This window comes from Melospiza georgiana, chromosome 4, assembly GCF_028018845.1.
Source record: "Melospiza georgiana isolate bMelGeo1 chromosome 4, bMelGeo1.pri, whole genome shotgun sequence".
In the NCBI taxonomy this organism is placed as follows: Eukaryota; Metazoa; Chordata; class Aves; order Passeriformes; family Passerellidae; genus Melospiza; species Melospiza georgiana.
In genome coordinates this window covers 56,568,284-56,640,372 of record NC_080433.1, presented here as the reverse complement: position 1 = coordinate 56,640,372, position 72,089 = coordinate 56,568,284, and the positions used below count along the sequence as shown (strand labels likewise).

At 41.3% G+C, this 72,089-nt stretch overlaps 2 protein-coding genes across 2 annotated transcripts; both read right to left on the bottom strand.

Moving 5' to 3' along the window:
• Positions 1-24,822: 24,822 nt before the first annotated feature.
• Positions 24,823-43,721, bottom strand: CAV1 (caveolin 1). Its single transcript, XM_058022766.1, has 3 exons — positions 43,639-43,721; positions 42,699-42,863; positions 24,823-26,746 (listed from the first exon to the last, which is right to left on the bottom strand). Exons 1-3 carry the CDS (start codon positions 43,666-43,668, stop codon positions 26,405-26,407), a joined length of 537 nt encoding a protein of 178 aa, XP_057878749.1. The 5' UTR covers positions 43,669-43,721; the 3' UTR covers positions 24,823-26,404.
• A 6,141-nt stretch (positions 43,722-49,862) lies between these two features.
• On the bottom strand, positions 49,863-59,337 carry CAV2 (caveolin 2). Its single transcript, XM_058022773.1, has 3 exons — positions 59,141-59,337; positions 58,817-59,004; positions 49,863-51,992 (listed from the first exon to the last, which is right to left on the bottom strand). The coding sequence occupies exons 1-3, from the start codon at positions 59,291-59,293 to the stop codon at positions 51,842-51,844; spliced, it is 492 nt and encodes a 163-aa protein (XP_057878756.1). The 5' UTR covers positions 59,294-59,337; the 3' UTR covers positions 49,863-51,841.
• Between the last annotated feature and the right edge of the window lie 12,752 nt (positions 59,338-72,089).

The window sequence follows — 72,089 nt, the reverse complement described above, 5'->3', positions numbered from 1 at the left end:
TGCTGTTTCTGCCAGAGAGCAGATCTGTGCTGCACCAGGGGGAGGTTTATGAGACATATGCCTGATGAAATTGCAAATGGCTGCACTTGAGATATACTATCAGAAAGCACTGAACTCAAGGGAAACTAGGAAACATAACTGACCAACTGTGCTTGAGGGATTAAACTCTCCTGCTGCATAACAAACCTGTAGCATCTAAAAATACTGAGCATTCTATACTACCTACAACTGCTTTCAAATTATTGCAGGCTGATTTTTGAGGTATTTGGACCAGAAAGTTTTGCAAGGGAGGTTTTTAAAATTTCTTGGGTACTGGTTTGTTAAGGTTTGGCATGACTGCCCCTTGAATATCATCTGTTTTCCTGTCTGTGTTCTCATTTTTACTATATTGCCTTAGATCTTCTGGAAAGTAAATATATTTTCTTTTTAAGTCAGAATATGGCTTTTTGTTTTGGCTGTCCTGTGGTGGCAGCACATCTTGTTGTTATGTTCTCAGACACTCTTCTCCCCTGTTTCAGCCACCTCTTAACTTTCCTTGCTTTGCTGTTTGCACAACTGGGCCTTTCTCATGCTTTTGTCCTATTTTTCATGGGTCTCTGAGTCACCTGAGTACATGTCTGAAGGTTTTTTCTCTTTTTATTACAGTGGGGTGCCTCATACAAGTTTTGCAGCACTAAATGAAGCTGCGGAGAAGTTTCCTTCTATCCAAACCATGGATATAAATCCACTAGTTCATAGTATACTCAGAAAGTTTGCTTTCTTTGTGAGAATTGCCAATTTTCCACCTACAACAGAATTATTTGCTGGTCCTTATGGCTTTGTCTCAAATGCTTTTGACATTTATGATCTGTCCTAAACTTGTGTTTTTCATGTCAGTGAACTGCTTGGTGAGATGTACTCATTTTCTATGTCCATTCTTCTGACACTTTTTTAACCACACAGCAGCTAAACAATTCTTCTTTGGGTACTGTGAGTCAAGCAAATATATTCACTCTTTCAGACTATTAAAGACTTTTTATATTCTTTCAAAAGAATATAAAAGAAAGCACTGAAGAACATTGGATGCACAAAAATTTGTGTTATTTAGGCACATTATTTGATTATTATCCTGAAAACAAACTATTGTGTCTTCCAAGACACCTTGTGTCTTTTGTCTCCCTCTCTCCTGCTCCTGTGAGACTCATGCAGCAGACATGATTCATTGACTGATTCCTTTGATGTCAATGGGATGAAAGTCACAGCCAAATATGTTTATGAGCTTTCAAGATTACTTGGTGTATTTTCTGATTGCTTTAATAAGGCTACTGTAGCAAATCTACAGCTACCAAGATAATTTTAACACAACAACAGTCCTTCTCAAAATGATGTTCTGTAATTATATTGTGCCTAGGAAAAAATGTCTTCTGGATATTGCTGGAGGCTGGTCTTCTAAAATATTAATTTTGATTGATAATCTGATATGAAAGCATGTTTACCTATCATGCAGTCAGTTTCCTCCCTTTGATAAACATAACTATATCATGTAAGATCTACCTTTTATTCAAAGAACCTGAATTGCCTGAGTGGAAGAAACCAAACTGGCATTTTTACTCCAAAATGTCAGCACCTGAACTGCACCACTGGCTCCCACGTTGGCTAACTCTCTGGGATGTGGCCAAGTCTCAAATTCAGAGATGCTGTTTTTTAAGGGCCTAGAGGTGTTTCATCTGCATGGGCAAGTCCAGTTTGTTTCTCCCTGACTCTCATCAGCTGTGTGGGTTGTGCCTGTGTCACCTGTCTGCAGTGCTGTGGCTGTTGGGTGTCCTGGTAAGTGCCTGCAATGGTTCTGCAGAACCACATGGAGTAAAAAGCAGTAAATGCAAATTGTGACTAGAAAATAAGCAGGTATCAATCTGCTAAAGGACTGCAGGACCTTCTGCATGAAAAGCCTTGGTTGCTGTGCAGTCACAGTTTGGTGAGCAAATGAACCTTTCTGATGGTTTTCATTTATTAGCTTGTTCTGTCCAACATAGATATGAATGTTGATTTTTGCTTCCCAGGAAAGAGGACTGCAGTGATTGCAAGTCTCCAGATATTTTTACATGTTTATTTAATCTTTTCCAAATGACTACCTAAAGCTTCATGAACATTAAAATTAATCAATTTAGGTTTAATTGAACTGTGTTTCAAAATCACAACATATATCTTTACTCCTAAAGTAAATTTCAAAATAACCAGAAAACATAACTTCTGAGACTATAATTGAACAGTATTTATCTCTTTAATCACTTCTTGGTTATGTTCCAGGCTTAGCATCTACAACTGAATATTCAACAAAATATCAGTAAGGTTTTATTTCTAGACTACTACTTCAGTCCTCAAGGCATACATTAATTCTTACTTTCAGCTGTTAGTAATCTAGCCAATACTCAGTGCTTAGTATGCTGGATCTGTGACAGAAACTTTCCCCCACACAGGCAAGTGTCTTTGACTTCAGTACAGTATTAAATAACTAATTTTGTGACAATCTTTCAGAAATGTCATCACTCCTGCTTGTCAAATGACTCTTCACCACGTTTACAAACCAGCTGATAGCAACATGACTTGTTAAGTCAGCTTAAGTAGTGGCTTCAAAGTAGAACTTCATTTACAGATCCAAAGAGATTTTAAATTTCTGTCAGGGTGATTTTACAAATCCTTAAACGAGGCACAGGGATGCTCTCAATAAAATGAGGAGGAGCAGTGGATCCCATGCAATTCCCCCCCTGCAGCCCCTCCATGCCCCTGCCATGAGTGACAGTACTCTACTGAGCTCCTCCTCAGAGAGGGCTTCCTCCAGTCAGGGAAATACATAGGCATCCACATCTGCTCCTTCCTATTTATTGAAAAAATAGTAATCTGAAAAGCCTTTCCTCTCTGTATTGCTGTACAATAGCAATATGGTATAACTGCCCTGTGGCTCTGATGTATAGTCAGATTCCAGATGCAATAGATTGGGCAGTAGATTTCCACTAACCCACTCCCATTTAAGCTCAGGTGACAGACTATTCTTTTCCACTTATATGTTGATTTTTTCTTATGCTAACAACAGAGGATGGAAAATGTGAAGAAATAAGGAGGACATGGAACTGAATATTCTTTTTATCACCAGCTAATTCACCTTTTAAAACCTATGTACAATCTACAGTGGCTCTGAATATGGACTTACAGCATTGTGATGCCTGCCTCATATTTTGTCTGTTTGAATGTATTTATATTTAATCAGGGTACTGTGTGTTTTTCCAGATTCTACCTTGCCTGCAGCTATGGCAGCAGCCTTTTAGAAGAGTCTTTTAAATTGTAATTAAATAAAACAAATAGAAACAGAAAAAGCGCAGAAACTGTTAATGGAGGATAAGAGCATTCAGGATGTGAGAGGTGCTATTTTTCTGTGTTGACCTCTAATAATTTGCATAAACCACCTGCCTTAGTTTATCCAACTGTTAAATTGTTATAAGAGCACATTTTCCCCCCCAAGGGTTGTGGACAGAACTCATTAATGTTTCATAAACACTTTCAAATACTTATCTAAGATCATCCTATTCATAGAGGTTCACACTAATGAGATCTAGTAATGAAAGGTGAAAAACAAGTACTATTATAATATCATTTATTCGCTTACAAACGCAAATACTTTGACAGAGTATAGCCATCATGGCATCTTTACAATAAGGAATTTATAATAATTTTTAATTTAAGCATTATTTGTAATTAAAACCACATTAATTCTATAGCTAATTAAATTCTTTATAACACAGCTTCGCCTCTGATTTTTGTCCATCTCCATGCACAGGGCTGCCAGTAGCTCCCAACAATGACTTGATGACCACACACAGCACCTGCAGCTTGTCCACTTCAGAATTGTGGAGATTTTAAAGATTTGCTACATGACTGAAGTTTTCCAAAGACCTATCTGCATAGTGAAAGGTGAGGTCTCTTCCAGACAGATTCAAATATTTTTTGGGTATTTAGAGTGGGATACTCTAAACTTTTCTTGAAAATGATCCCTGAAGGTAGTGCTTAGTGCCTTGTGGAGGAATGCTCAGTCTGGGCATCAGGTACAGACTGAATATAGTCAGATAAGGTTTAAGGCTGCTCTGGTCAAAATTGGTGGAATTATGACAACCAGAACTTCATAAATACACAAAAAAATTATACTGTTTTCCAGGGTTTTTTTTATTTGTTTGTTTGCAGTTCTAGGACTGCCTAGTAGATGTTAGTGCTGTTCACACAAGATTCCCCAAAGAAGCGCCTTATGGACACAGGGATCTGTGCAAATATTTCCTTTCTATTCTATACGTATTTAAAGCCAGCTTTAAAGCAGGCTAGAAAAGGGAAGTCTTGCTCTGTAGGAATTAATATATTCTTACTTGACTGCTCCTGGTGAAACATTTGAGAATGTGTGTTACATGAGACAGAAAAGCTGAAATGTTAACAGAGAACTTTTCAATGTTGTAGAAACTAATTTGCAACAAGATTTTAAATTAAATTTAATGAAAATCAAAATTAATTTAATAATTAATTTTAATTTTAGTTCCAGTGAAATTAATAAGTTGCTGCTGAATATTTTGATTTATCCGAAACCCTGCTTCCAACAGGAAAAATACAATAGCAATTGAAATACTGAATCCTGCAGTTGATTTTTGAGGCTATGTGATTTTGAACCACTCTTCTTAAAAATGCCTTTTTCAAGGGGGCTTTTTTGGGCACAGGTGATGCACACAGCAGTGCAGAAGGACAGTTCAGCTCGGGTGCATAGCATTGTCCTCCAGTTGAGCCCTTCTGCCCCTGGCAGGGTGCCTAGAATAGAAAGCCTGGAAATGCATGCACCCGATTTAGAGGCTGTAAGGCTCCTCTTTACATGTAAATAAAACACTTCACCATGGATTTTTCTCAGCTTCACATAATCAGTTTTTGCAATAGGAAGAAGATGATAAAGAAAGTAGCAGAGGATTTGCTATGGCAGAAAGAATGTTGTGATTACCCAGTAATGTTTCCTTCATTAATTGCTTGGGAAAAAAAATCTGTTTACAAAGGTAAACAGGATTTACTGGGCTACCATGTAGCCACAGGGTATAAATACTTGAACAAAAGAAGAGAAAAAAAAGTTTTAATTGTATGTGCTTGATGTGCATTGGAAGCAAGGAAATAAAGTCCAGAATGAAAACATAATTTGCCAGGAATCGGTATGCGAAGCACTGCTGAAAAGCTCTAGTTTATCCAACTTGATTTACAAATGTGTTACCTGTTAACCTGAAATAGCTTTTGAGGGTTCTGAAGGTAATAAGTAACATGGATTTTGCTGCTTTATGAATATTATTTGGGTTCTAAAGGTCTATGTGCTTTGCTATTAATCTACTGAATTCTATGGAATTTAAAAATGTGGGCCAGAGCTGGCGTGTTTTTTTTGTTTGTTTGTTTGTTTGTTTTTTTGAGTGGTTGAAGGCTGTGAATTTCTACTACAATGACCAGAAGAAAGTAACTGAACATAAGGGACATCTACAGATTTACAGACTGTGGAATATTAAAGATTAAACAACCCACTTCTTCCTTGTCAGCTATGGTGATAGAGGTGATAAGTAACTTGGAGTGGGCCTTTCTTTCAAAACTTCTCCTTCTCTGGTCTCTAAAGTACATGTGGCTTTTCCCATCTACATGGATTACTTTCTGAATGCTTATCTTTTAAGGAAACACAGAAACAAAATGTTCCTTTGCAAGCCTCATAGAAAGAAGCTTTTCTTGAAAGTTTTCTATTTTGCCCAACACATTTTGAAGGTCTGCTAGTTGTATCAACAACAAACAACATTGGATTGTGTTAAACAGGAGTTAAAAATACGATGTGCCTGTCCCAGAAACTGATCACATTGTTGATCTTCGTAACACAGCCGTGGCACAATTGCAATGCAATATATTTCCTTTGGCTACAGGAGGTCCACAGCTCCCACTGACACCAGGAAATGGAAGTATCCTTAAGAGTATGCAGACATTGATCCAGATGCAGGAAAAAATCCACCAGAGCAATTGACCCCTGCTCTAATGAAGAGATGGGATGAGACAGGGAAGGGCCCTGACTTTGCCCACGGCACCCACAGAGCCTGAGCTCCCAGTGAGCTGGAAGCTGCTGACTTGACAAAGCACTGTCAACCAAAAAGTGACAGCTGCTCCTGTCACATCTCATCTTTGCAGCTCAAGGACCAAAAGTAAAGAAAGAAGATCTAGAGAGGATGTCTTCTGAGTGTTTGACAGGGCCTGGCCATTTCATTGCTATTCTACCAATACACTTAATAAGGCTGTTGTCATTGAAACAAGAATTTGGAACTTGGTTCTTAAAAAACTTGTAGCTATACAGGCAAGATTTTGGTTTTATTTGACACATTGTACTCTCATTGTACCAGAATAGCACCAATGGATTCAGTTGTGGGGGGAATATGGGATTGGGCAGTTCCAGCATCGCTCACTGCTGTTGAACACTGCTGGCTACACTGGTGAGCAGGCACCCAGACTGCAGGCTCTGAACCAGAAGGCACAGCTGGATGTGCCAGAGGAAGTCTGCCCCAGGTCCATGCCCACTCCTGCCCTCTTCAACATCCACATATCGTGTTAAGTTCTTCTGAGATGATTATATCTTATTACCTGAAGCCCTCATTACACACCCGATGATTGGAAGCTTCACTGTAACATTTCCAAATCCCACTCCTAATTAACAAAGGAGGAAACCTAGCACAGAACTACTTACTATGCCACTTTTTTGCTGCCAGCAAGTCCAAAATGAGTCTTATCTGAAGCTTACAGGCATAGCTTTAGATTTAGGAGTGGCTTTAAAATTAATCTGAAAAAAATATATAAGAAGACATTAAAACTGGTATCTTGCCTCATGTGAGAATACTGATGCTGCTTCACACACACAGAAATGTGTGGGCTGAGTGTACAATGCTTGCACTGAACACATCCCTGGTTGTGTAACCGAATTAAATGAACAAAACAAAGTGTTTTCTCTCTGCAGCACCCATTTTGAAAATCTTTTTAGAATCACCAGGCTCTTAAAGCACCTGCAGTCTCCAGGGCCCCAGACTGCTGGTGTTTCCTGCAGACGTCTTATGGATAACATCACTGAAAAGCCTCTAGCGTGAGACCATCCTGAAAACCACAATTTGCATTGAACTGTTTCAGGTCTGATATTACAGAACATCTTATACCTGGAGAAGGTGAGGACATTATGAGAAAAAGGGCTGGTCACAAGCTGCAGGCTGCATCATGAATCAATGCTGATGACAACTATTTGTTAAATGCGTTTTACACTTAACAACAAACAACATAACATCCAAAACTGCCTGTTCATAGCTCACTGATCTGAATTTATTTAGCTAAATGTTTCCTATGATTTCTTTCAACATGGGAAATATGGCTTTTAGCACAGTTCTTATCAAAGGAATCAGGCTCTTATTTCTCACTAGCAGACTGAGTTCTCTGCTGTGTTAACTAGCAGATCCCTCCATTACCTTGTATTAAATCCTGTCAATGTGGTTACCTTAATCCAGTAAATGTGTAGTAAATAGCAATGTTAACAATTTAAAAATCTAGTTACAAGCAGTAAGTTACAAAAGAAATAATTTCTGCCTTTCAATAATGTTCCCCTTAATGGTCTCATTAGTTTTTGTAGTTGGGCACAGCAGCTAATGGCCTCAACAATAAATCCTGCAAAATGAGATTTTAAAACTTCAAGGTAGATCAGTGCTACTGGTTTGTCTTGTTATTTTCTATGTTGACCTCTGCTACCTTTATTTAGGTCATTCTCCCTTAACTTTTAACTGTTTCAGAGTCTAACAAGTGATATCTAATTCTGAAATATTAAATCTGGATGATACCTATGCCAAATGAGTGCTTCAGGCTCTACAAAATGATGTAGAAAGACCTTCCAGGATTACAGTAGCTCAAAATCAGAAGTATTTGAAAACAGTGACAGTGAAAATATAGTTCCTTTTTATTAGTGTCTTGAACTCTGGACTTTATTATTCAGGTCCTTTCAGCAGCCCTGTGAGGGCCAGCAATCCCCTTTTAAAAAATAACACAAAGCCAACAGATTTTATTTAATCATCTGACTTGAGCACCTGGGAGCTTAAGGAAGAGCAGCAAGGAAAACAAAAGTCACAATCAGAGCTCAAGGCTGGTAGCAATGTGCCTGACACAAAGACCCTTCTCGTGACTTTGGGATCAGTGTTCCACAATAATAACCAGATTAGTGATAAAGATCATTGCATCCTGTATTTCCTTTCTCTTGACAGCTTTCATATCTGATTCACTAGGGTGCTTACTGAGCCCAGGGGTGTTCAGCCAGTGTACAACTGGAGTAAAGCAGCCATGAATCATGCCCTCAAAGTGCTCTTTACCGCAGCCGCTAACACTTTATAATGTTGTCTAGAAATCCAAAAGAATGATTTAGTCAAACCACGGCTTCTATTTCATTTTTATTAAACCTGGCTCTCTGCCTAAACTCTTGGCATTTTGAACAGTGAATATATTGCTTTATCCATAACATTTGTAACCTTCATTGATCCATTCAGGTAAAAGCACCAAGTAAAAGTCCTTTATTATTGATGTGGAAAATATTACTTCTCCATTGCTTTTTGTCCACAAACATCTGTCACTTTTCCCTGACAAATCTCCTTACGCCTTCTTTGTTCTGGGCCCACAAATCCCATCCATGGTTATTTTGTGGGATGAAGTTGTTTTTCCATATAAATCAGAGCATACTTTGGTTTGAAAGGGACTGTCCAAGGTCATCTGGTCTAACCCTGAGCAGGGACATCTCCAGGTTCAACCTGACCGTGAAAGTTTCCCAGGATGGGACACCTATCATCTCTCTGGGCAACCTGTGCCAGTGTTAATTGAACTTTGAGTGGTTAAATTAACACTGGTTCACAGCACTTTCCCCACACCTCAGCTTTGAGAACAAAAATTTTGCAGAAACACAGCTTATTGTGGTCACTCATTTTCTCAGAACAAATCTTTTCCTACAGCTTTGGGGGACCCCTTGCTAGGGTTCCCACTGCATTCACTGCAGCAGCACTACCCCAGGGTGAGCATCCTTCTTGAGAGCACAGCAGGTCTGCAGCCTGCTCCTCCCTGTGTGTGCATATTTCCCAGAAAAAAGTAAATTGTCAACAGAGCTTGTTGAGCAGAGCTTTGTTTTCTGATTTTATCACCCCTGTTTTTATTGCCCCCTGCCCCTCCTCTCCTGGTGCCACAGGAGCTGAGCTCCCCCCAGCAGTGGGGAGACAAACACCTGCACCCGCCCCAGAAGCTGTGGGTGTAATATCATGGCTAATGATTTCCTGATTTTTCTTTTCTCTGTATGATGTCTCTAGCCCCTGCATCTGACAGTTCCAGCAGTGTAAGCAATAATTTTCCTACCTGACACAAGTCCCATGACCCAGCTGCAGCCTGGGGAAGGTTGCTCTGTGCCTCTGCCCTGCCAGGGCTGCTGTTCCAGCACCCTTTTTGCTCTTATGGCTTCTGAGGCAGAAGAAGCCTCCCAAGGTTTTCGGTCAGTGCATGGCTGTCATATTTCATTTTGCCTAATACTCATCAAAGTGATACCTTTGACAAGTGCATTTTCCTATGCCATTTGTTGATTCCTCCTCTATAATTCCACCTGCTGGGGCCTAAAGTGTCACCACATCAGTCACAAGGGCACAAAAATTTTCACTGGGTATTTTCTGTGTCTGTGTACAGTTGGGGTTTTTTTACTTAGCATTTAAAATTATTATAGCTTATTATTTATACATGTGTCTTTGGTGTGCATGAGTATGCAGTTGCCATTTTTATTATTTGTTCATTCCCATCTGGACCATGTGTTAACTTTGTGTATATTGGTTTGCATATTGAGGGTGATATCATTCATCCCTGTACAAGCATGGTGTGTGGGTCTGAGGGCTTGCAAGCAACTTATTTTATTCATGTCTTCTTCTATGTGCAGCATGTCTGTGTTACACCAAGATGAGCCAATGCTGTGGTTTGTTCTTCTGCACGCAGCACATCTCCGTCTGCATATTAATATTTCTCTGCACCCTGATGATTTAATCATGTATTAGGGAAGGAAGTCAGCACTGCTCCCCAGTGGAGAATATTTATTTTAGGTTTCCATTTTCAGAAATTATTTCAGGATGATTCTCCACCATTATGAAAAGGGAAAAAATTAGTCCACTTGACTAAGCTATTTACTCATATTTGGAGCAGTATTCTGCTCCCGCTGTACTAAAGAACATCTTTGGATCCAGTGGGGATGGATCCACCTCCCCTGTTGATGGCCATTGCAAAGTCAGGCTACTCCAAGCTCATCATCAAGGCTCCTTCTGCAGTCAGTGAAAAAAACCATACAGATATATAGATTCCCTCCGTAGACAGCCCATCCTACAACAGATGTCTAAAGCTGTGAGAGGACCCCTGCCCAGGGGCAGGTGTTTGTAGCAGCCCATCAAAACTTGCTGGGGTTTGCATTGCTCATGTAGGAGGAGAGCTTTACTCCCATCTTTGTCTGATGAGGTGAATCCTGGCACTCCAGAAAAGCAGCACTAGCTGAGCTGAATGTGTCAGTTTTTATGTTTCACGACTACAGTTGTTCTTGCTAGCAGGTTTTTCAAGTCTAGACATGACCCACACTGCATAAAAGGCATTAAAGGGAGTGGACTAGAATATGTAACCTATAAACAGCAAAGGCATTTAAAAGCATAGATCCTAGACTAACCCCAAAGCTAATGAAAACCAAACCCCTTGAATTTATGAGCTGGAGTATCATCCCACAGCTGAATGATGATTATCTTCCAAATGTAGAAATCACCTGAATTTTAGTGAAGGTCAAGACCAACAGCTAATGTTTGTGTTACACTGTTTCTGCTGGTCAAACAGGTCATCAGTACTACAGCATTGCTGAGACTGACATGGAATTTATAGTAGCTATCCCCAAAGAAGCTTGAAGATGCTGAGTAAAAACAGTACAATCCAGGCAATAATCAATTAATACCCAATTTTGGATGACTTCTCCAAGAGGACTGAGAAAAGATAAAAATTCAAGGTGAAACCCGCTGCATTTTGTAGCTATTAAAACATAAAACAGACACAGATTTGAACTTAACAAAACTACAAAATGTCTGTTATGCAGTGGAAGTGGAACATCAAAAGGGTCTCAGAAATATAATAACATACTCAAATTTGAACAAAAGGGAAAGATATGAGCTTTCTCTTTTTGTCCTTTGATACTCTTGAGACAATCTAATTTGATGGATCTAGGGAAGCACACTTATTTATAGAACAGAAAGGTTTTTTATGAGTATCAGGTTGCTGATATACATAAAATTTACAGAAGTGAGCTTCTATGTTCCAAACCTCTCCTCTTAAGTGGGTTTTTTAATGTGTGATCACTTTACAGCTTATCTCTGTGCAGGGTCCCAGAAAGATAGAATTTGAGGAAAAATTACTGCCAACACCTAATTTAAAGGGCTGAGAATTTATTAATTTTTTTTTTTTAGAATGTCACTGGACTTGGGTGGAGCTGTAGCTGACTGTTTTAGTAATACTGTATTGGATTTCACTGGTTTTACTATCAAAAATGTAGAAATGCTTCAGATTATTACTTTTTTCCAGGGCAGTAATGGTTGGTCGGTGTTAGGATGCCTTATAGCTGTAGCTTTTCATTGTGTTCTTTGTTCCTCGCCTCCTCCAACATCCCATGACCCTTGATTCCTCGGTGTCCCTGTCTTCAGAGATCTATAGCACTCTATTTCCTTCCTACCAAGCTGCATCTTCTTTTTCTCTTAGACTTGGACCTGAGAGTGTAAAACGAAGTAAAGACACATAACCTAACAATTCTCTCTCTTCTGTTCTTGAGTGTCAGCAGTACCTCTGCTCTCTCTTTTATATCTTATCTTTAATGCTGTCATGCCTCACTAAGAGGGCTTGACTCATGGGTTGGACACTACTGCTTTTGGTGATGACTTGTTACTTTTTTTTCCCCTTCTGTTTATCACGTCTGAGTGAACTCGACAGCATTCAGTCACTGCCAGATTGTCAACACTGGACCCAGACATTCTTTGTGCTCAGAACAAATGTGATCATATCTTTCCAAGTACAGCATCTAAAAGCCTACTTCTCTCTGCTTCTTTCCTCTCCACATCAAATATGCCTCAGTTTTTTCCTGGAGAGATGACACTGGCCCTGGGGAGGGGGGATTTGGCTCCTTTGCTCACTTGCTGCTCTGCCCTTCAGTTGAGATGCCAGCCTGGGAGTAGCAGGGATGCTGGTGTTGGGATGTGGCTTTCAGCAGAACTGGAATGGCTGTTTCCCATCTGGTTCAGAGCAGCTGTCAGAGACAACGAATGCCAGTATCCAACAGCAGGAGTCTGTTTTTGTTGTGTGTGCTTGTTTGTGTTGTGCACGTGTAACTTCTGAACTGCCTCTGTGCTGGGAAGCAGCTCTTCTCCTTGCTAATGGATGCTCATGTAAAGGTACTTATAACCTGTGCTGTGGTCTGCAAACCATAGCTGGCATTGCCCTGGCTCACTAGCTGAAAGACCGAGTTAATGTGTAAGACTCAAAGTAATTTAATGAACTATTAACTGGAAATACATATTATTTATATTTTGCAAAGGGAACTGGGAGAGAAGCCAACTTGGCATTTTAACTAAGAATCAAAAAGGACTGTGATAAATCCTTGGTTTAACATATAACATGACCCAATGGCTAAAGCATCAGCTATGATGTGTGTTCACATAGGAAGCACCCAAGGGAAGCAGGCTCCCTGCAGGATAGTCCTTCTGCAAGGACACCATGTTTTCAAGCATTATAGAAACATTCTAAAGCCTGTAGCAAACCCACAAAATGGAAACAGGTTTAAAACTTTCCCTAACAGAACATTTTCAAATAAAAAAAGTGTATGTCTTCTGGACAGCAGGTCAGTTTGAAAACTAAGGAAAAGTGAGGATCATTTCAAAACTGATCATAGGGGAGGAAAGAAACCTAAATAGGTGAGTCACGTTAAAAACTAATGCTGCTTGTCTAGAATTCTGGACAAGTCTTCTGTGAAGTTTTAGTTACCTTGAGTATTGACTGGGTAACAGGGCCAGCCTTCCAGCAGTTGCTCTTGCCCAGCTGGCTGAGGCACTCTGTGTGCTTGGCCAGAACCTGAAAGCTTTCAGGGCTGCTGGTGTGTGGCATTTAACCAGGGGGAGCAGCTGTTCCTTGTTGGAGAGCCAAGATCTTGCCCAGTCCCCAACTGAGAGCTGTCATATGACATAGCCCCATAATGGAGATAATAATGCCTGCCCTTCCTTAGAAATTATTTTGAGATCTGCCAAAGAAAAGGCCTATTCAAATGCAAAGCCTGATGCTTTAATTTATTAATAGATAACGTGCCAGAGTCACCAATCTGCTCCTGGTGCCTAGTGTGGCTTTGAGAACAGAGGATGTGCTTGCTTGATTGAACCCAGCTGGTGAGTTGAGGTCTAGGGCTGTTTTGTGATATTGGAAGGAGAAGCAAACAGCCAGATGTTAACCAGCAACTACTCAAGCTTGGTGTTTTCCTGCCCATTATTCCTCTAAAACTAGAGCAAACATGGGAGTGCCACCAGCAGCACCAGTGCTTCTGGTGCAGAGGGCTGGGCTTCTCAGAACACTGCTGTTTCCCTAAAGGAGCTCATATGCTTGCAAAAAATAGCAGCTACAGGTAAAACAATGATCTCCCATGAGAAATATATTTTGTCTACTCCACAGGATCCCATGGGAATTCTGTGCTGTAGCAGGCTCCTGGCAGGACCTGTGGCCCTGTGGAGAGAGAAGCCCATGCTGGAGGAGAGGAAGAGTGTGAGGAGTCCTCTCAGCAGAGGAGAAAGGAGCACCTGACCACAGCTCTCATTCCCAATTTGGCTGTGCTGCTTGTGGATAGGAAGCAGGGAATTCAGGAATTAAGTTGTGCCCAAGAATAGGAAGGGGTAGCAGGAATATGTTTTAAAAATTCATTTTATTTCTTATATTCCTGCTCTGATTTGACTGGTAAGAAATTCAGTTAATTTCCCCAAGCTGAGTTTGCTTTGCCCATGGCATTAATGGGTGATCTCTCCCTGTCTTTATAAGCCTTTTGTATTTTGTCTCTCTAGCAGAGAATGAGAGTGGTAGAGAGGCTGGGTGGGTACCTAGCATCCAGCCTGGGTTAACCCCCTATAGCCTCAGAAGAACAGCATTATCTTTACTACAGCATTATTTGGCATTTCTGGAGTCTAGCTCAGTTCAATCTCAACAAAGATTTTCAGGAAAGACAGGCAGGAAAAAAAAAAAAGTTTTTTCAGTCTTGCTCTAGCTTTATCTCTCTGCTGTGAATGAATGCTATGAAATTTACAGGTGTCTAAATTTGGGCCTTCCCTATTTTGTTTTTGGCTACACTTTCCTGGTGTACTACACTTTCCTGCTACTGATTTCAGTCAATCCATGTTTCACATTGCTTGATTCATTTTTGCTGTCCTCAAGGGAGTCTTTCCACAGAATCATAGAATTACTGAATGTCCTGAGTCAGAAGAGACCTTAAAGATAATATAGTTCCAACTGCCCTGCCATGGGTAGGGACAACTTCCATTAGACCAAGATGCTCAAAGCCTCACCCAATGAACACTGCCAGGGATGGGACATCCACAGCCTCTCTGGGCAACCTGTTCCAGCGTCTCACCACCCTCAAAATAAAGAATTCCTTCCTAATATCTAATGTAAACCTTCCTCTTTCACTTAAAGCATTCTCCCTTGTCCAGTCACTACATGACCTGGTCAAAAGTCCCTCTCCAGCTCTCTTGTAGGCCCCCTTCATGTACAGGAAGGCTGCTCTAAGGTCTCCAGGGAGCCTTCTCTTCTCAGGGCAGAACACCTGTGAGTCTTTTGGCCTGTCTGCATAGGAGAGGTGCTCCAGCCCTCTGACTGCCTTCACGGCCTTCCTCAGGACTTGCATCGTGTGTTTCTTATGTTGGGTTATTTCCAGTTACTTTTTCCTCTACACTTGCAGTAACAGATGACTTTTTGAAGCAGTCCTATTAACATGAAAGCAGAGGGTATGTTTCTACCCACAAACTGGTTGACAAACTTTATTTTATCAGATGAAATATAAATGGAAGTAATTTTACTAATGTGCTTTTACCAAGCTGTCTCCTTAAGCTGCTATGTTACAGTCTATTTCTTTTGATTTCTCTTATTTAGAACTGATTTCTCACATTAGGATTTTTCCTGTAGTATTTTTATCCCGGACATATTGTAAAGTGATGGATAATTTTAAATGCTTCCTTTCCACCTCGGAAGTTCGAGAGAGCACAGCGGAGCACTGCAGCTAGATGATGTACAGCGGGGTGTTTTGATACACAGAGGAAGGGCTTCAGCAGAACCAAGTGATTTCCCCTGGGAGCTCCAGAGGCGGCCCCGGCCGGGCTGAGGGCCGGGAGGGCCGGGAGGGCCGGGAGGGCCGGGAGGGCCGGGAGGTGGCAGCCTCGGCTCGGCGGAGCCGCCTCGGCTCCGGGCGCTCCCCCTCCTTAGACACAAAAATAAAACAGTGCGTTGCCATGGATTTAAAGGAGAACCGAAGGGGTATTGTCAGGGAAAGGCTTTGCCTGGCTGCCCGGGCGGTTCCTGCGGCCGCTCTCAGGGAGAGGGAAGCGGGGTGGCAGCGAGGGAGCCGCGGGGAACGCGCCGGGCCTGGGGAGCTCGGGGTGACCCGTGAGGGGCTGGTTTCCATCTGGGGCAGGGCAGTGTCGCTCGTGAGGGCAGGAAGAAGAGGGCACTGGGGCAAATCAGGAGAGGAAAAGAGAAAGCATTAAAATCAGTCCTGTTTGCTTTGCTCTCTGATTGCTAACACCTTTTAATGATGTTCTCTCTCACTGTGGGGTGGATTTTCATTGGCTTACTTCACTTTCCATTGAAGTAACTCGGAAAATTCCAACAGTTTTGGTGGAAACAAATTCCCATAATCTGGGATTCTCTGAAGTGTCCTTCCTTTCCAAGAAACATAATCCTTCTGTGATAGAGAGAGTTCTATCATCTGCAGAACCTTAATGCATCACTTTTAATGCTGAAAATGTACCACACCAGAAATAATATCCAGTGCAAATGTGATTATACACCGAGCTCCCTACTCAGATTAAATTGCACATTTTAAATATCTTGCAATATTATTATTTCATCTTTAATTTCATTTATTTGCCTGACATTTGAAATTTATTGAACAGTCCAAGTTACACTCAATTTAATTCACTGTCTTCAGTGAGTTTACTTATATAGTGATTTTGGTTGGCTGTCTTTAAACAGAGATTTGCACTTCTAATTAGCAAATTCCTGGAGCTGTAAATGCTTTTCTTGATTTTTCTTACCTCCACAGTGCTGCTGTGAATTGACAGAATCACTCAGAAAGCAAAGCTATTTTCGGGTGTTTCCCTGGTCAATAAGGAAAAATGTTCCTCTTGCAAAAGAAAACTGTTTCTCTTCTGCATGAGTCATGACTCTGCTTGTGTGCACAGAGCAAAAGATTTCCAGCTTCTCAGGCCTCACTGGCATTTGGGGTAGGATTCAGCCAGCCAAGATTCACATGTGGAAACTAAATATGGTCATAGGGTTACACTCCCATTTTTTGCCCATTACTCAGGCTTCTGCATGGTGTATTTCAGTGCCTACTCCCTTTCTGCTGCTGCATATCTCCCTCTGCAGTGATAGTTTACTCTGTGGATACTGCTAGTAAGATCTTAGACAGCACCAAGTTACAAAAAAGTAGTGTATTTCATCTGCTTGGAGTACTGTATAAAGAGAATCTGTAGTAATCCTGGGAGGAAAGCTAAAAGCTCAATACCTTTAGAAAACTTCAGGCTAGAGGGTGTAATCTTAAGTCTTACTTGAGCTTTCAGCTGTGATAATCACCACAGTTTTCATGACAGAACCTGCCAAAAATAGACAAACATGAGGGAAAGAACATGTTGTTTTTTTGAAAACAAAACAGCCCATGTATTTTCAGCAACAAGTCAGAGAGACATTTCTTATAATTATATATAACATTGGAAGGGTTCTGATGTCATGGAAGTCAGAAAAATACATCCTAAATTATACCACATTTCACTATGGAGGTTAATCAGCCTGACGATGCCATTTTTAGGTTCCAGTAAGGATGTTCAGCCCCTGCTTGGGACTGCTCAGCAGGTGTGGCTGTGGAGGCACAGCGCACACCGGGTACTGGGGTGTCCCAGCTGTGCACTGCTGTGACCCCAGACACAGCCCTACAAAGCACTGTCCCTGTCCCACCAGCTCTCAGGGGCCCTCCCAGCCAGCCCCAGCTGCTTTACAGATCCCTGTGGGAGTGGCAGGGGGTTTGATCTTGGACTCTGGGCTCAGTTTTGACTTCCTTAAGGGCTCCATGTTCTCCTCTCATCTTCTAAGCTATTCTGTGCTGCCTGGAGACACAAACTGCAGTGCATCCATAGTGGAGAGCTGATTTCTGTGTAGGCCCCACTTCCCACCTTCAACTTCCATTCAGAATTCTGTGCAGAATAGTAACAGCACCGTGACCAAAGGTTTCTATGAATTAGGCCTGTTTTCAGCAAAGCTTTTACATAGCGTCAAATTTATAAATTCTCCCAGGAAATCATATGAGACCAGGTTTGGTTAAAACAGGATTATGGTCGGGCTGGATTACCATTTGGTCAGGAGATATTTTGTTACCTGATGAATTACACTTACCCTGTATAACCTCTATGGGACTTTGTGGCTTGCTGCAGTACTTTTACTAGAAACAAAACCCAATGTTTTGCAATAGCTGTGGTGACCACATGGATTAGAATCATTGAACTAGGAATATGTTATACAATTTTTTTCAGCCAAACATTTAAAATTACACTTATGCTTTTCTGCTTTTTGTTGTGTTTAACTACAAAATCGTTACCAGTAGAAGAAATGAAAAATAAATTACTCTAACTTTAATTAGATAAATACAGCTCATTTCCACAAGAAATACCACACAATAGAGAACCACAAAGTTTGAATTGACATCTGGCTATGCAAAAAAAAAAAATTCCTGCATCTTATTTCTTTACCATGAGAACCAGCCCTTTGAAGAGACCTAGGATAGGCAATGCTGCAGGGCAAAATGAAAGTGTTTCTACTGTCATGTGTACCAATATTTGTTCTGGAAACAGACAGCTCTTTTTGTGAGTACTACTCCATTTCATGCCCCTTTCCAAGATTATTGAACTGGCTTTAGAAATATTCAGACATGCCTTATGCCAAGTATTTGCACCTGTTACATTCTTTATGCAAAATTAAGTCACTGACTGTAAAGGTCCTAAGGGACTTATGTTCTGCCTCAGAAAATCATTTGGTGTTTATACATATGAAATTTGATAGTGTGTGCCATGAAAATCAATCAGCATGACTGCTCATCTGGGCCTTGACTACCCACCTATCCTTGGATGACAAATAATATGGTGTTTCTATATTCATATAAGATAAAAGTGTTATTTTTTAACAGATTTTCATAGATAGCAGTGTTTGTTAACCCAGAAGGACAGCTTAGTTTTGAGAAGCAATTTAAAATTTGCATTGGATGTGACCCTTGGAGCCACAGCAAGTAGCACCATATACTGAATAAACTGGATCTAATACATTGTTATCTGATCACAGAGCCATTACCTGATTGGAATTTAGAAAAACAGTCCCAGAACTCAACACAGAGCAATAGATAGGTTATCTGTTACTTTTTTAGTCACATTTTATCTGATTTCCTTAAAGAAATAAAGGCTTTTTGCTTCTAGTTGGTGTTTGTAAGTGGAGACAAAAATAAGTGCAAGCTATGAGACGTTTATGAAGTATTATTGAGCAAGAAGAAGAACAGAGTGCTTTTATTACTCCTGAACTTGGCATTGGTGAGGTCACACCTTGAGTGGGCCTTCGGCTCTGGGCCTCTTATGAGAGGAAGGATTTTGAGGTGCTGGAAAAGAGGGGAAACAGAGATGGTGAAGAGTCTAGAGAGTGAGTCATTGAGGAACAGGAACGGCTGAAGGAGCTGGGGTTGTTTGGCCTGGAGAAAAGGAGGCTCAGAGGAGACCTTGTTGCTCCCTACAACCACCTGAAAGCAGGATGAGCCAGGTGGGATTGGCCTCTTCTCCCAGGGAACCAGAGACAGGACAAGAGGAAATGGCCTCAAGCTGCACTAGGAGAGGTTCAGGTTCGACAGCAGGAGGAATTTCTTCCCTAAAAGGGAGGTCAAGCATTGGAACAGGCTGCCCAGGGAGGCGGACTCACCATCCCTAGAAGTATCCAAGAGATGACTGGATGTGGCACTTAGTGCTATGGTTTGGTTGATATGGTGATGTGTGATCAAAGGTGATCCTTGAGGTCGTTTCCAGCCTGATTCTATTATTCTAATTGCATGAGCTTTCTATCCAGAATCACCTACATAACTGCTGGAAGCTCCTGCTGAAATGGAGGCAGACTAGAACAGAGATTAGAACACAAACGGAACAATGACTTTTTTAAGATTCCTGCAAATTGTAGATCTCCTTCAAGATTCAATGAGCAAATATGGAGGTGACTTTGGAGGGAAAGAAATACCTTGAGCTGGAGCTGCTGAACATAGAAGCATGGCTCTGTGAATTCCCTGTAGGTGGCATGAAACAAGTGGGGTAAGGCTGAGCATTCCTATCAGCCAGCGACATGTCTGTGTGAATGAAGGAATTCACAGATGTTGGGGTGGTGTAATACTGATGGTGAAACAGGGAGAAGGGCTAGCTGGAATCCCTGTAATTACCAAAAAATGGCAATAGTTGAAGGCAGTACCATGGCTGTGATGGCTGTGAAACTAAGTAAAATGTTTAGTGAAAAGAAATAGAGCCTTTAATTTTTGTTGTTACAAATAAATGATTAATTCATCTTTGTTAATTCTTCCCAATTTTGTTTTACTTTTCCTTGTGTCTACAAAGGCTTAGTGTTCTAAATGAGAAATTTTTCTTATCAAGAGAGTCAGGGTTCAGCATCCCTACAATTCAAGCTGAGGATTCAGACTGAATCCTTTTTGTTATTGCTAAGAGGAATCCCTCTACATTTTAGCCTAGTTCACGTTGCCATCAGCAACAGATTTTCTTTGAGTTTCAGTTCTCAACAATCCATAATGCAACAGGTCATTGATAATGATGTTTGGCGGTTCTTTTTTTTTTTTTTAAATTAATTTTGGATGAGTACCCACCAGCACAGTTTCAACTGTAAATTTTTAATCTCTCAGCCAGGAAGGAGTAAACTGATACATGGAGAAGTCCAAGTTTTTTGAGAACTCTGCAACAGAAAGGCTTTCCTCAATATACTGAGCAGCTGGCTTTAACCTCTCTCTGCTGAACACTGGTATTTGCTAAGACAACTCTGCAACCTAGAGGACTAAATCTGTATTTTCAGTGGTCTCCTTCAAGAAATTTTTTTAGGCACATACAAATGAATTTTTATAACTATAGAGATGATGCTCTAAACACACTCAGGTTCAGACCAAAATCTAGATAAAATATGACAAAAACTGTTACAGTTTTTAATCTCTAAGCATCTTTATTTCACAGATTTCTTTGGACTGTTTCAGCACAGTAGAATGAAACTGGCAGAATTCTAGCTGTTTCCAAATGTTATTGAATCATTAATCATTGTCTAGCAGAGTAAGAACACCTGCTTTTGTTAAGATAGCTGACTTGACAATTATGAGTACCGTTTGAATGGGAGCAGAAACATCATGAAATAAGGAGATAAGTTAGAGGTAGGAACTGAAAAAAAGGTATGAAAAGTCATCCCATTCCTTTTTTCCTTTCAGAAATCTCCATCCATCCCTTTCAGATGGAAGCGTGTCTGCTGTGCACAGCTTTGCGTCCTTTATTCCTTGAATGTTCCTTGAATATAAAGGGCAGATCTGAGATCTCTCACCACTTGCTCTTTGTATAGAATATACCTGCTCCTTTTGATCAGATTTTTTTTCATTGCACCAACTAGTTCGTTTCTATGTCAGTTTTTTCACTTGGGATTTTCTCCCAGGAGGGTTTCTGGCAACATGTACGTCTGGGCAAGCTACATCTGGAGCTTTGGTTCCTGGACATCAGCAGGCTGAATGTTTTGATGACTAATAGTCACAGATGAATGCCTATATTCTGATAGTTGCCAAAAAGTTATACAACTCTAGAGTCCTTCATCCTTTAAGGCTACTCTGAGTGAATCCTCTGGTGTAAAGTATTTTCTAGCTTGGAATAAATAGCCAGGAAAAGGCTGTCAATGCCCAGATGCACTGCAGGGGTACTCCACACCCTGGATACAGGTTCAGAGATATGATCAGCTGAGGTCACAGTTATGACAGACTTATATCTAAGTTAGTCCCTGGGTGCCAACAAAACTCTTGAGAAATTCTGGCAGTCTGTAGAACAGCCTTCAGCCTAGACTGCTAGTGTTTCAAGCTGGAAAACTGTTATCTCTAAAAGTGCCGGAACTGGAGACCATAATGCCTTTATTCACCTCTGATAACCACTGATAACCACTTGATAGAAAGGAAAATCTGAAGACTTTAGATCAACAATGGTGTCACAGCTCAGGCAATGCCTTTAAGGGGACCTGGCTCCTGTTGGAAGCCATCATGCCACATCAGGTGTCTATGGTTAGTTCCTTCAGAGCACACCACCGGTCTTACAAAAAATCGATTCATAGTAGTCAGCAAACTGAGAGGTGAGCAGCTGAAGTTTACACCTGGGAGTGCAGTGAGAGGAGTTTAAATCTCCTGTCTTAAGGAGTGAGATGTTTGAACTACAAGCCTCAGGAGACATTATTTCCCAGCACTTGTTAGAGTTCCTGAGAGCATTTATCATCTCCAGCTCCTACAGGAGAGGGTCAGATAGAGTAGCACTCCTGAATACCTCCCTGCACTGTGTATGTGTAACCTGAGCACCCTTTCAGTGAGTTTTAATGACAATAATGGGCCAAGGAAATTCAGGTGCTCAGAACAAAAGCAAACCGCCTACTAGGATTGAGCCTAGGCACTGTGGATTGTGTCTTGAATGTACACTAAAATTTGCTTTGACTATGAGAGAAGGCACAGGCTTGTAATGAGTATAATCACTGTCTGCCCACTTGTGCTGTCCTTAGAATCACAGAATAATTAAAACTGGAAAAGAGCTCAAGAATAATGGTTCTTGAGTCGAACCATTGACCAAACACCACCCCATCAACCAGACCAGAGCACTAAGTGCCACATTCAGTCATTTCTTGAACACTTCCAAGGGTGGTGACTCTACCATCTACTTGGGCAGCCTGTTCCAATGCTTGACCACCCTTTCAGTGGAGAAATTATTCCTGATGTCCAACCTGAACCTCCCCTAGTGCAGCTTGGCACCATTTCCTCTTGTCCTGCCTCTGGTTGCCTGGGAGAAGAGGCTGAACCCACCTGGCTACAGCCTCCTTTCAGGTGGTTGTAGGGAGCAGTAAGGTCTCCCCTGAGCCTCCTTTTCTCCAGGATAAACAACCCCAGCTCCCTCAGCTGTTCCTCACAGGACTCACTCTCTAGGTGCTTCACCAGCTTCACTGTCCTTCTCTGGACTCACTCCAGCCCCTCAATGTCTTTCATGCAATGAGGGACCCAGAACTGGGCACAACACTCAAGGTGTTGCCTCACCAGTGTTGAGTACAGAGGGGCAATCATTTCCCTAGTCCTGCTGGCTAATTTTTATATATAGACGGCTTAGTAATAGCAGTTACAAATTTGGTGAGAATACTGTGCATTTATATTTTCACAGTTAACAAATGTACATTTTACCATTATGCCTTCAGAAGGCCTTAACAGGGCAAAGCATCTTGGAGACAGGATGTGCTAGTTGTACTACACGATTGAAATTTTAATTAAAAGTTCTACAGAAAAGAACAAGATAGAAATAAAAAACCCGTGTCACACGGTGTCCCAGTGTCAGATAACATGAAATGAAAAAGTCAGGGTTTGTAAGACATAAATGAGGATAACAAAGGTGTTCTATCTTAGCAAAGACTTTTATTCTGTGCTTCTTTCCTCCTCCTCAGGACATGAGGAAACAAAAGGATGCAGCAGACACAAGGCAATGAAAGCAAACAAGTGAACAAAGAGCAGCTCCAGTTAGACCTAAGTGAGGGTTAAAAGGTAGCTTGGGTGCAGATATGGAAATTCTTCATCATTATTAAAAGCCTAAGGTTTGTCTTTGTATTTTGTTGCAACTTCATTTCAATAAGTACATTTTAAAGAAATATTCTGTATTTAGTTCTCAGTCAAATTCCACAGATCAACCACACAGCGAGACAGTTCACATGCTCTCAGCACTTGGGTACTTCACCTTGTTTGAAGTGCCCAGCTCTCCCACAAGAAGAAACACAGGAAACACAGTTCAAACTACATGGCAAAATCTAAGAACTGGTGACTCAGAGGATGAAAAGAGTGACAAATGACAGCCACAAAAGTTTTCTGGTAAGAGGAAAAACTATATTGAGCCCACCTGAACGCACAGGTCTCGAGGCAGTTTATGACACTGACTTGTATCTAGCAGAGTGATGCTGGCACATTTACAGCCAAGCCAAGAAATTGCCTGGTGTCCCTGTCCAACACCTAATGTCTAATCCTCTACTTGACAAACCTGGATCTTGCCAAGGGGTGTACCTTGGCTATGGCCTAAGTGTTATGGCAGGAGCATGGATCCAGCCTCAGCACAGCCCCATGAATGCAGGACAGTGCCAGGGGCAGTGCTATCATAGTATCAATCTGCACATCTCTCCCAGGAAGAGTCCTGGAGTCGTGATATTATAAACAGTTAAGCCTGAATAAATCAGGCTTTTTGCAAAAGCAAGATGTTTTTGGATACCGAAGGTGTATTTGCTTTTCTTTCACATTACAACCTCCCTTTTACTTTTAAAATATGTTACAGTTTCTCACATAGTCCAATTCAACATCCTATTTGCTACCACTAGCCTATTGAGTGCTGCTAAATACACCATTCTGCTATTGGAGAAGATATGATGGACTACATTTACTTGGTATCTGCCCTTTGAACATTATAATACAGTTACAAGATTTGTACACCATTCATAATAGCATGTTTTGTTGGGCTTTTCTGTAACAGTGTGACAGGTATTGTGCAGAACACCCATAGAAATGAACTGTCCTGTCACAAGTTACGTCCATACACGGCTGAATAAAAGCTGTCATTCCCCTATTTCCATACATTAAATGCTAAGGCTAATGAGCTTTTATTAGGAAAAATCCTGTTTCTACTGAACTGACAAAGAAAGCGTTAAACAATTTTGTCCATATGACTTTCAAGGAAAAAGAAGTCAGACAGGATCTACCATTAAGCATCTTTTTATTGTAGTCTTTAATGTACATGCAGAATTTTTAAAAAGGTGTAAGTTATATCTGTAAGCTTATAACAATAATGTAAATGTTTGGATCAGCAATGTATTTGGATTAGGGACTAAGAAATCTAAGTGAACAGACATCTTTCAGGATATGCAGTTTATATGGTAATCAAGAAGGTTTTCTTTGGAGTGATTTTTGTCATAAAAAGATAAAATATTTCTTGTTTACAATCTTGGTTGTTTTATTACTGAAAAAAATCTATAATAGTACACTCTTCATTATGTACATAGAAAAACATCAAACTATATCCATACCAGTGTCTGTTTTAAATGCAAATAGTAGTTAATAGCTTTGTAAATTTTTGTGCACCCTTTCCCACCCCCATTTTCCCTCCCCCACCCCCAATTAAAAATGCAGCATTTCCTAAAGTTTTCAATGCTTTGGCAGAAAGAGAATGGAAGGCACTTCCATGTTAGGTAAAGCAATATGTGAAATATCAGCAGTAAATAAAAAAAAGCTGTAGGTGTACCAGACAGCTCCATGTTCACCCCAAGGGATGAAGTTTGCACTCCTGCATGTCACGAACTGGTTTGCCAGAGATTCCAGCTGGAGCAGGCTCAGACCCCAGCTTGGTTTACAATAAAGCTGATTAGCCTCACAACTATTTTTACAAATGCTTCACACAAACCAATGAGGATGCAGAGAGCATCTCTGAACACAGTACTGTCATGAGGGCAAAAAGCTCTTGCAGGTCACAGCATCAGAACAGGTCGCAAAGGCCCCACTGCTGAGGCCTTCCACTTTGCAATACACTAGTTTCACACAACACCCTCTGTTTAAGACTTCCTGATGTGGCAGCTCAGCTAAAAATGAACAAAGCAACACACAAATGTGAAGATTCTAAAGCATCTCTTGTGATGGATAAATTTAGACTCAGCAAAGCATCCTGAAAACGATCTCCGTGCTAGTGGCAGGCTGACCTCTGCTGATAGGGAAGTTTTGAAAGCTGTAGAAAAGTTTCTGGCAGGGGCAGCTCCTCCCTGGCCTCCTGTGGCTTATTTGCCACTCCTTCATTTTCCTTTTAACTCAGGATTATCTCCGGCATACCTGCAGTGTGTATTTATATTAATACTTTGCAAAAATACCCCAGATGCCAATGAGATAAGCACCTAAATGCTTGCTAAGGGATGTGTCATAAGTCACAGTCAGGAAAACATTTCTGTAATGACCAGTTTTAGCTCTCAACTGCAGTTTGTTTCTGCAATCCTAGCAAAGGTTGAGAAATGACTGGATGCAAACTTCCGAGACAGAATGAGACAGAAAGGCACCGACCAAAGCTTTTACATGTCAATGTCTCCAGCCTGACAAAATGTTAAATTTTCAGGACATATGCTAGTTCAGTAATATGTTTACTTAACTAATTTATCATACTGCACAATATCTGACCACGACTGTAAATAGCTGCAGTCAACTGACAATCCAATTGAAAAAGAACATTCTGCTAAAACCTGCCAGCTGGTCACGTTCATTCTGCTGTGATAGCTCTGCACTCTTTAGCCACAATAAAATGAATGGCTTTATAGTGTTGGAAAGCATTTTTGTCATTCTTCAGTATCACTGTGGATTTATCTCACAAGGAATGAAGGGTAAGATAAAAAGGCATCCAACAACACTTCAATCTCTGAATTGAACAGCCAGCAAAATAATATGCAGCTGGCATGGAAGAACAGCCCTTTAAGGTTAGTTTAAAATGCAGACCAAAGGGGGTGGGGGGGGGAAGGCAAAAGAAAGGAGAAAAAAAAAAAAAGGGCAAGTAATCCAGTAAGAATGAACAGATGAACAGTAGAAAAAGAAACTGAGCAAGTGATTCTTTGTTTTGGGCCAGTCCACCACCAGTTGCTGTATGTTGCTTTGGGAAACACAAAACTGGCACCAAAACACTCCAAAAAACACAAAACCTTCACCCCCTTCCTAGGCTGATGGCTCTCCTTGAATTGTCCCTCAGATCTCTTTCCGTACTGTGGCTCGGATGCTGCTGAACACTCTGCCTATGGCCTCAAAGAGCGGGTCGCAGAACGTGTGGATGCAGATGGAATAGACACGGCTAATGCACTGGATCTCAATCAGGTAGCTCCTTATGCACGGCACCACCGCCCAGATGTGCAGGAAGGACAAAATGGCAAAGTAGATGCCCCAGATGAGAGCCATAGGAATACCAAAGATTGCTGACAGTAAACGGTAAAACCAGTATTTCGTTACAGTGAAGGTGGTAAAACTGGCCTTCCAAATCCCATCAAAGCTGTGTGTTCCCTCTGGCTCAGCAATCACATCTTCAAAATCAATCTGCAGCAAAGAACACAAAGTCAGGTCAGTCAGACATTCACATCAAGGGTGTGTTCCAGAAACACCTTTCCTGGAGAGCTGCAAGAAACACAAAGCACGTACTTCCTACACCCTCACGTGATTCCATCTATTATAACCCATGATTTAAGTCATGAATCTTCAGTAACCTTTACCCAATGACTACCAGGGAGCCTCAATGATTAGCTCAAAATTAGACATCTAACTTCTAGATGGAGTTTTCCACAAAACAGAATATATCTTCCTCACCTCCCACAGCCCTAAGGTATGCAGTGCCCTTCTGGTCTGCTTAAGGTACAAAACAGGTGAATAAAATAATATTTCATTGTTTTGACTATTCATAAGTCATTCAGAAAGTCACCTAAGGAAGCAGTGCATTCCAACATGCATATTTTAGCACTCTCTGTTGAAATACTAAGTTGTTCAGGAAGCTCAATTGTCATAATATTTCTATAAGAATATTAACAGAATTGCAATGATGGTTCAGCTCCATGTCACACAGACATGTTTGATATAACCCACAATACAGGATATTTAATTTAATCAGCACAACCAATTGTATAGGCACTGCAAACAACAGGAAAGAGAACATCACAACACTATTCCTCTGCAAGGAAATAAATGGCTGTTTAAGTCAGATGAAAGAAAAAAAAATTGCATTCCTGGGACTGGATCCCGAAGTGAGATTATAATGCTGCCAAAAGTGAAGATTTACAGGAGCAAGGTAAGTATGACAGGGGCCAGCAGCCTCAGAAACTCAGGCAATTGTACCTTAGCATGCTGGAAGAAGGTGACTATACATATACTCTGTGTAAATACTGCTTACAGTGTAAGAAAAGGCTCACAATCACTTCTTTTAGTCTAAAATATACATAACAATTGAAAAGCACTTGTTCTTCTCTCCTGCTGAAAGTTTTATCACCCCCAGAAATAAGTTACTAGCAAAGGGACAAATATTATAATACCACTGGACTTTCCAGCTTCTTAGAGAAAAAAGATAATTACAAGCAGAAGTGTACAGTCTAGGTGCAATCTATGTGAATGGCTGGTAAATCCTTGAGAGGAAATTTCTGAATTATCTGTGATATCCAACACCTTGAATGCCTAACACCAGGCTGGCTTAATTGAACATATTCACATTACTCTCTCTGCCAGTGCTCCTCTCTAGACATCCTGTCATTCAAATTACAAACCTCCTCTTTTTCTGCTACTCTGAACTATGTTCTAGTGATCTGAAAGTCATTCTTTGGGATGGATATTCATTATCATCACACCTAAAGGTAGCACTGAGAAACTAGATCTCCACAGAAACCTATGTCGGACTCTGCATTGGCAGAGTAGATTTTAGCATACATAAGCAAGCAGACATACAATCTGCTTCTGCAGCTATTCAAAAGCAAACTTTTCATTGTAGCCACATCTCATGTTAGCTCACTTTCAAAGTGAATGGGTGTTCTTGGCTTTTTATCAAAATTTTCCTTGAAATCAGATAATAAAAATATCCATATGATGGCAAAACCCAGAATGACAATAGTAAAAAAAAGCTGCTTCTCAAAAAATATTACTACATAAGGACTACATGCTTCAGTATAGCTCTCTTATTCTAAAACTTTAGTCAATTTATTGCATGCTTCCCATCAGCTGATGCTGTAATCCTTGGTAAAGGTAACACAGCCATCATAGAGGTTCAAAGCATTGAGGGCTAGTCAATGTTGTATCTAAAGTCTTTTCATTAATTTCAGTTGTAGTGGAAATACCATCTTGTATTATTTCAACTGGCTAATAAGGGAAATATTAGATCTCATAAGGAAAAAAAGTTTGCATTGAGCTCCATGAGCCTTTTCATGGTTGCATCCTTATTTTAGCCAAGTGAGACCTATTTTTATCAGAAATGCAATTTTTTTGGCAAGCAAAATGAAGCCATAGTTGAATGTGAATTTTATAGATTTTAAAAAATATACAGTAAAATTAGCCCGTAATTTGACTACTTTCAAAGTAAACCCTTGTAATGAAATGGAAAATGGAAGCCAATAAACTCACTGGTTTGCAAATCAAACAGTAAACTTTCTGTAATTGTGATTCTCAGTAACAAATATTTTTAGCCTGTTGTGTTCAACAAAATGTCCATGGAGAGCTGGGGAGCTGACAGAAGAATCATGGCATATAACATTTCCAGATGGACAGCCCTGTACTCCTCCAGGAGATGATGCTAATATTAGAACATTTAGGATATATCTTTGGTCAGGATTTCCCAGCTCAAGTCATACACTGCTGTCCTAAAACACTCAGGAATGAATCTGTCTGTGAGATAACAGTGATGTATTCACGACACCTTAATTACCAAGAGGTTAGCTTGGAGCAATTTCAACAGCTCTCAGAATGCTTCTAACAGTGCAGAGAAGTAAAAGAGATGGCCCTGTAGGAATGCTAGCTGATGTCACACTACCATGTCTGCCCATTTCATTATTCCTCAGATTCCATTTCACATTACTCCAATTTGAATAAGGGAACTTGTTTGAAAAGAAAAATGGCCTGACAACTTAAACTCTTAGCTGAATATAGTGTTAAAATGAACCTGTTATCTGCCCAAAAGCTGTAAGAACATTATAATACATAAGAACATTATGTACATGCCAAGAAAGAACGCCTGGCACATGAACCTCTGCGGTGCTGTCCAAAAACAGACTTACCTGCAGCAATGTCTAAATAAAGAGAGGCAGAGTTGAGGTAATCTGGGCTCTTCTACTCATGTGCTAACAGAACACTGCCTGGGAAACACTATTTATTTCACTCTTCAAGCAGTACAGATAAGTCCTTATGCTGCAGGAACTGAGATATCACTCAGCTTCTTCCTGCACTAAACCACTCCCATGATGGATCCTGATTTTAACTTGTTCTCCACGGGCTGCAGGAGTAACAGGTGACTGGATGCATTTTGCCTTGCTATAGATTACACTTACATCACTCAGATTACTCAGTCCCTCCTCAGTCCCTCCTACTACTCTCCTCTGGATTATAGTTCAGTAGCACTCACTGACGGCGAGTGTCATCAGACTGATAAAAAGTGTCCAACTGAAGTAAGTAAAGTAAAAATAGGACTGACAAGATAAAGAGAAGTGCCCAGAAATATGATCCTACAGAAGAAAGATGCTGTCATTTCTGGTAACGAATCTAACTGTCTTGCAAGTATAAGACAACATTTTTAGGGCATTGTTCTCAAGGTCACTTTTGTCAAGCACCATGTACATGTAGATCTGTGAGCTCTCATTTTATCTACATAAAGGTTTTCTTAGGTTGTGCACATGTCTTTTTTTTGTAGATTTCATGTTCCTTCTGTAGTTTGTACCTCCAGAGCTGTCAGGATGTGCTGTGAAATCACAGAGGCAGTTGCCAAGCTAGTGAAAATACATGCACGTTCACTTGTGACAGGAGACAAGTACAGGAAATTAGGCTTGACCCTCTAAAGGATGCTAATAACTTGCTCTAGCCTTCTGTTTCAGACCAAACTATTAAACACTATCAACTCCTGCTCCATGCCTACAATGCACTTCCTGACTTCAGCAATTCTTTGTTTCCTACTATTCAGTTTGGTAAAGCCAGTTTTTACATTGCTTGAAGCTTTTGTCTGATTCTGCTATGAGAATCATAGAGCAGCTTCTTTTGCTCTGCACTTGTTTATTAAACCCCTATCAGGAAACTGAGGAACCCGCTTTGATTCTAAAATAGATTTATTTACAAGAAAGGGAAATGGTATGGGATTTATTTACAAGATTTATTTACAAGACAGGCAAAATGTCTATTTAAAGATCAGAACTATTAATCAAAAAAGCTTAACAGTATAAAGTTTTCATCTGACTCAATAACATATGCTACATGCATGAAATCAGTTGACCTGCTGATCTTGTCACTTCAAGTCCCCATGTATCAGAAGATGGCCAACTGGAAAGGTATATTAAATGCCAGGCTCAAATCACCTACTTACCAGCTGTGCTTTTCAGAAGTTTGTTCTTTGAGGTTTGTAGTATCACAGAGAAAAAATTACTGTGCTTGGTCGGTCAGAAAAAAAAATAAATTATTAAGACCACCAGCATTAGGCTTTGACCTACATTTCTGTGACTGTAACTATCATAATTCATATCTTTGTGTGTGGTAGCTGCACGCTGCCACTGTGCTCACAGCACACAGTTCACACAGCCAGGCACCACCCCTATTCTATTCCAGAGGAACCCAAACAAGTGCTGAGAATGCCTAAATTTTGGTGTGCTTTCACTATCTCTTAGAGTCAGTAAGAGGAAGCTTAGATCCTTACTGTATTGATCAATCACTAATATGTCCAGGCAGGCAGAACACTTAAATATGCACACAACATGAAAATGTGAACTGTCCCACTGATGTCAATATGCTTACACACTCTGCCTAAAGGGTTAAATGTACACAGGAAAGCATCATAAGCTACTATTCTTTACATTTTTATGCCCAGGGTGTGGAAATTGTCCTTACTGCTTATACTGGGTTGATTTTAAAGAGGTTTTCTCTGATTCCAAGACCCTAAATATGATATTGTTGCTCTGTATTAAAAGATGTCCTTGCAAGGCATGAGGCAGAAATGGTCTTTTTCTTTTCTCTTGTAATAAATGCAATTTGTAAAATTCCCAAATATATTTATTCAATGTTCTTTAAAGAAACATTTAACATACAAAAATGTATAAAATATCACAAAATGACAACCCTTTCTATGGCATGGGTCACATTTGGGAGGTGATGTTAAGGACAGATGCAACACTGTTCTTATGTTGGAGAAGGCTGATGTGTATTATTAAAAATAAGAAAATGTGTGAGCATATGAGATTATAATTCCCTTAGCACTTCCACATGCTATTTGGAACTTTAAATTCTCAGTTACAGTGCCTAGAGAAGAACTTGTTTTTCACAGCAGCTGAAAAAAAACTTAAGCAATAAACTCACAAGCTTTCTGTTAAATCACTGATGCCAGTTAAGCATTTATTTATTTCCTTGATCCTTTGGAACACCACATTACCACATATGATGCTTGTCCTGACTGCTGCCACAGTTAAGAGAAAAGGATGAAGAAGTTTATACTCTTTCTACTGAATCTGCAGGAAAGAGGACAGGGAGTTGTTGGGGCTTACAGGAGAAAGTTGATCCTCTTCCTTGCCTCCCAGACACCCAAAGATTCATACACCCTTTTAAGAGCGCTGTGTTATCTCCATCTGGCAAACCTGTAGTTATGTAGGAAAGCTGGCACTTTGTTCCTGAACACACAGAGCTCCATGACTCCTAGATGGTCTACTTCCTCACTAATCAGGTCTCAACAGCCAACATTAGGTGATCTCAGGTGCTCACTAAAGCAAAAACTCATTCTCTTCCACACTATTTATACAAACCTTGAGCAAAAGGGTGACTACAAAATGTGCACATCTAGCACTGTTCTGTTCCCTCACAAGACAAGAAATCACCTTGAATCTTGGTATTGGTGGCAAGCATCTAACAGGGCAACCCCAAGAGTCCCTCCAGGCTGCGCTGCAGCATGATTAGGCTTTGCCTGTCAACCTCAAAGTCTGTCTTCAGAGCACACTGTTCTTCTGGGGACTGGCCAGATCACAAGGCACAACAGTTGCTTCTTTGCAAAAAAAATAAAAAAAAGATGCCATGACTGCAGATGGCTAGGATCAGAGCTGTTGTGTAAGGCTTGTTGAGTGCAGAAAACTTACAAACAAGTATTTCCAAAGTGAACGAGAGCCTAAACAAGCAAACAGAACTGTTGCACCCCAGTTACTTGCACAAACTGACCAAAGAATTTGTTCTACCTTTCCTGTCTCCCTGTGCCTGCTTCCCACAGTATGGCAAGAAAAGTGTTCTGCTGGCAGATCTCTTAATGGAAACAGTGAATCTTTCCTGAGCGCTACAGAGTATGCCAGAAAAGCAAACAATGCTTTAACAAACAAGGATATCCATGTTGGAAAGTGGAATTGAAGGACTGCACTCTTCTAGCCAGAGAAGAAAACCAGCCTGGTCAGGAGTGACTCCTACTGCATGCATAACAAATACTCAAATGCATTCTGAAAATGTGTAAAGGATGCCATGACTTAGAAAAGGGGGGGACTGCAAGTCACCATTTCACAAACTGAAAATCACAGAAAAAAGAAAAAAAAATATTTTTCTGCTTCTATTTACTGAGAGAACAATGTCCTGCTCCCTGCCTGTGCTGATTACATACCACAAAAGCCCCGCTGATGGTCTTTGTTCCATCAGATGGGCAGGCTCACCAAAACCTGTGGAAGTACTCGTAAGGAAAACACAAATTATGCCAATGGGTGAGCACTGCAGCAACCAGCTGCTCCCCAGAGATCTCCTGAAGCACTTGCCTGTCCTGTTCCAACACAGGCTGGCAGAAGGAAAGAAGCAGTTTCAAAAAAAGATCTGCACTCTAACACAGCAAAACTTCCTGTGCAGGTGGGGATACCATGTCAGCTAGTTCCTTGACAAATGTCTTGATGTTGTTGGAGTAAGCAGTCAGAAAATAAAATTACTGTTTTCCTCCCTGGAAACTGGGCTGCTGGGAGGTTATTGCAGCCTTCCCAAAGAGAAACCTCTAAGAAGCTTTCTTTGTTTTTATTACTTGGTTCATGTTCCACAGTTCTTTGTTTGATACAGCTATTTTAGCAAAGAATCCTAATACATTTATGCATATCCATGTATGTCTGTCCATCTGTATTTTAAAGAGATATATTTATGAACACCAGTGTGAAGTTTTGACTACACTAAACATACAAGAAATTTTTTCTTTTATTTCGCTAGTGCCTGGAGTTAAACTGAATCCAAAAGCCTTAATAAAAGACATTGTGTAAACTGATTTTATATTTTAAATTTTATTTAATAAATATGACAGATTTCTATTTTATTATGCTTATACACTATTAAGGTAATAAACTACTATTAAGCATAAGTTTTTAGAACTTGGTCTAACTTTATCATTCCTAAATTTAGGCACTAATATGAAGTAGAAATGCAGTGACCTCAGACTCTTCAGTCGTGTATGGAGAGACAGTGACCCTTGGAGGTTGTTTTAGACCTAGAAAACACTTTTTTTCTCTTTATAGTTTGTAAAGGGAGTCTAAGGAGAGGAGACTCTTGATAACATATGCTATAATAAACACACTCCTGTTAGCTGCTGCCATTCTTTTTTGCAAATCTGTATAACTTGTTTTCACCTTTTCCCCTCATTTCTACCTGAACCATGCTTATTGCTGACAGTGAGTGTGCAGTGATGCCCAGCTGCCTCTCTTTTATTTTAAAAATAAACTTGACCCTGCATTTGTACTGTTAGAATGTTGTCTTTCTTATGGAAGAGCTCAAGTTACTGATCCTTATATTTAAGGTATTTCTTTAGTATTTCTTTAGTATAAAAATCAAGATCTTTTATAGTTCTGCTCCTGTCATGAGAACAGCAATGGGAACGAGTGCAAGTTGTGTGGTGAGGCTGACACACTGGAGGAAAGGGATGCCTTGACAGGCCTGACAGCTAGGCACCTCTGAGCCTCATGAAATTCAACAAGGCCAAGTGAAAGGTCCTACTCTTGCATCAGGGCAGTCCCAAGCACAAATACAGGCTGGGTGGTACCTAGATTGAGAGCAGCCTGCAGAGAAGGACTTGGAGATGCTGACTGATGAGCAGCTCAATATGATCTGGCCTGCAGCCCAGAAAGCTGACAGCACCCTGGGCTGCACCAAAAGGAACAGGTTGAGGAAAGTGATTCTCCCACTCTGCTCTCATGAGACCCCACCTGGAGTAGTGTCCAGCTCTGGGGCCTCCAAGATGAGAACATGGGCCTGTTGGAGCAAGTCCAGAGGAGAGCCAAAAAGATGATTAGAGGGCTGGAGCACACCCTCTGTGAAGACAGGCTGAGAGACTTGTGGTTGTTCATCTGGAGAAGAGAAGGCTCTTGGAATAGTAAATAAAGTGGACTACAGAGGGACTTCGTACAAGGACAAGGAGGAACGGCTTTTAACTGAAACAGAGTAGGTTTTAGATTCAATATTAGGAAGAAATTCCTAGGAGAGGCACTGGAATGGGTTTCCCAGAGAAGCTGTGGATGCCCCATCCCTGGAAGTGTTCAAGGCCAGGATGAGAAGGCTTTGAGCAACCTGATCGAGTGAGTGGCATCCCAGCCCATGGCAGAGGCTGGAGCTGGATGATCTTGAAGGTCCCTTCCAACCCAAACCTTTCTATGATACGTGAACTTGGACTTCATAAAACAGTTGATGATTTTATGGCTGAGCTCTACAGAGGGATCTATAGATCCCTGATCTTGATAAAAACTGATTATTTTTTGTAGCATCTGTTTGAATTCCAATAAGGGATTTCAAAGTTGAAAGAGGAAATGTTGCAATCCATCTATGAGACTCCCTTAGGCTTTTTTGGAACTCAGAATATAAATTCAGCACAGCAAGAGTGCAGACAGAGAATGTGATGCCTTCACCTTCAGCTGTGAGAATGTCTTCTCACTTCTTATCTATGAAGTTGAATTTATCAGTTCCTATTTTTTTTAACTAGGAACAAACTCCACCCTTGTACAGCCCCACTAACATCTAGAGCACAGCTCCTACATCTTGAATATAATCATATTTTATCAATGCATGAGCTCATTAAAATGGGACAGTGGCACTGAAATTATTTTTCTTTTGATTGCTAATCTGGTAACAATTTCTGACAAGAATGATATTCCATAAAGTTCAATTTTTTTAAAACTTTTTCAATTGTTTTGAATTTTTTTTATATTTTTAATTTTTTTTCAAATCAAAAATATTTTCTTAAGAAGTCTGTCATGAAAATATAAAGAGACTAATGGTGCAAAACCTGCCTCCACAATAAATCAAATTAAATTAAATGGCATAATTTCTCTTTCACATTCAAAAGAAGCAACCCTTTTAGAGTCCAAGATGAGTTTTATAGCTGTCATTTGTCAAGAAAATAAATATGGTAGTTCTGGATCCAAAACCTCAAAAAATCAGTTACTGATATAGACTTCGTGCTGGTGTCTATGCAGAGGGTATTTGAGAGCTGTCGGAAATACAAACTTATCTTGGATTAGAACTATTTCTGTCTTCAGTTTTCCAGAGATCACAAGTGTTTCAGAATCCCCCAAGTTCATTTGTATTTTCTTCTTTCTGTTGCCTAAAACACAACCAAGATAAAATTTCCTCACTGGGGACCTCATTGGTAAACGATTCTACTGTACGCAATTATCCCTTTTTCCCCTGGAGAGTTTTGCATTTCAATATTCTTTGTTTGTTTGTTTTAGATATCCATGCAAGAAGACAGTGTTTCTATCCACATAGTGGGCTAAAAATTCGACAATCAATTCAAATTGTTCTTAATATTTTCTAACATATGATTGTTGAAGTTATCAGAATTGAAAAGTATTTGCCTCTTTTGAATCTGAGATAGTGTCCAATAAATTCTAACAAAAGAAACAGCCATGCTGAATCATTTGCTCTGTCCCCATGGCCATCAAATTTTTCTGTGGAGTTATGAGTCATGTTCATCATGCCAAGCAAGAAGGCTGTGCATAAGGCTTTAATAATACCATGAGTTTAAATGCGAACACAGTTTTTAGAGAAAGAAGCTTTCATTAGAACAGATGCCATTATTAGCTGTTCTCTTATGGACATTCAGAAATTCCATGCCTGAGAACTCCTAATTAACGTGCAAGAAAACTATTTTTCAGAACTCTTAAAACCTCGCTCAGACCTTGTATAAACTGGCATTCATAATGACTCAAGGCTTTAATCTCATACCCCTAGACTAGCCTTGGAAGAAATGTTTGAAACAGAACTGAATCACGTGGTCAGCCAAAGTCAAACATTTAACTCTGCTTGCATTTTAAATCTAAACCTCATAGCTTGTTAATAGGACACAGCATTACAGAACCATTTCATTTAATTAATTGTTTTGCACAAGTAAGGTGCCATGTCTAAACCACATGTATCAGCAGTTGAGACAAGCATGCCCTCTGAGAGCACTGCTTCTCCTGTCCTGTGGTTAAACACAGTGAATCTGCCTCCAGAGGCATCACACTTTGGTCACTGCCAACAGCAAGAGCCCAGGTGACAAGCTTGGATTGGAACACATACACATAAATTTGTGATCTATGTATTATATGGATGTTTTTAAACTTAAACATGTATCTATGATCTCATGACTTTTAACAATGTCTAAAAACAAAGCAAAAGGGTCTGCATTATATTTCACTTAATTACTTATTTCAGAAATAGCACCTGATTGAGCTCTGTTTTTCTCTCATTTTACTGTGTTAAAGAGCAGAACTGGGTTCCTCTCAGGTTGACACTTGTTGTCACATCTGAGTGACAGCCCACCTTAGGTCTCCCATTCAAACAGAGCATGGGGTGACACCTGCTTTCCTTCCAGGAGGTTCTCAGGTGTGGGAATGGGAAGTGCTCTGACCAGGCATCTCTCTGTGCATCTCACACTGTGCTCAGTACAACAGGGAGGGGCCTTAATAATGAAAAATTACATAAAATGTAAACTGCTTTTGAAAAACCTCTCTTTTTATTATGAGGCAGAAATTGTAAATAGCTGTCAAAGTGTGCCTGAGTAATACTTTCCTCCCTAATGAGTACATAAGGGTATTACAGTACTTGTCAACATTTGACTAAAAATTCCAGACTTTTCCTTGCAGTAAGTTGAATTGCTCTCAACTGCATTAGTTTGAAGTGGAAGGCCGGAATACATAATCTTTTGAGACTTGGTACAAAAGCTCTTCATCCTCACATCTCTAGGCAAGTACTAAATTTTTTTTTTTTCCAGTGCAAAAAGGACTCCTATACAACCAACAGCAGATAGACACCACATGTTTACAATAAAAAAATAATTATGTTCTAGATGGTAGACCAGCCACAGTTCTTTCTTCCTGGCACATCACTGTAGGAAAAAATGGTAATCTGGCTGCAGATGTGACTGCACATTTGGTCCTCACTAGTAAAGTGAGGATTAGACTTTGTAGAGTTGGCTGCAAGGTCTGTGCTTATTCTCAGCAAGGAGCAAGGAAGTTAGTGAGAAGAGTAATCTGTAGGAGAGCTGGCTCCCTCCTCTGCATTTTCCAAAGTCAGTAAACTCTGTGCAGACTTGACCACAGATATGTTGAGAAAGTTTGAACTCTAAAACTCGAAGGCTTCAATTTAGCCGTACTCGAAAAACACAAATAATGTGTTGGGAAACAAGAAGAGCAAAGCCTGAACTTCAGGCACCTTCATGTGAGTCCTGGATAACTGGGGAATGAATGAGAGAAAAAATCAATAAGCTTTCCACCCTGTTTGTTGTGTCTCATCACAAAGAAAACCTGTGGGACACAAGTCCAAGAGCAGAACTGTCTGGTGAAGGACACATGAAACAGATAAAACTATGGCAAACCACCTGTATGATCACCAGCATGACTCCTGGAGAGCTGCCACAGGCACACAGGCTGCTTCTCCCTTCCTAGATTCCCTCCTCGCCCCCTGCCTCACTAGCCACCTTCACAAGCCAGTGCCTGAGCAAGGGAACCACTAGTGCACATTCTCCCTCTGTCTAGGTGATGTATGAGCACAGTTGGGTGAGGAAGAAAATCTCTTCTTTCTGGTCTCCACTGTAAAAATTGGGAAAAGGGGGAAGTTCTGGTGATTTTTACTAGTTTGTGCTTCTCCCTGTTCAGAGCTGTTACTTCCACTGTCTGCACACCTCAGGTTCCATAAGGCCTTGTTCACATCCCTCTCTGAACATAAATCCAGTCATTTGCTCCATTTTTCTGGAAACCTCCCAGCACTAAGCTCCCACTTCATAGGTAATTCAAAGACAAACCATAAGCAAAGTCACCAACAGCTTTGATGCAAAGCTGCTCCATGTGTCTAGTTTTCATAAAAGGATTTTGACTGGGTTTCTGCCCCTTGCCTGGATCCCAACCCTAAAGCTGCCTGCACCACACAACTGCTGCAGGGGAAGCTGGGCAGATGCTCTGCTGCAAATCAAGGGAACGTGTCTCCTGCTTCTCACAAGAGAAGGTTATTTTTAAAATGTGCTATGGGAAGTATTTGAATACAGACAACACTGAGGCCTTTTAGAGAGCTGCTTACAGAGCAGATTCCTCATCCTCTGTCTAATCATTTCTATTTCATGGCTGACTGATTAGTCCCCAGTTTCCATGCTGTTGTGCCTCATAGTCAAGGGGCAAGAAATGCATAAAATAGTGGGTATAAAGCAGAAAGTTTTGAATCTAGAAAAATGCAACGGCTTTAAACAAAACTGAGCTCAGCCTAAGCCATACTTCTGGCATTACAGGACTCCTACACTTTTTTTTTCCTCTGGCTTTCAGTACTTAAGACTGGGGTCTCTCTCAGTCAGTTTAACATTCTGCCTGGAAGCTTTACAGCCCAAGTAAGAATGGCAGATGCATGTCAGAAGGGGACTACAGACTGATGAGTAAGGTAGGGACTGAATCTGTGCATTTTCACCCCAATCCAAGCTTGTCCCCTAGGCACTGGGTGTGAATTTTATTGCTATGTCTAATAGACTGAATAGACCCTGTGGTCCATATAAATGCAAATTGTGGCAAAAATCCTCTCTCTACTCTGCAGGTTGATCCATCTATGAAATACCTAAAATAAAAGTTATTATTATTTATCCTTGTAACAAAACAAGAAGAAAGTTTTGGTTTACAATGCCATTTTGTACACATATTGCTGTTTTTATGATGTAAAATGCATCCTGTCTGGTTAACATCAAATGCATTTTGGTATATTCCTATGTCTTGATGTGACTATCTCCACCACCAGGAGCTCACTTGCTGACATAGAGGCAGTACTGGTATTCTGGCTGTTTGCAGGTTTTTGGTGCATGTGTTGAACCACGATTACTTCAAAAGGACAAACTGAAAGTCTTGTTTTTTCCATTCCTATACTTATTATTCCCCAAGTTTATTTTAGAAGATGGAATGTAACAAACTTCCTTAATCCTTGTCTCTGTGGGAGGCAGAGAGGGCAGGATAGGCTTTGTAGGTTTCATCTTCTTTTAAGCCCACTATGTTTTTTTTCTGTCAGTGGTCTCTTTTCCCATCAGGGTCTTTCTTTCATTAGGTTAGGTTGTGGACACCAGAATTCTGACTTGCTTGGGAGCAATGACTCATCCTCAGAAGGTCTGGTTGCTTTGGGGACTTCTCCTGTTGACATACGCAATAAACTGTGATGCAGGGCTATTCATGAGCTCTGGCATTCCCTGTCTACTCAGCTGCTCCTCCTCTTTAAAATAATCCATTTTAAAGGCAGTTTTGTACCATTAGGTACACAGATTATTTTTTCTAGACAAATTATAATTTTATGCCTTTTCATTTTTATATGGCTCCTTAAATATACAGGCTGCTGTGATAATTCTTAGCATCGATCCAGCAATATGACCATGGCTTGTCATATTCAGGACCTTCAAATTGTGTTGAAGTCTGGAATTTGAATCAAGACCTTGTTAAATTGTCTGCACATAGCATGAATCATTTTATAGATACACATTCAGGATCCAGAGCTCACCTCTTGATTCTCTGGAAACAATAGTGTATTTTTCTTTTTTGATAACGGTCTTCATTACAACAAACATGGTGAATGGCACACACTCTGACACTGCTGGCCATTAAGCAAGGCACTTAGTGGCTTAGTCACCCACTAGGACTGGGCAGCTCCCATTTTCCCTAGGGTCTGACAAACCCAGATGACAGCACCCTCAATTTTCACTTTGCAGTGGTGTATTCCCCTCTCCATCTTTCCACGCTGCAGAGCTTGTTAGGCCTTGGCTTTGGAAACACCACCTGAGCTCAGCTCTTTTCAAGCTTACCAGAAACACTGTCTGCTCCCAGGAATTACTAAAAATCTGCTGTTTTCCTTATAACCACCCTTGGAAAATACCCCTCCTGCCTGAATGGCACAACATTCCTGCTCTCACACCTTCGGAGAAAGTGCTGACCCAAAGTGCAGCCAAGATAAAACATTGTTATGACTAAAGCCCGCTCTCTTGCAAGCCTATAAACAGCAGCCCAAAAAGGGCCCTTTGAGCTCTCCTGGACGACAGCAAGCTTTTATCAGCAACCACCCTCTGAAGGAGATGCCTCTCAGAGCCTCATGCACGGAGGATCACTGAAACAAGCTGTATCCTGGGCCAAAATACAGATTCCTCAAGGCCCAATCCTTTGCTGATTAGGAAGTGCAAAATCATCCAAAGTGCGTATTTCATCGATCTCTGGGGAGAATTCTTCACAGGCACCTTGCTTGCACTGACTCTTCCTCTCTGTGCGCATGCCCCTGCGCATATGCTACAGCAAATGTGAGAGAAATACTGCTTTCTTACATGTCTAAGTACCTTGGGTGTCTAAGTAAATTAAGCTAGCGAGTAACGTTAGGTTATAGTTATAAACTTACTTAAATGCTAAATTGTTAAACATAAGTTATAAGCTAAGTGTTGCTAAGTGTTGTTCTGTTGAGTTGCTAACTTCAAAGTTATAAATTAGGTTAAATACTCTTCAGTGTTTTTCTCAGTAAATTGCTAAGGTTAAGTAATAAATTAAATTTAAGCTATAAATTAGGTATAAGTGTTCTTCCTATGTTAAATTGTTAGGTTTAAGGTATAAGTTAAGTACTGTTAAGTTGGAGTGCTGTTAAACTTTCAGGCCCTGCTCCTTTTTATCGTTGCCCGCACTGTCTTTTGTCACACACACACACACCTAAGCACATACACGCACCCCTAGACAGTTCTCAGTTCATTTCTGTTTTGATTGCCTGAATTTTGTTTGGTTTTGTTGTTGTTTGTTTTCCCTTGTTGTGCCTTGGCTGTCCTGTAAGTAGTAGAGTGAATCTTGCCAATAAACTTGTCATGCTTTGCCACTTAATATTAAATCTGACTTTTGCTCATACCCTTGCCGATGACTTTTTAAGTGATCTCAAACACTCACGTTCATAACACATGTGGATTGTACAAATTTGTCCGTATAAATTCTTTTTCTACAAGAAAACATTTTTCTGTGATATTTTTGACCAAAGTGACTTCAAGCAAAAATCTCCGTCGACCCTGACCTGTCAAAACAGTCAAACTGATTTATAAACCAAAACAAAAAAATCTAGGCAAGGGCACAGTTAGATTTTGCTTAGCTTATCATCTTTTGAAGGAAGGAAAAGCACCAAAGAGAACAAAACGGAACAAGGACACAAATCCAACCGCCACCAGAATCTCTGATTTTGCACCCGCCAGGCTTAGGGAGGGCGATTTGGTTTGTGACATCTCCCCGCCCTGCCTCTGTGCGTGCCTCGGGGAAGGAAAATCTTTCCGACGGTGTTACACAAGGTCACGCACTCATCCCCCCGCTCCCGGCCCCGTCCCGGCTGCAGAGCGGGCAGCGGCAACAGCGCGGCGGGACCCCCGCCCGGAGCGCCCCGGGACAGCCCGACACGGGGCCAGCCCGACACGGGGCCAGCCCCCCGGGACAGCCCGACACGGGGCCGGCCCCCCGTACAGCTCGACACGGGACAGCCCCCCGGGACAGCGCAGCCAGCCCGACACGGGACAGCCCCCGGGACAGCGCAGCCAGCCCGACACGGGACAGCCCCCGGGACAGCGCAGCCGGCCCGACACGGGACCAGCCCCGCTCCGCGCCCGAGCCAGGAGCTCCGCGGGGCTGCCCTGGCCGCTGCCCGCCTCTCTCCTGCCCACTCCGCCTTTTATTAAAAAAAACCACCAAAACCCCGATCAGCCCCCGTCCTGTTCCCTCCTGCAGCAGGTGGAGGGATGTGGTTCGCGGGCATCAGCCGTCCTGACAGCGCCCGCGTATCCTGCCTCGGCACGACTCGGTATCGCCCCCCGCGACGCCCCGCCTCGGCCCCTCACCTTAACCACGTCGTCGTTGAGGTGCTTGGGGTCTCGGTTGACCAGGTCGATCTCTTTGGTGTGCACGTCGTGCACCGCCTTTTCGCTCAGCTCATCAGCCATCATCTTGTTGTTGGGCTTGTAGATGTTGCCCTGCTCCCGGACGGGCGCCGTGTACAGAAAGCCCTGCGGGGAGCAGAGGGAGCGCGGGCGGGCGGGGAGAGCCCAGTGAGGCGGGGAGGGCAGGGCAGGGCCGGGCCGGTGCGCGCCGCGCAGGAGGGCGGGCAGGGGCAGGGGCAGGGGCAGGGGAGGCGGCCCCGGTCCCGCGGGCAGCGGGATGCAGGCTGCGGGCCGGCCTCGCCCGGCTATTTAACCGCGGCCGCGGGGCGCGCACCACACCACACCCCCGCCGTGCCAGGCGCCGGCTCCCGCTCCCGCCGCCAGGCGGCCCCGGCCCCGCAGCGCTGCCCCAGGGCGGAGCGAGCGGCCCCACTCGCGGGTGTGGCCCCGCGGGCAGGGCACGGAGCGCCCGGGGCTCCCCGCGCAGCGCCCTCCCCACACGGCCCTCGCCGCGCTGCCCGCGCCCTACCGCCCCCGCTGCGCGGAGCTGAACACGGAGCCCGCACCGCCCTGTCCTCACTGTACCTGCCCCCTCCCTGTACCGCTCTTCATGCAGGGCCATCACCGTACCCTCTCCATTCCGGTGCTCTGGCCGTAGAGCTCTCCATACACCGCTCTTGCCGCACGGCAGCCAGCAGCTCCCCTCCCCGTGCCCCGCCGGGGACGAGCGCCCCGGCTCCCCCTGGCCGCTGTCCCTGCCCGCAGGTGCCCGGCCCTCCGCCCTCCTGCCGCCGAGCCGCCCCTCGCCCCGCTCCTCCGACGGCTCAGGGGGCTTGCAGGTAGCCGCTGCAGGGAGCCGGCGGCGGGGCAGCATCCCGGCCCCGTGCCCCGGTGGTCCTACCTCCGAGTCTACGTATTTGGTGCCGGACATGCTGCCGCGGGCTGCTGACGGCTCTGCCGCGAGTTACTTTGCCCTGTGACTTGTAGGAGCGGAGGCAGGAAGATTCCGCTCGGCGGAGCGGCCGGCCGGGGGAGGTAGCTGCGAGGAGAGGGCTGGCCGCTGGCCAGGGCGGCTGCCTGCCTCCGGCTGGGGTGGATGACAGCGGCGGGACGGCCCCGCACATGGCAGGGCGGCCGGGGGTGGGAGGGGAAAACAGCCCTGCCCCGGCAACCTGGGAGCTGGCGGGCCCGGTCCCGGATGCTTGTGCCACACCGGGCGGAGACACGGGCTCGACAGGGAGAGGGACAGGGTCCCGTCCGCGCCGTCCGCCCCGTCCCGGCTGCCCACGACCCCCGGGTCAGTGATCCCCGCCGCTGCGTGCCGGGATGATGACAGTGGCTGCGTGCGGCAGAGCCACCTGGGCAAGATGGGAGTGGGAAGGAAGCGGTGAGGAGATGGAAAACTTTAGCTGTGTTCAGCCTGCAGAGCGAGCGAGGCGTTTGCCGGGCTCCCCCCTCCCGGCATTGACAATAGTTTACACAGAAGCATCGCTGCTCCAGGAACAATTGTGGAAACTTGGAAATCCTTGGGATGAAGAAAAAGAGATTTTTCTCAACTGGTTCATCTCAAAACTATGCAAATATTTAACAGTTCTGCACTTCACCACTGCTCTATTTTTCCTGAGAGGAGATTGATCCATGCATGTCTGCCATGCATATTAACCGCTGGGATTAACTTTTAAAGGGGAATGGTGCAACACCATCTTGCCATGCTCTGTTCTCAAGGTTTTTTTGTAAGCTCGGGGACATATGTAGGAGTAAACAGTATAAGTATAAAAATTAATCACTGTATTCAAGATGGCTCAGGTTAGGGTTGCAGCATCACTATACATTTAAAAAATGTATATTTCACTTTTTTGTGCGCATGTGTTTGCAGCCACTAGTTTTGTGTTAGGAAATCAGACTATGGTGAAAGATTTATAATGCTAACAGAAAAATTGTGACCTTAGTGTTATGCCTTTTAGCACAGAATTGCAGCAACAGAAGTAGAAAATTCCCAACTACAGTCTGTTTGACTTTGGCACTTGAGCAGAGAAAGGACCTCAAAGAAGCCTCTGGCTAGGATGGATGTAGGCACCACAGATGTAAATAACTGCACCTGTTGAAAATGCAGTCCACATGGACGTGTGTTGCTGATACAGTGGTTAGCAGTCAACTTTTTTACTTTATACTGCTCGTAAACTTTAGAACAAATGCCTTGGATGGAAGATTTCCAACTTTCCAAGTTAGTTCTGATTTTTAAAAGTAACATTTTTATTGATGCAATTATTCACTTAAGCCATCATTAGAATATTTTTGCCTGTCCAAGCTTTTGAGTGTGAATATGGAGCCAAATGAGTGTATTGAAGGACATAGACTCTGCAATTTTTCTGTCCATCTGAAAAATCTGCAAGACAGTTCTTTGTATTCACATCTAGGAAAATTTTTGAATTAGTCACTGTCCTCCACATGAATCAGAACATTTTGATCCATCATTCCATATGACTCTGTATCTCAAGAATTACTTAAAAAAAAGAAGAGAGATGCTTGTCAATTGGAAATGCTGACTTGATCCTGGAATAGTTTTTCAGAACCACAGTCTCCTTTAAAAAATATTTCTGAATCACACAACACTACTGCAGCTAGAATAATATCATAAACTAGTGGAATTTAAAAGTTTTATGAGATGAATTCCAGAATAGGCTGCACGCAAAACGGAATGAACATTAGCAGTGCTTTCTTGAGCTGGAATACCAAGAAAACAGCCTAGTCAGAAAAAGGTATGGGTACTACCAAGCAGCAAGAGTGAGCACGTTACATCTGCAGAGATGGAGAGGGATGGAGCCATGGCCTGTTGCCTCTAGCAGTGCTGTATGAGAAATGCACACAAACTCAGCAGCCAGAGACCTGGCATGGATGCACACAGGAGTTCTGCAAGGATCTCCTGTTACACTCAGAGGAAGAGTAATAGCTCAATGGGAAAGGGCCAGATAAAGGCCTGCAGAATCTTCTGAAAGTGCAAAGGCTCCATTCCCCTTCTCAGTTACTATGAATGGATTACCCAGGGGTGGCCAGAAATGACCAGAAATTGTAGACACTCAAGCTGGCCTTGGAAATGCCACCCAGTCTTCTCATGGAGCTTAGCTGTGTCTTTTGTAGCGCAGGTCAGTTGCTAAGTAGGACTACATGCCACCTTGGTTGGCCACCTCACTGTCTTTCCTCATCACACCAGCCTTAGGCATTTCATACCTAATTTTAAAAAGTTTTTATTACTCCAAAATCTTGCCTTAACTGAAATTTCAAACCTCAGGATTACCTTAGTTAAAAACTTGCTCTAAAGCTGGAGCAAATAATGTTCATTTTATGATTAATTTTATTCATTTTGAGGGGAGGAAAAGTTTTGTTAGGGGTAGGATTCCCAGAAATCAGTGTGGGGGGCGGGGGGGGGGGGGAAGAATGGACAAAATCCCTCAAAAACTGTCAGAAAATGAGTCATGAAACTGAACTGAATGTGGATGACTGCTCACTGAGTGTCTTTGTCTGGTATCAAACACTCCTCCTTCCTCCACTCCTCACCCCCCTTTTCATTTTAAGCTTGTGTAGTTATTCCAGTTATGGTATTAGCAATATTTGATATATTGCTGTGTCAGCAAGATCCTGATATATTCCAGTGTCAGCAAGATCAAAATCACCCTGGGAAACTGTTTTCTTTATGTGTCATTTCAACACCAACAAGGCTGTCAGGTAACAGGTAATTATTTAAAGACTTGTAGTCCTGGAGGGTTCACGGTGGTCATCCTCTCCCCACTCTCTGGAGGGTTTCGTATTTTAAAATGTAAGTCACTGGATCAGAATTTTTCCATAGAGATAGGTTCTCCTTGCCCCAGTATACAGAACTGCAGGTTCATGTTTGGTATTTGGCCTGTCTGGGCCTTGAATCCAAGGATTAGTTATACCAGGAGAAATGGTATATGGACATTCTTTCCTTCTCACAACTCCTAGACAGGAGTGATTTCATTTTATGTGAAAGTGATGTTGCCATAAAACATTTCACAATAGCCTAAGGGCCAGAAAACTCAAAACAACACCTGAGAAACCTGAAATCAAATTTTGCCTGAGGTGTGCCACTGCATTTTGACTCCTAGGAAAGTGCATTTTGGGAAGTACCTCAGTCTGCTGATATGCAGTTGAGTATATTTTGAGAAGTCTAAGGCCCCCCTTCTTTTGGGGTTCTGACTGGGCTTAGATGTGAGTAAGATGCCAAGTTGCTCAAATAAGGGCAGTTCTGGGCATGACAAAGGTAAAGCTGTAGGTATTGTGAGGGGTTATGGGAAAGGGAGGGGCCTTGTGAGTTCAGACATGTTCTTGGTGGGTGGCAGCTGGGCAGGGATTACAGTTTTGGATCAAAATGCATTACTTTTCCTCATCTCAATTCTGTAGTAGGTGTGTGTATCTTTTACTAGAGCTAGCCCCTGTAGGTCTTTATCAAGATAGCTTGTAACTGCCTTGACTGGAGAGGCAAAGACATTGAAAACTTTGATTCTGCAAGACCCTGTGCAAACCAAGTCCCTCTTTTGATACCCTTTGCAGTATCAGATACCTTGAAAACTGAGCTGAACCATGAACAGCAGTCTATGTCAATGCTGCTCTGTACCATTCTTCTAGTTATACTGTATTATTGAATTTTCATGTGTTTTATACAAAATATCAGACTATGAGAACTTGTCTCTTTACTGGGACTTAAATACCCATGCCTTAAGGCTTATGTAGAATGGGCTTTTTGTCATTCTGCTTCTCTAGCTAAGCATTGCTTGGTAAACCCTCAATGATAGTGTATCATTGTAATAGCTCTAATAGGGTAAAATAAAAGCAAAACCAGATACATGGGGTGAAAAGGCAGCTCTTATTGAGCTAAGACAGTTGAAAAAATAGACAAGCTTTCCTCAAGGTTTGAAATAAAAGTCAATCTCTATATTTTATTCCATCTGAGTGTCTTAAGTCAGGTCTGATTCAGTTCTATGTGAAGGAGTCCTTTCTCCCACTTGCACTTGGAAGGGGAAGCTGTACAACAGCTGAAACTGAACCTCTAACACAGGCGACACTCACCCCTGGCATCAAGTTGTAAGAGAAGGGTGAGAGAAGAACCTGCCTCACTACTTTTATGAAACTCTAGTTGCTTCCATCAGTCTTCTCAATTTCTGCAGCAAATACAAATTTTTAGGTAGCAAAGAAGCCAAGCCAAGCCCAGCCCAATATTTTACACTAATCAGTACAGACTCTTTTCTCTAGAGGATGATTCAAATGATTAGCTCCTCTGAATTGCCTCTCAGAAGATGTTTTCCTTTTGTTACAACAAGCTTAGGAAGATTAGTGTCACCAAGCTACAGTTAGCCTTTATTAATTAGCCGAATTTGTAAATCCCTGCATGAAGGAACCTCCAATTTTAATGCCTAACTGCTGGTTCAGTATCTCTGGAGGCCTTCAACTAAATTTCACGAGCATAGACAACACTGGTAAAGTGTCTGGTGTTTGACCTTGTTCCATTTGCATTTTTATTTTTTTTTTTAAAAAAACCAAACAGATGTATTTTTCCATGTTTTTATTTTAAAGAGGTAATAACAGCGATAGTTTCATCTCTGCAGGTGGGGGAATGATCACACCCTGTAAAAATAAAGGACTTACCATTCTTTGGCTTCCACTTTATACAAGTGTGTGGTCTGAGGTCCCAGAGCTGCAGGGATGTTCTGAACTTTTTAGTGAGTGCTCAAGTGAACTTTTTGGATAGGTGGGAAGAGGCTTTTCATTTACTAATACATCAAAGTTTCTGTTAAGAATTTGTTTCAATTTATATGGTGAACTGCTAGGGTGGTGAAAGATAAGATACAAATATAAAAGTTCCAGAATCAGATTAGGAGCATTTTAGGAAACAGCCCTCATAAGTAGGTAGGTTAAACTTCTCTGTAAATTAAAATTAAGAAGTCCATAAACACAAATCCAGGGTGAGTTCTGTATGTTAGTTGTGATCTTCAGGAAAAACAAGATGCTGAAAGATTTTGCAAATCAGAACTGAGTTTCCAGCTCATGGTTTAAGACCTAAGGTCTGTAGTAAAAAGAGAGGCTGGAATCGTAAAACCTCACACTTATTATTTGCAATAGCTCTACCATGATGGAAAATCTACTCTTGTTATGAGCAATAAAATTTTCCCTATTCCACAGACACAAAGATGCATCAAAGTAATCTGAATCGGGCATAAATTTTCTTACATTTGTTGCAGACAATGAGACTCAGTTTCTGGACTCCTTTGCCTAAATTCTCATTTCTAAGTTGTTTTTAAGGGATCGGCTGGGACAGTTTGTCCACATTTCAAACAAACTGGAGACAAACCTGCTCCTACATCGAGGAGCAGAGTTCAGAGCCAGCTCCCTTTCAGTCCACTGTCCAACAGTGCTGGGAGGCATTCACAGTATATGCTGTGCCAGACCTTCAGGATGTATGTCAGAACCATAAAACCCTGAGAACACTTGCCAGCCACAGTTGCCTGGGGCAGATTCACACCTGAGTATTGGAGTCTGTAAATATTTCTACTTCCTTCCACTCCTTTTATGGACAAAGTAAGAGTATTTGCCAAGCACCTAATATTTTACCAAGTCTGAGAGTGCACTTTCTATTTTCTTATAGTAAAGGCACACCTGTTACAGAGAAAGATATTGTTAAAAATATCTAAGAAACTAAGAGCTTTAATTACAAGCTTGTTTGAGTCTTGTAACAGATAGAGAAATGGTGAAAAGAAAATAAGAACAAACCAAACCATTCTACTTAATTGTGGTAGCCAGAGCCAGCTGACTTCAGTAAGCTACTTAAGAATGAATATATCCAGAAATGCATACCATAAAATGATACATCTTTCTCCGGGGAATGGTCTCATTCTCAAAACTTGAATTGCAGACTTGGGTTCCTTCAAAGCTTAGGCTTTTTTAGGACTCCTTTTAGACACAAGAACTAGTACTGATTGATTTATTTTCTTTTTCTCTTTTAAATGAATTCATCAAGGGGATATTTTTCAGTGGAAAATATCTTTGTAAAAGCCCTTGGACGCTGTAAAAGAAAATAACTCTCAAAAGAGTTTAAGCCTAGCCTGGCCAATTTTTATTTTCAAAAGAGTTATTTCCATTTTTAACACAAGAAAGGTATTTTGAAGAACACATCTGAAAAACAAGCTAACTTCTTGCAGAATAAAAAAGAACAAGAGCAGTTTCCATGGGCACTAATCATTAAGATCCAGTTTTTTAAAGCCATATGAATCCCTCTCTAAATGGCACAAATGCTAAAAATACTTTTAATAAAGCAAGATGTTCCTAATGCACGAAGAATATCCAGGTATCTTTAACAGGCCAACAGACAACAAAGGAAAATTCTGCAGCTCATCTGTAAAGAAAGCGTGCGCCTGTTAAAAGAATTAAGCATTATTTTGAATGTTGCCGAAATTCTGCAGAGAGACCTACTTCAGAGATAGCAATCATTCTGTATGGGCTTAACTGCACCCAGAGATACGTCATTTTCTACTATAAATACATAAATGCAGTTGAAAATAGGGGAAGTGTATTGATATCAATTTCTTTACCTCTCAGATATTTGAAAGAACTGCATAGTATTCTATGGTGTTTGGCATTTTAAGAGTTTGTTTAGAGCTGAAAAATCTGAAAAGAAATGAAGTTGAAAATGGGAAACAGGTGACATTTTATTATTTTATTAGATACCTCTTGTTTGATAAGAAATTTGAGACATTTTAGAAAATAACATTCTAAACCATACAAACATTTTATAATTGCAACTTACCATCTGTATTTAAATAAAACAGCAGCATAAGCCCAGCAGAAGGCTAATGTAATTTTAATGTACCTCTGCACATTTTCTGTTATTCTGGTTTAAAAAGTCATATTAGGTGCAGAAGAAAGAAGGGTCTTTTTCAGGGGTTAAGCTTTGAAATAGTAAAAAAGCAACAGAGAGAGTCAAGTCAATAGGTTAGGAGAATTAGACAAGGATACCAAGTACAGTCACTTGCCTTCTATAAGAGCTTGCAACTGGTTAAAGTGCTAGCATAGTGTCTATTCCTTTAAATATCACAATGTTCACACCAACAATATACAGAAATAGGCAGGGTAGCATTTATTACACCCAATTTTTAATAAAAACCATTTCTCATAAACAGATATTTCCAAGTCTTTTGCATAATCGTGTATAAAAACACTTATAATCTTTGCTTTTACACACAACCATATATAATTAATATATTAGAATTGCACAGCAACACTCAAAATCTATTTAATTTAGAAAAGGAAATTTTAGTTATCTAAAATAATTTTTGCAGTGTCTCACTCTTGCTGCTTAATAAGTTGGTTAGAATTCAAATACTAGAGAAACTATGCTTCATAGAAACCTGATCAACTGTCATTTACAAAGGTACAAAATATACAGCAAAGTTAATCTCTCATTAAATAAAATATACAGATTAGCTAATGTTACAGATCATTAACTAACACCTTATTTTAAGGGATAAACTTCTAGGGAGCTTCCCCTCTCCCCCCCCCCCAATACAGGAGAATTACACAACAGTTCCTTTCCCTGTATGTTTATGCAATGAGTCACATTCACTTTAACTGCTGATAACAGAGGACTGGGTTTATCATTCTGCATAGCGAGGCCAAAAATTATCCCTGGTGGAACTGCAGTAAAGTCAGTGGGAAACCCTAGAGATCTGTTTTGTCTAAGGTATCACAGCCTATTCCTTTATTTATTTATAGCAATAACACCAATCATTATCACTGTGGTGGCATTTAGTCCTCCATGAGAATTCTCCCATAATCTACCAATCAACTACCATTAAAATAAAGTGTTGCCAATATACTCCATGATCACTCTGTTGTTAAAATAGTGAGCTATGAAAACTGCCTACTAATTCTTAAATGGATCTCCCTGATAATAAATGAGTTTTAATAAAAACAGCATGTTCCCACTTAAACCAGCCATTGTAATTTAAGTTTGGAATGAATGGCAAGTGCTTGTATGTTAGGTTAGCAAAGAAGTACAACACCAGCTACAACTACAGCAGTGTCACATCTGATGTTTACTCTTGGTCCAGGCGTATATTAACCATGGCAAAGCACCGGCCTAGGCTCTGAAAGAATGGTACAACAAAAACATCTGTCAGGCTCTTCCATACAGTTTGCACTGAAGGCAGGACCATGAGACAGGTTTTCACAAAAGGCACCACAACCCTGCAAAAGAGAAAATGAAAAATTGGAAGATTGGTGCTGCTACAGCACAGGGAAATCAGGACAATGAAACACAGGTGTGACATCTTATGGAAGAGCAGTGGTTCCTCACCTTTTACAACTTTATAATATAAACATAAACATTCAAGCAAGTTGACCCTTGCAGTCATTCTCCATCAATTTTGTTTGCTCAGGGCCTCACACCTGCATATGCATGTGGTCCTCTGGCCAGAATCATTTGTATGCAGCATGGGAGTGTGGACACCAGCTTTCTTTTTGTTGTGTCTCTGTTTACTAACTGGAAATTTGCTTACATGCTATTTAGAATGCTGAACTTTTGCTGTCTCTCCCTACTCCTGGCAGGGCAGGTGTACATGATCTGCCATAGCCCGGCTGCCACCCACCATGGCTGAAGAGCAGTCATCCCCTGAGGACTCACTTGTGCTGTGGTCATATCTGAATGTGGGTCTTTAGGGGCTGACAGAAACACTATGTTCCCCAGTTTGATTTACTGGAAACAGCCTTTACAATCTCTTCTTGCTCTGCTGTGTCTTCTGGTGTTTCTTTGTCTGTCCTGCAGACACACACAAGTGCACAGGCACACATGCACTTTACACCATTGGTGTCTCATTCTGACCCATCCCTATTCCAAGCTGCTACAGTAAAACAGAAACAGGGAGGCAATATCCAGTTACATCAGATTGTTACAATACAGGTACATGCCACATCTCAGAAAAATGGGATGATCCTGTAAAATTCTTCATTTGTGAGTGAGAAATTAACATAAGAATATGGTCAGAACCCCTTGTCAGGGGATAAGATCTTTTTATTCACTCAGGGTGCATACTAGAGAATATTGTGCTTTCATCTCCTGAGCTTTGGTAAGCATCTGGGGATTGTTCTCCCTGTGTGCCGATTCCAAAGCAATGCCATTACTGGTGGCTTGAGCCAAGCACGCTAACAGTGGAGGAGAGCCAGAAGTGCACATATGGGCAGCTCACGAGGGCCAGTGGATACATGACAACTGACCACAATATTTTAAGTTATTTTCCTTCCTTAATCATTTACTGGCCTAAACCTCTGGTCATTTCACTAAGCTGTTCTTACTTGGGTGCAGACAAACTAAATGTATACATAAATAATACTGAAATTCTACTAGTGCAAGGTTTTAAAAACATCTCTCTGCCATACTGAACATGTTTACTTCCTAAATTAGGTAAAAGAAGCTATAGATTCTTTTGACAATGATAAAAAACTCTGTCCTACTTCACTGTTGCATTCAAAATTTAAGTTCCCAGTCTTGCATTTGCATAATTCCACTGCAGAATTTTCACTCTGACTGGAATGACAGAAAATACCTAATTTAATATTTCATCCTAAGTCTGAAAAAAAGTTGCTGTGTATTTACAATGCATACTCCTCAGATTAACAAAGTAGAAAATACCTACCACGTTTAAAAATTTTTGAAGGTTAGAAATGTACAGAATCAAAATAAATTACTTTCAGTGTTTATCTAACAGCTTTTGTCATACAATGCAAGCCATATACTAGAACATCAATGCTCTACTCAAAGCTAGCCCAGATGGATTTAAACAAGAATAGTTTTTCTAAAACCTTCTCTTTTGTCTCTGCTGAAACAGCCCATATAGAACTGTGAGCATTACTGGAAAGTTGTGCCTCTAGTTTTAAACTGAACCCTGTAAGCTGTGTGTTTATAACCACCTATAATATCACTGCATAAAGAATAAATCATTTATAGAATAAAAAACTAGGCCTTAACCTGTTAGAATACAGCTGATAAACATCAATAATGCAAACAGAAAAAAAAAATTGATATTTTTCCAAGCAATACAGGGAACACATCAGAAATGGCTATTTTGTTTGTGCTGACTTCACCTCTTTTCCATTTCAGATAGTTTATAAGGCCAATGTAATTTTTCCTTTGATACCATCTATAATTAATTTGGCCCAATTTTTTTAAAACCTAACTGAACTGGAGAGAAGCAGAAAAGACAACATTTCTTTTGGACCCTCTGTTGACAGGATCACACAAAATACAAATGAAACAAATACCACAGTATGCAGAAGATTCACAGAAAGATATAGAAGGCTGGAGAAGCAGTGATCATAGTACTTGAAATTGCTGTAGAGGTAATTCACACGGTACTGGAACTCAACCTATTTTGATTACTGGAAGTCAAACTATTTTGGTAATCTAATGGAAAATAAACATAAAAATGTTTTGGTAATGTTTTACAATCTTTAAGCCCTTATTATTACAGTTTTTAATTTATGGTAAATGCATGCAAATCCCAATGTAGGCTAAATCCATAGGAGGATACATGAGACATAATAGCAACCAAAGCTAATTAAATAACTTTCAATTTTAAAATAAAAGTCCATCTACTTATAGAACAATTACTCAAACGTCTTTCCTCAGAGAAGAAAATTCTTTACACCAAGGAGAGTCATAAAAGGTATTTTCTAAGTTTTAAATTATGTGTGTATTTACACATGTACAAGTCTGCATCCCGTTCTGCACAGGATATCTTATCTGACAGTGCGATACATCCAGATTATCAGAGGGTGCAATGTGCTTTCCATGGATGACCAGTCACACTTAAAAATTAATAATCAAATGCCATTAGAAGCCATGTATTTGTTTTTGTGACCTGACAAATATAATGTACCCATCCTTTGCTGTGGATTTAGCCTGGTCTGCAGTTTTGTTCACAGACATGGTAGGTACCCTGATGCCATACTGGTACTGCTAGTGTTACCATGTAGTACCACATTGGGAAGAAAACAAAAGGTCTGTTGAATTTGTCATCTGAGCTGAAGACAGCTACCTATATGACCTCTCACTGAATCTTGCTGTGTATATATATTATAAAACACACCTCCTTTGACCAAGTGGGATGAATTGTGTCTTACGGGAACTGTTGAACTGAAAAGCACCAATTACCCCATTTTTCCCCTTCTATCCTATTTTCTCTTTATTCTGTTCAAGGCTTGACATCTACAAAATTATTCGCCTCAACATTTCTCACTTTTGCTCACGTTACTTTTTCTTCTTGCTAAGCCCTGAACGAGCACTGTCAAGAACCAAACACCTCTTGGAAATGGCAGAGCACAGTTTAATTCCCACTGATAATGAGAATCAACTTTTTACAGATGTGGGCAACAATGTTGGAGCAGTCATGCACCATTAATTGAGATTCTGGCTTCAAAGTGAAGAATCATGCCTTCTCCTGTAAGGTTTTTCAAAATGGAATCTCAGAAATGTCTTAATACTATTTTTCAAATGCTCTATGTTTCTGTGCCTAAATTAACTAACTCCATGTACTATATTATGATTGTGAATGAAAAGTCTTGTATAGCTCTACAATACAAGCAAGCATTGTGAAAAGGCTAAAAATTACCTAGCAATTCTACAGCTTGTTGCATGCCATTAACCATTGGGACAAGTGAGGCAATGGATAACCACCAAAGCTCTTCACAACTCATACACAGTATTTGAAGTGCATTAAAATCAAATATTATGTATTCCAGGACGTGGATAGACTGGAAATGATAAAACTACTACAAAAGAAGCAAGGCAACATCCACATACTTTTTTTTCCTAAACCAAGGGACATGTACTGGACATCAAAGAGAGTCATCAAGACAGCACTACCAGATTATAAGGTAGGCCTTCCTAGCTGTAGTGTAATTTATTTAGATTTCAAGGAGTCAGTAGGGACATGGTTTTAGGATTGAATGTGACAGCAGCAGTTTTGTAATTGAAGTTGTGGAATACAAAAAGGTAAGAAATAATGCATGTCCATATCTGCTTTTCATGTAAATCCATGGTTCTGTCTTAGCACTGTGAATGGCAGCTCAAGTGGAGAAGTGCTGTGAATACCTACATCATGCTTTAGCCTATGATGTATAGAGCTGAGTGAGCCCATCTCAGATCCAAGACTCAAATTATGGGTCACTGATTCTTAGTGTAAATATGCAATGTACCAGAACACTATTCTGATAAAACTACAAAACAGCATACATGAAATTCAAGCTTTAATTTCCAAGAGGTTGCAAACATGTGGCTTGGAACAAGAATCAATCACTGCTCCACAAGAAATATAAAAATTTTGCATGAGCTGCCTGTAAAACCTGAAGTGTTCTGTTCAAAAATCAACAACCTTAACAACTACAATCTGAGGGCATATTTAAAAACTTGCTAATTTCACAGAAAGGTCTCACAACTCAGTGTGGCCTGTATACTCTGAGAATGACAGTCATCAGTAATGGAAAAATGTGAAGTTGACTTCCTTGAACTGGCTTGTATGTGGATCACCAGCCTACTAGCTGGCCCAGGTTCAGCCCATCGGTATCTTTTACCAGGTAGTATGAAACCAAATTCTGGCTCAAGCAGCCAATTTGGGAACATAATATGTTCCATCTTTATGGTTAAAAATGAAAATGAGGTGTATTACTATATGTTTCTTACTTAGCTTTCTTTTTACAGGTGAAAGACAACATTTACTATCAGATGCGATGGGGCAATTCACAAGGCGCCCCTGAGCGTAGGAAATGCTGAGCTAGACATGTGGATTTTAACATGCTGATAAAACTGCAACAACATGTGTGACATCAACAGAGCTTTCTACTTGAGCACCTCCAGAAGTTGTTGAAATGCTTTTGAATTTATCCCTAGAAAAGCCTCCCTTACAACATTTCAACATCATCACCTCACTGGTTTGGATGACAAAAGTGAAGCAGAGAAACTCTTAGTGACAGACTTCTGGGCGGGTTTGCCCCAGGGTCTTCCCATGACATTTAAACAGCTGAAGTTATAATGGAATTCCCTTTCTTTCATGTACAAAACAAGGAGTTACTTTTTTTTTCAGACCCAATGGGCCTGCAAGGGAACTAGTACCCTGTATTTAGGGCCTTTAAACATGTACTGCTTTTGCACCACCCTCTCAAATGCAGCAACACTGAACTCCTCACTCGCATGGTATCTGGAACATGAAGAGGTGCCAACTTAGAGATGCCAACTTAGTCTCAGTGTGTTGGAACAAATCCAGTTTGAGTTTGTGGGAATATGAGGCAGTATTGCCTTTGGATGGTAGCACTGGATGGAGTCCAAGGGGATGCAGACAGCACTACTGAGTTATGTGATTCTTTCACATCCATCCCAGGTGCAAGGAAGATCAAAACTAAAGATCAATTCTATGTTGACAATGAACCTGGGCACGAAACTGAAAGCAAGTGTGCTCACAGAAAGTCGAGAGAAACGTTTCAAGTGCTACATTCAGACAGTCCCATTTCACATGTACTGAGAACCCCCAGTTCCTGAGATAGTCACTAGGGACTATGTGCATAAATAGTAACTGACCTCCGAGTCCTAGATCAGTGAAACCCTGTATCCAGTCTGTGAAATCCAGATACAAGATCCTTCTGAAGCACAAAAAAGCACTACAGTTTTAATAAATTTGGCATTGATGAATTTTTCCACAGATATTTCACTACTGAAAACCTATATATACTCACCATACCCTTTTGCAGTCACACTGCACACTATGGTGGAGTGACAGCTGACAAATCTAAAAATCTGGGCAGCACTATGCCTATGAACTGTTTGTTTGTAACAGTTTGGGAACAAGAGATATAGCAAGTGGGCATCCCTAAACTGCACTGCAACTCCTTTGGATATTGTGCAGACACTATGTTCCACTATGTTCCACAATTCAAATTAATCAGTTTTGAAAGTGGCTTGACAATGTCACCAACACAACCTTCCATTGTACTTTCAAAAACTGAAATCTGCACCCACAAGATTGCCAGCATAAGTTCAGATAATCAATGTATTCCTAAGGTTTTGAGTTCATTTCCAGTTTCTGTATTCTATTTCCCTTGATAAAAGGAAAAGGATTCCAGTGTTACCCAAATCAAATTAGACTTTGCCCAAAACTCATGCATATAGAAAATCTTGGTTTGCCGAAATAATGTCAATAATCTGCATTCATTCCTTCCTCTATAGTCTTTTGGATTGTCAGTTCTTTCCTCAACCTCACTATACTCCCCACCTTTCCTCCTTCTCCACCATCATCTCCCTTTCTGGTCTCAGAAATACTTCCTGATATTTTGTGATCACAGTATGCTTAAAGTACACAGGTTTTCTCTGACTTGGATGGCCAGCGTATTTGCCTGTGAACTTGTGCCATGGCCAGAAGCAGCTTTCCTGAGCTCAGCAGGGTTTTTTGCTTAGGTGGAAGGGCTTTGGAGCACTGCATCTAGAGATAGCTGTGCACCCGATGCAAAGCACTGGCACTACATTCTATGTCAGTAACACAGAGCCAGCTGGGCCCTCAAAAGATTTCTTCAGTCTGTGAGGAAAAAAATGAAAGACGTTAACAGTACTAAAAAGTTAGTAATAACTTCAGGTGTTAGTAATACTTCTGCCTAGATAATTCATTTAAAATACACGTTTGAACAAATTCTGCACTTCAGTTTAAAAAACAAATCCAGTCACTATTATCACTCCAGAAGCCAGCCAAGGTTGGAATGCATTGCTGTAGGTGCTGTCCAAGCGGGAACACAGGTTGTCTGCCCCACGAAGCTTATATAGTCATGACAGACCGCTGGTAAAACCAAGGCAGGGAACTGAATCACAGAGAAAGCATTGTTTCCTTCTCTGTCCCTTTAGAAATAAAGCAGTTAGTATTAGCAGGTCTGGCTAGCCGTGTAAAGTCTGCGCCCGGTGGTTGGGCAATAGTGAATGCTAGAGGAGAGGAGCTCTGCGGAGCTGCCGGCAGAGCCCGGACACAGCACGCCCTTACCAGATGTGGAGGCAGCTGAGCGTGGCGAAGACGATCCCCACAACCAGGGCCATCGGAATGGCGAGGACCAGAGTCAGGACCTTGTAGATCACGTACTTGCTGAGCTCAAACAGAGCGTGGCTGCAGATCCACACCTTGTCGAAGGAGTGGGTGAGCTCGGGCTCCGCGATCACATCCTCGAACCCCAGCTGGAACAAGAGGAGGCTTTACCGTCACGGGGAGCTGGGGCGCGGGGAGCCCGCGGGGGACCCCTCTCGCCGGGCACCCGAGCACCGGCCCCGGCCCCGCCCGCCCCGGCCCGGCCCGGCCCGGCCCGGCCCGCACCTGCAGGTGGGAGTTCAGCCCGTGGGGGTCGCGGTCCAGCTCGTCCTCCGCGCACTTCTCCGCGTCCGACAGCGCGGGGCCGCCGCTCCGCGGGAAGTTGTCGTCGTCGTCCATGAAGATGCGGGTGTCCACTTTCTCCGTCTCCAGCCCCATGGCGCTGCCGCCGCTGCGCGGCTCCGGCCCGGCCCTGCCCCGTCCGCCGCCGCTGCCCCGCCGCGCCGGGCCGGGGCGGAGCGGGGCTGCCCGGGACACGCCCCGCGGGCCGCGCCGGCGGCGGGAGCCCTCCCGGGCCCTACCGGGCCCCACCGAGCCTCAAGGAGCCGCGGGCCGGGCTGGGGTGGGCGCCTGCGGGCAGCCCCTGCCCTCGGCTCGGCAGCCGCTCGGTGGGCGCTGAGCCCTCCCGGCAGGCCGCCCCGGCCGCGCGGGGTGTCCCCGTTCCTCTGCGGTGCCCGGCTGTCACCGCGGGTCCCGCCCGGCTGGCCTTTGTCAGCGCTTGTGGCATCGCAACCACCGGCAGCAGAAACAAACAGCGGAGGACATTGTGCTCTGGGCCGTGCTGGGCCGTGTCTGTGCCCCTCTGCAGCTGTGGGGAAAAGGGACAGAAGGGAAGGAGAGGTGGGTCGCCACTGCCCACCGAGGTTCCCTTAACCGGCCCCACTGGCCCGTCACACTCCAGCGGGATTTACTTGACTCGTGCTGCTTAAACGAACTAATTTTTGCTGCAATAAAATACTGCATCTGCCATTACAAGTATTTTCACGTCTTCTTTGGGTTTTAGCTTCACTCCATACAAATTATTTCCTCTGTTTAAACCTAAGAATGATCTGTATGAAGTCACAAAACTATTATAATGACTGCTAAAAGTACCTGATAATATTGATATGCAGAGTGATCTCATGAGCTGCCAGAAGTTCATTCTTGCTGCATTCAATAATCACAGTCATCTGTCAGTCCCAGAGAGAAGTGATATTACTAATCAATAGTCCAGACCTGTTAAATTAGAGAGGAAGTTGCTAATTTTAACTTCCTTTAATTTTAACCGCAACATTAAGGAGAGCTTTAGGCTTTAAAAAGCTCACCAGAAAATGATATGAAAACAACTATTCCAAATTTGGGTAGGATACCACCTGTTACAATGCTCTGGTTCATACTGCATTGTTCTGGTCGGAAACTTCTGCAGAAAAGCTTTGCATCTATGTGTAATTTGTATTGATGGGCTTTTTTCTCCCATATCAGTGAGCTTAGTGATACTCACATAAATGTTTTGGACTAGATCTAAAAAGCCTGCAAATCCGAGTTTACAATGGGTTCAAAGGCAAGCAAAGAAACAGCATAATGACTGAAGACATACTTTTGAGCTGCATTTCTACCCTGCTTCCCCTCACCCCTCCTGCCTTCCTCCATTACTCTTTGCTCCATGAGTGAGAAGAATAAAAAACCAATTAGAGTTGAGGTTCTGCCCTGCCCTTCAGGGTGCTTCTGTCCACCAACTGTTATTTTTTGGCCTGTTGGTACAGGGACATCAGTGCAGCCCAAAGGCATTTATCAGGTTTCTGGTACCTGCTTGGGTTAGGCACAGAAATTTGGATTTGGTGCTGCTGAAAAGCAAGGTAGGAGCCAGCAACACAGGCTCCCAAACTAGCTCCTTAGTTACCATACTGGTTTGTACCAACTATTTCCTACTTCTCCCCTCACTAGAGGCATGGATCAGGTGCATGTGCACGTGCATGACCTGAGAGCTGCTTTTGAACAGCTCTGCCCATTTCCCAACCCCTGCTGCTGCATCTCACTCAAGCCAACCAGCTGGAGCTGTGATTCCATAGCTTTATTGCTCAGTTCCAGCTTTGCTAAAAGCTAGGGATGGTTCTTCTTGAAAGATCTCCCAAATCACAGTCTGCCGCTGGAGAGTGCGCTTGCAGTATCGGCCCCATTTATAAAAAGCAAATAGCACTTTCTTGTTCATGTCCATATACTTTTTGAAATCTGTTATTGTATTAATTGATAAACATTGAGAAAGCACCATGGAAAAATCAAGAGTTTACCTTTGTAATCTCTGAGGATTTGAAATAAAGTGGTGATGCAATTGCTCCTGAAAGAATAATATTTTTCATGGAAAGCCTATTTAAAAGCAATAAAAGCTCAAGTCTGCATATGACTGAGGATGTTGGTTATTAAAAGCCCCTTAAATCATGCTGTCTTCAATAACTTTGGTAGTTATTTTGGAAAATATTTGTATATGACTTATCAAGTGAGGAGAGAGTAAAGTCAGAGCAGCATTGAGTTATAATCCCTGGCTAATGCCCAGAATAAGAGGAGGTACATACCATGTTCAATAAGGGGGGATTTTCCCAGTATCCATGTTCAGGGACGCCAGGCTCAGCTTTCTGCTTTTTCTCCATGGCTGGAGAGAACACTATGAAGTACAAAAGTAAGAGTAGAGAAAAAGGACCATTAACCAGGTGCAAATCTTCTCCAATCTTACATAATATTCTCTAAGAATCTTTGGACAGATATTTATTTTTTTTTAATTTCTGTGTCGGTAAGCAGACAAGGAATTCTATCATGTGCCACGAAATACATATGTATGTGAGTGTTTCTATGCTTTGGCCCAGGCGTAGTTCTTTATGTGCTAAACTTCTGCTTGAAGGTGACATCAGCTGTTGAAGAAATATATCTCCATTTTCTAAGCATGACACCTTTTGCTGCTATGCTTTTAGCAAGTGAAATGGTGACATTTTTCATTATTATGAATTCTTTGTATTAGAAGAGTGTCTCAGAATGTATTGTGGTACAGAGTACACAGCTGTTGAACAAACAGTCTCCCAAAAAGCTTGTACAGGTTCAGGGATGAACAAGGGATGCAGACATATAGATGGATATCCAAAAAAGCAAGCAAGGCTGTGGTAGGCTCAGTAGTTTTATTACTGTTTTCATACACATTGTTGGAAAAGGACTTTTACAGGCTGGTTTGAAGAAGGATTGTCTTGCATGTTCACTGCAATTCCTCTGAGGTGTGAAGTGCAGCATAAGGAGAAACATCTCAGTTCACAAACAGATTTTTGGAGAGCAAAGATCTTGGCAAAAAAGATTTCATATCTGTCCTTGAAAAAAAAAATTACATTTAGACTCTAACTAATGTGTAATTTTATCGAAAAATGTGGTGTTCATATAATTCCATATTTGTTTTATAAGGATGTTCCTGTTTAAGCTTTGAGTATTACTTTGATTATTGTAGCATTTTATAAACAGATACAAACCTTGTTTCTTGACCAGGGCAGGCATGTCAGTTATGTATCTTTTGGCAACAGCTTTCGCAGTTTTACTTAGCATTTGAGAAAAGTGCCTGTCTTTGCAACAAGACCATAGGCAATGATCAGTTGGGCCTCATCCATTCTATTTCGCTTGTCAAGATGAGTTCAGCTCTCAGAGTATCCTTTTCCTGTTTTCTCTCTCTTTTCCCTTTTAGAAATATTTGTAGTTTAATCTAAAAATATCATATAATGATTATAATACCAAAACCACTTCACATTTTCAAAGATATAAATCACCAGGAGTCCTATTAAAGTCTCGTGTAGTTTTATTGGGATTTTTACAGATGTGTACTTCAAATATGTTATTTTGGTTTCAAGATTAGTATTGAAAAAATTATTTCAGAGGAGCTGTGAAAAGAATCTTTTATTTTACCTTCATATCTCTATGACATACCTGGGGAATTTCTGTTACTATCATTTCACCGACAGGCAGTATGCTGGGATACAAAAGGTCAGATGGGCTCTCAGTATTTGTTTACATTAGAAATGAGGTGTAAAAACAGTGGCTGCAGCTATTCCCTGGCCATGCAGCATGGATGGAGGGGAGAGGGAGCTGCACAGCTGAAATTTCAAGAAGTAAACCAGGAAAAGCTGAAACTTCTTTTCCCAATTTTCCTTCTATGGAAAATAAATTTATGCCTGGATGTAAATCCATTTGAAGGAGGCAGTTGTAGAGAACTGAAAAAACTGTGTGGCATTCAGGGATATGTGAGATGTTAAAATGAAACCAACCCTGAAGGGCCTTGCAAATTAAAGATATTGATTAGAAGCTACATTTTCTTATTTACACACTGGGCAGTTTAAATATTCAGATTTGACACACAGAGAGGTTTAAACTGCAAATGCTAACACATTTTCTTGATATAGCCACATCTGTATAAGCTAAAAAAAAAAATAAATTAAAAAGTCAAATAAATTGCATGTTTGAGGAGTTTGCATAGGAAAACCTGAAGGGAGACTTTTGGAAAAAGTGTGTAAATCATATGTATCCTAATTTGTCACCACTGAAGCGGTGGCCTTTGTCTTGGTCCATTAAAAGCATAATGAGATCCTGCCTCTGTGTATGGAAACTCTCTTATGCTTTTCTTGTCCTGTGGAGTGTAAGATTCAGTGTTTTCAATGGCCAATCAATGCAAATAAATGTAAACTATTTGCTTAAAATAAAAACATTTATATTTAATTTGCTGAATTATATCCATTGCTGCTAAATTTAGCCAAATGATTCTGTGAAGATTTTATATGTGTTGAGGTGAAAGCTGCTTTGAGAGTCAGAATAGAGTTGACATGATGAATATGTTCAGGCCAAAAACTGGTTGTGGTTATTTTAGGACTTTCTGGATCTTTTTTAGCCAAGCAAAGTTAGTGGCAATAGATATGTTTATAGTAGCTTTCAGAATAGCTTCTGATTTCTAATATGAGAAAGGAAGAAAGCAAGTACTCCCATGAGGTCTCCTGAGTTGCTCTTTTGATGATTTAATAGTGCTCAAAGCGTCTCCACTGAGGGCTGAGAGAGTTTGCTGTTTAATACCAACAGTGGGAATATGGTTCCTAGCGAGCAGATAGAGAGCACGGGGAACAGCAAAGGGGCTGGGCTCAGACATTTTTAGCTACTTCTTTTTTCTTTTCTCCCACCAACAGAAGTTTGGAAATGTTTTCAGTGTGTCTTCATAATTCATTCTTGTGAGCTTTCAGTTTTTTTAAAATTTTTCTTCTACCAGCTGTTTATAGGATGTATCATCAGAGCTGTTATTAATATGTCAGTATGTGTTACAGGGTAAAACTCACAATGATTCACTGAGACTCGGATTTGAATGCTGAAAGAAGTGGTGATCTAGTGAAAAGTTCCCAGGTTGGGATTAGGAGGCTATCTGTATGTATGATGTGTATTAAACCATAGAATCATTAAGGTTGGAAAAGACCTCCAAGATCAAGTCCAGCCTTTGACTGATCACCACCCTGTTAATTACACTGTAGCACTTAGTGCCACTTCCAGTCATTTCTTGAACACGTCCAGGGATGGTAATTCCTCCGCCTCCCTGGGTAGCCTGTTCCAGTGCTGGACCACATTTTCAGGGAAAAAATTATTCCTGATACCCAATGTGAGCCCCCCTGGGTGCAGCTTGAGGCCATTTCCTCTTGATTGCCTGGGAGAAGAGGCTGACTCTCTCCTGGCTCAGCCTCCTTCCTGATGGTTGCAAAGAATTGTAAGGCTAAACCATCCAAATACCACAGCTGCTCCACACAGGACTTTCAAGACCTCTCACCAGCTTTGTTTTCCTTCTTTGGCATCTTCCAGCACCTCGATGTCCTTCTTGTAATGGGAGGCCCAGAACTGGACGCAGAACTTGAGGTGTGGCCACGCCAGTGCTGAGTACAGGACAATGACTTCCCCAGACCTGCTGGCCACTTCAATGTTTACAGCATTACAGAGGCTGATATAATCAATGTTTCCTCTCTGTTTAAGCATAAGACTTAAGCAAAGTATGAGACACCCCAATGAGGCTCCTGCTGCATGTTATAAAAGGTTGTGAAAGCGATGTAGGGTATGGAAAGCTACTGAGCACTGACTGGCAACCCCTGAGCCTGTTCGTGCCCCAGCCCTGCCAGAGCTGGGGAGCAGAACTATCTGCTTTAGCCTTGCAGCGTGGTGGTCCTACAGCTGCTGCTGTTCAGCTGACTGGTGGCAGCTTGTTAAAATGTGTAACTCCAGTGTTTATGGCTGTTTACTTATATAAACAGAGTAAAGAAAGGCATTAAAGCAGTGTAGCATAAAACCAGAACCTAGAAGCTCATCAGTGCTTCAGAGCTTGGTCTCTGTCCACTGAAAGGTAAAGGGATGTTGTGGAAGAAATATAGAAACAGCTTGGGTATTTATGGGATTTGCAGAAAGAACCAGATTTGCAGAAGGTGACTTCTCTATGAGCATCCAAGTTAAACCAGATTCTGATGAAAAATCCTTATAAAAGCAGTAACTCTTCTTGAATGGTTTTTGTGGCAAATGTTCTGTCATTAGTTGTCAGTGATGGGGGATCCTTTACCTTGCACCACACTGTATTTTTTGGACATTGATGAATGTTCTGTTTTAATTAGGACTCTGCTAATGGTTGTTTTTTCTTTCTTCTGTTGATGAAGTGTTGCTGTGCAGGAAGCTATGTCTGGTGGGAAGCAGGTGATGACTGGTGATGTGAAGCAGTGTGCTGTCATTGACTGATGGCTTCTATAAAGATAAAAATCAAACTCTTGAACTTTTCAATAGTTACCACAAGCTTAGGTGCTTTTGATATTAAAAAAAACCCTTTTTTTTAAATGAAGATGCAGATTTTTATCCATTGAGCAGCTGGATCAAATACTTCTCAGGTCTGTTTTTAAAAGCCATCTATCTGGAAAAATGTGAAAGTCACTAGATTGAGACTAGAATTGGTTTATTTGAATTTCAGAGACAAAACTACATTTCAGGGGTTTGCTGCCACTAAGTTTTCCAGATGTTTTTTGCAACTTGCTGTTTAACAACTCTCTATGTGAAAATCTCTTCGATCTTTTCAACAGTTTCTGCTGTTTTCATGCTATGTGTACAGGAGAGGAATACTGAACATATAGTCCTTGAATTATGCCATTCTTAGCTGTATTAGTATTTTACAAAAATACTTAATGTATGATAAACTACTTTGCTAAGACTGCATTTTTGGTCTGTTTGCAGTATGTTGATGACCCAGAAAATCTCTGAGGTGTTTAGTACTTTCTTATCCATGAAATAGACAACAAAATTTTTATTTCTTATTCCCATAATGTAGAAAATGTATTTTCCATTCTTATTCATCATATAGTTTTCAAATAGCTTACTGGAAAGCCAGAAATATGTATAAGTCTGCTGGACAAAGAATAAAGAATTTTTCTTTTCCAAGATTTGGCCATTCCTACACTTGGGACTTGTAAGGGTCTGACTTTTACTTGCCCAAGGAGTGCCACACATATGCTATTCTTTGGATGTTTTTTCCCTTAAACTTAACTTTATTATCTTTATAATCTGATAGCTTGGTTAAATCTTGACTTCTTTAGGTAAGTGATTTCTGAGGTAAAACCCTTCCTTTATGAAAAAGGATGCTCCTCTGAGAAAAGCAGAATTTGAAGGATACTTTTTCAAAGGGCATGCAATTTAAAAAATTCCTACTTGGAAAACTCCACTGAGCAGAGATGACAACAGAGCACAAATGCCCTTGTGAGCAACTGATAATTTTTCTAATTATTTTGAGTCAAACAAATGTTGTGGGAGAATGTACCACTCTTGGAGATGCCCTTGGATTACGTTCCTTCTCTCTATAAGACTTCTCTAGTATGACTTGGCCTGCCCCTGTGGTGTCGGTGCAGCTGGTCCATGTATTGCAACACAGGTATGTGTGATGTACATGCACATTATATGTATGAATGGATGTCTGTTACAGTGTTTGCTCTGTCCAGGTTATCCCAGGAAAGGAGATTGGAGCAGATAGAATGCAAAGTTCCTTTCTAGAGAAGAGGTACATTATCAATAGTCAAAGTCTAGCAAATTGTGATTAACCTTCAGTTGGCTGCTTCTGGAGTTTTCCCCTCCCAAGGCTATGTGCTCTTCCTCTTCTGTCTGTCTTTTTATTAAATCCAGGGGGAACAGAGAAACTCTTGTCTAAAGAGTTAGCAGCAGCCAGTGGGTTCGACACATGCTGAAAGCAAGTATGTGTATGCTATGCTTGCATCTCAAAATTTCCTTCAGTGTTTGTGCCTGTGGTAGCAGTGGTAGGAGACACAGCAGAGAACAGGCACTAGGTTAAAGATTGGTTTGTTCTCAAAAGCTTTTGACCAGGGCTACATGTTTTTTGAATAAAATGCTAGCTACTGCCCTGTTTTGGTAGTAAAGAACACTGAACTATGCAGATGAATTAACAGGAATGGGTATAAGAAATTTTTAAGAGGCCTGTTATGTTCTTCTCCCAACATCTAGCAGATCTTTTACACATTCCATGCTTGGAGGTCTAGTTCAGTCTACTTTGGAAATCCAGAAAGCTTTTTTTATTTTTCTTATTCAGTTTCCCTTTCTATTTTCCCATAAAAGTCCCTCTTTTTTTTTTTTTGTATTTGTGCTTTCAAATTGCTGTATTTCTTTAATTGTCATATGGCCAATGTCTTAAAAATTCATTTCTATTTTAGTCACTCACTATGTATAAGTCTCTCCAGCTCTCTGATCATTTTTGCTGTTTTCTGGACTCTCTGGACTCCTTCCATTTTCTCACTCGTTTTTTTTTTTTTTTTTTTGATAGTTAGCTATTACTGCATGTAAAATTCCTGGCAGGCACAGAGGGAATAAAGTAATCTACAGATAGATTTCAACCTTCCTTTTTTTTTTTGTCTTGTTGTGTTTGTGAAAACAGCTCAAAACTGTTTTATTTGTACTGCTAGCAATGCATTCATTTTATTAGTGCATGCTCTGTCATTCATTATAGCTTTAAGATTAATCAGCATTTCTCTTTATACCAGCTGAAGGTCTGCCCCTTTCATTTTAATTTATAGCTGTTTTTGCTATTTTGCATATGTGCCTGTGTGTTCATGTTTGTTCATTGAGTCTAATTATAACTTTTCTATGACTCTTTCTACGATTCTCTTATTTTTCTCTTTGAGAAAGAATTCCATTTAAAGATCTCTTTCCTTCAGATGGAAACCTGTAGATAATGCAACTGAAATAAATCAAAGCTCCACCATTTCCAACAGAACCTTTGGGAATACGGGCAAAATCAGAGACTTGAATGTCAAAGTATTTAAAGGCTGTATCCTGGCTATATATGGTAAAACAACCCAGGCAATACTCTGAATTCTAGGCCACTCCTAAGGCTTAGCCCACTCTTGCCCTTTGAGGTAGTATTCCCTCGACATGAGCTCTGGTTCCTAGAAAATCCTGCTCATACTGGGCCAAGAAATGCTCTGGGAATGTTCCTGGGGCCCTTCTAAGGAAGCATCCAGGAAGCAGGGACAACAAATGTCCCAGCAAAGCACAAGGACAGCAAAGGTGCATATATATCCACACTTGTTTTCATGTTGGTAACTGTCTAAAACATGTGCTGGGCGCTGTGAATGTTTAAATATCAGGTTTATTAGAGAATATTGGCATATACTGAGAGAATGGCAAGCCCGAGGCGTTTCTTGGATTGTGACTCATTCTGTTTTCCATTTCAGCAGCTCCAAGTTTATATTGGTGTCTTAACCAAAGATTTTAGATTTGTTTAACTCTTTTAATTATAAGCTTTCTAGTTTACTTCAAATGTTCTAGTGAAAGAGTAGAGACTACGTCTCTTGATGCAAGAGACGTCTCTTGTCATAAATATTAAAGTATCACTGTGGTTGTCTGAACACTGAGACCTGGTAGACCAGGGTTGTTTTTCTCTATATATAATTTTTGGCAAGACAACTGGGCTTTTTGTGCTATATTGTCTTTATCTGTCTAACTCATTACCATTTTTTTTGTGTGGGGATGAAACACTGTTTTGTCAAGCTCATGTTTATTAATCCTGTGAATCATACCCGGGAACTCATTTGCCTTTATAAGTGCCCAGTGTACCATTGAAAATCTGGTCAGCATGTGCTGCACAATATTGTATACATCACTTCCAGCTGTATCATAAAAATTCAAAACTTTTAGATAGACTCTTCTCTCAAATGAATTTTACAGTCCACATCCTGGTGACATTTTATGAGTATCCAAATCCTCAGGAACAGTAAATGAAATCTTTATAGCCACTTGGTTTGCTTCTTGAACTGATGTGTAATAAGGAAAAGCACAGTTCAGCACATTTGGTAGGAAAATCTATTAGAAGTGTGAAAGCTGTTTTAAATAGACTCTGCTTGTTGCATGTGATGAAATAGATGCAACCTGTATTTACACAGTGAGTTTGAAAATACAGTACAGACTCAGCTTTGGGATCACCAAAAGTCTCATGAGAAAGCAGTATAGCAGGATGTTTCTTCTCTTGCTCCAGTAGGGGTATATTGTGCCCAGTCCTTGATTTGAAGTTGACTGGGTCAATCGTATGGGTAGGGTCATAAAAACCATCACACTTTTCTCAGCTTGCTGCCTGCCCATGCCATTGAAGCAGATGACTGGTTTCAATGGAGTTGTTTCCTGTGATAACTGTTACTGCTGAAAGGAAAGCTGATGTGTAAAGGGACGTGGGAGAGTCCATTACTACCCCCAATGAGTGCACAGGATTAAGCACAAGCCTGCCGAGAACTGTTAAAAGCAGAAATAGCTGGGAAACCCATAGGGCCAGGAATTCTGCAGAGTGACTGGGATGTATTTCATTGAAAATGCTCGGTCTGCATCAGAAGACCTCTTGTGATAGGCTGACAAGGAGAGATCTTTAAAAAAAAATAAATAATGCAGTTGCAGAACAGGGCTGTGCAGTCTAACTGTGCCTCTAAGAGGTGTCAGAAGGAACAGAAGTTCACTTTTGCCGGTTGTACAGAGGATTATTCTGATATTTTTAAAAATACCATTTTGAGACAGGCCTGTAAGAAAATGTCTTTCCATTTTGTTCCATTCAGAGACATTATTTCCAGATCACTGTGACATGAAAGAGAATGTGTTTACACAGTAGTACAGAGTGCCTCTGACAGAACATAGCTGAGGGCAATGTAATATGGAGAAAGATGCCTCATAAATTCCATCCCATTTCATGACCCATCCAGAAAAGGTGGTTTTGTTCAAACACTGGTCAAAAACCAGCTGTCATCATGTAAGCAGGAATGATTAACAATAGACAATGAGAGCATTTACCCAGAGCTCACCAAGGAGTGGGCGGTGGGCAAAAAACTAAAGAAAATTCAGGAACAGAGCTACAGCCTGACATGAAGAACAAAAGCATGTTTTTGTAATAAGTATGCCCTTAATAGCCAAAATAATTTGCTGCTTAGTAAGTGCTCTGTACAAGCCAGTTTGGCAGTGGGTAACGGTGCCCAAACATTCCTGGTTTGCAGAGAAGTGCCACATGCCTTCTCTCTGTGCAATGTTTGAAGATATTGCGAAGTTATTGTCCCTGTAACATCTGCAAACTATGACTAACGAATAATGAATCAGAAGAGCACAGTGCTGCCTATGCCATTCTTCCCACTGAAAAACTCACTCGCTCTTATCAGCCCTGGCAGCATCTGTGCTCTGGGCATCCAAGTCCTGAGGGCTGCAAGAAAGCTGACAATATAGCAAAAGAAGGTAAGCAGCACAACTCAAGCTGGAGTGGTAGAGAATGGGTGAGAATGAAAGAAAGGAAAAGAGAAAAGCCTCATATTGAAAGTGTTGTTTTTTTTCCCTTTGAATATTATACAAATCTCTACTGAAAACCTCTACAACAGGAATTTTTAGAACACAATCTCAATGGAGAAGAGTTTTGCCACTTGTGTACTCTGTCTCCAGTGGCTTTTATACACAGCGTCCAAAAAAGGAGTTGAGCACTGCCCAAGTTTTATGTTTCCCAGGTACAGAAGTTACAGGAACTATGAATCTTATCTGTGTTTTTTATCTCAGCATGCTTGGAAGAGAGAAGGGGTCCTGGCCTTTGGAGTCTGCACATAGCTAAGCCAAATACTTCATGTCAACTCAAGTTCAGGGAAAGCAAAGAGAGACATTCAGCACAAAGAGATTGTTTGCATTCTGGGGCTGACCTTTTGCAGGTGGAAATCAGGGTGGCTCATTCTTTTGAAAGCCTGCAGAATGGAGAGGGTGAAAGGCTGATAGCACATATCCCTATTCTTTGCTATATGAGACAGACTTATTTGGTCTGATTTCTCTGTGAGGAGGATTTTAAAGATAATGAAGTAGAGATCCATATGGTAAAGGCTTTTTGTGAAAGAAGTTGTTTGTGGTTTATTATAGTTGTGCAATGCAGTAATTGAGGTTAAGTACTGAAACAATATTGGTTCCTCTGTTAATGGTCAGAGAGTTTGGTAGTGAAAAAAGCTGTTAAAGTCATTGCTTAAAGTTCCTTATATTCACACTGCCTTTCAAAGCAGGGTGTCAGTTCTGCCCGCACATCGATTACAGCCATTGAATACCTGTTCCTGTGCAGCACCTCTTTACAATTTGCATGGAGGAGAGCCAGGGAGACAGGTATGGTAACTAAAGCAGAAACTCAAGCCCAGGTGGGTGCTGGCCACAGGGCAGCAGTGCAGTCCAGCATTGCAAGAGAAACACCTATCACTGAATTCTGGTTTTGGACAGTAGGAGAAAGGGAAGAAGCATTAAGCACTTTTCCCATCAAAATGTGCCTAAGTGTGCCCACCTAGGTTAACAGTCTAGTAGATGCACTTTGGAATTAGGTTAATAGTCTAGTAGAGACTACTAATCTAGGTCACCTAGGTTAATAGTATAGTAGATGGACTTTGGAATTAGTGATCTACCAAAGTCCAGTTCCCTTGCTACTGACTATTCTCACTGCTGAAGGATACTGCTGGTTTTTAAAGAGCTCTGGATGTAGAGCTCAGGTTAGATAACAATTATGCTAACATCTATGTGGGTGGTTGGTTGAGAATTTCAGTTCCATTCACAGATCAGAATTCAAGACTGAGAACTCAGTCCATTCATTGAGGAAAGGCAGACCCTCTGTCTATGGTTCCCATCTACCAGC

What these genes read in the sequence shown, in the direction of transcription:
- CAV1 (XM_058022766.1), bottom strand. Translation starts at nt 43,668, where the DNA reads ATGTCCGGCACCAAATACGTAGACTCGGAG. An exon ending in CCAAATACGTAGACTCGGAG is followed by an intron (nt 42,864 to 43,638) that starts GTAGGACCACCG and finishes TGCTCCCCGCAG; the next exon opens with GGCTTTCTGTACACGGCGCC. An exon ending in TCAACGACGACGTGGTTAAG is followed by an intron (nt 26,747 to 42,698) that starts GTGAGGGGCCGA and finishes TCTTTGCTGCAG; the next exon opens with ATTGATTTTGAAGATGTGAT.
- CAV2 (XM_058022773.1), bottom strand. Translation starts at nt 59,293, where the DNA reads ATGGGGCTGGAGACGGAGAAAGTGGACACCCGCATCTTCATGGACGAC. An exon ending in GGCTGAACTCCCACCTGCAG is followed by an intron (nt 59,005 to 59,140) that starts GTGCGGGCCGGG and finishes CTCTTGTTCCAG; the next exon opens with CTGGGGTTCGAGGATGTGAT. An exon ending in CTCAGCTGCCTCCACATCTG is followed by an intron (nt 51,993 to 58,816) that starts GTAAGGGCGTGC and finishes TCTCTTTTGCAG; the next exon opens with GGTTGTGGTGCCTTTTGTGA.